General features: G+C 37.3%; 1 non-coding gene across 1 annotated transcript; it reads right to left on the minus strand.

Annotated features, from left to right (window-relative positions):
* Positions 1–21,161: 21,161 nt before the first annotated feature.
* LOC119037461 (U4 spliceosomal RNA) lies at positions 21,162–21,302 on the minus strand. Its single transcript, XR_005080200.2, has one exon. It is a non-coding gene; the product is annotated as a U4 spliceosomal RNA (small nuclear RNA).
* Positions 21,303–72,089: the final 50,787 nt, after the last annotated feature.

The raw sequence follows: 72,089 nt of genomic DNA on the forward strand, positions 1-72,089 counted from the left end.
CTACCTTGCCTTTGAGCCATTCCATTTTTCTATTTACTATATGTGTTTCTATTTTCTTTATCCAAATAATTTCTTTCTATCTTTTCTTCTCCTTCTATACAAGGGCTTCCCCCAAGGCTAAGTTCTTGGATTTTTACTTAATGTCTACATTCTCTTTCTTGCTTTACTGCCCTGTGTGTAAGGCTTCAATTCCACACTGACTACCATTTCTAAATGCATGTTTTTATTTTATAGTCTCATTATCAGCTCACACTCAATAATAACTAATTGAACTATCCCTTCCTGAAAACATATGTGCCATTTGTATTTTATAACTCTACTTTTTTTGGCTATAAGATTTAGGGCAAATAAGCCAATCTTGATTCATCTCTATATTTCCTTCTTAAAACAAATAAATAATTTTGATAGTTTCTGCAGTTCCTGCAGGCTTTGGAGTTTGGTGATTCCTTGTTCCAATCCATGAGAGATTACCCCATGTTTGAAATTTTAAATTCACACTTTTGAAATTAGTCATAGTTAGCTGTTTAAGAACCCAATTCTGACTAATTGAAATTGTAGGTCTCATAAAAGAAATGTCTGGTAAAGGCCCAGCCTTTGGTGACTTATGTCCTGAACCATCCTGTTCTACTAAATGTATCTTAACCCATTTCAAGAAACAGAAAAAGAAATTCTGTTTCCTTAAATCTCTTCATTTTTTTTTAAACTGTATTTTGTATTTGTCTCCATAAATGCTCAATATGGATAGTAACTAGCCTCATGCCCAAGTCAACTTCTTTGGCACTTATTTTATACTTTAGCTTCATTTCAGTCTGCTGGCTAATAGTCCCTGAAGCATCGCCAATGTGTGCTCTGCTTTGGGGACTGAATATATCCAGTGCACTTTTAATGATTTCTTCTTTATTCTCCATATCATTTACATTTTCATTTTAGAAAATTTCTGGATATACACCTACAAAATCTGATTCTAAATTTTCTCTCTCCTCCAATCATTTTGAATTTTACTCTTCAACTGCTTCCTCAGTATATCAGTTTCATTCTGCCACTTCCCTTCACAGTAACATAACTCTCAGTTTCTACAGTGTGATTTTAAAGCCCTCTATCATCCGTTGTCCAAATGTGTCTCCATCTGCTCCCCAAAACTCAGCCACAGATGCCTGTTTCAGGTAATTCTGTCTTCTCAGCATTGTCTAAGGAAGTATAAGAAACTGTGTAGTGGCCCTACGATGCCTCTCTCAGAACCTTATTGAAGGAAAGAGTTTTTATCTCAGTTGTTTGGAGTGCTAAGACAGTTTTCAGCTGTGCATTCGGGTATCTGCAAATCTTCCTTGTCTAAGGTAAAACATTGCTTCAGTGCCCCACATCCAATCACAAGTTAAAGAGAGTATAGAGCATGGATGGACCTTGAGTTTATTACACTAAGTGAAATAATCCAGTCAGAGAAAAAACAGATACCTTATGATCTCACTTGCATGTGGAATCTAATGAAGAAAATAAATGGACAAACAAAATAGAAACAGGGATATGGATATGTGGAACAGACTGATAGCTTTCAGAGGGGAGCAGGGACTAGATACTTGATGAAAGAAGGTGAAGGGATTAGCCAAGTTTATATATGGGTAACCCAGACACACAGATAACAGTGTGGTGACAGCCAGAGGGAAGCGGGGGCAGAGCTTGCATGGAGGAGGGCAAAGGGGGTGAAAAGGGAGACATCTGTAATGCCGTCAACAATAAAAAATTATAAACAGCAACTGTTTTTTGAATGTGTATAGAGTTATGCAACCACCACTACAGTTCAGTTTTAGAATATTTATATCACTTCAAGAAGATCCTTTGTACATAAATGGAGTTCATCCTCACTCCCATTCTAAGTTCCTGGCAACCTCTGATCATCTTTCTGTCTTTAGAGATTTGCTTTGTCTGGAAAGTTTCTGTAAATATAACTCCACAACATGGTATTTAACTACTCCCCCATCTTAAATGTGTTCTTCTCAGTCAGCCAGAGTTATAGGTCATAACACAGACCTCATCATCATATCCCCGTGATTTATACCTTTTAGTGAGTTTTCACTGCATGTATAATTCAAAATCCATTGTATGTAAAACATGGAAGGCTTTTAATTGTCTGATTGGAGCTAACATACTCAACCTATCTCCAAATACTGCCTTTCAATCCAGGCATAAATCTGTGCACATCTTGTCTCTTTCTTATCTTTCAAAATCCTCAAATATTTCTTCATTTGTGAAACCTTCCTTGACCCAACATGGTATTATGTAGTTTTCCTTTGGTACACATTTATATCTAATTCTTACCTGTAGCACAGATCATGTTGTATTTTAATTAATATTTGCATAAACTTTTCCTTCTACTGAGTGAACTTTTTGAGAATAGGAGCCATGACATTTGAAAATCTTTACCTCTTGATTTAGCAGTGACCCTGGTCCATCATAAGAAATAGATGAATGTTTACTCATTGAATGAATGAATGAACGAAAACTTAAAGCAGAATATTGGTGATATTAGAGATGAGGAAAATGGAATAAATTGTTTCTAATAATTGATTATCTGCATCAAGTCAATGCCCTGGTTCTTGACATTGTTAATGATTAGTAATGAATGATTCATGTGATGATTTCAGAACTATCTATTTTGCTGTCTGGCCTGGAACTGGGGTTTCAAAATGTAGGGACTGTAGTTGATATCTTCTTTTGTCTCTTGACATTTTTCTAACAGAGCAGAATCACACTATAGCTGAAATGTGTCTCAGCAGCTTTTTAAACCATTCCTGAAATTACCATTCAGCCTCAACTGCAGCACAGAATCTTTAAAGTAGTGACAATGTTTCTCAGTTATAAAATCAGGACTGATCACATTGAGAAACAATTGAAACTATTCAAATTCTCTCCCCATCACTTGTGAATAGAGTTATTTTCACATCAGCTGCTTTATACTGACTACACGTACAGAACCAAAACATTGAAGACTAAGTTAATTCATTCACCCTCAGGAGAACCATAAAAGCTATATGTAGAGATACTGAATTAAAATATACTCCAATCAAAAATAGTTAGGCTTTATCTTTTGCATATAACTAAAACGTGCACATTTTTGTGTTGAATATGTATATATTCAACAGACATTTTATTTTTGTCATACCCAAGAATTTGAAACACAGAAAATAGGTATCCCAATGATTGTGTTTTTCAAGTTTGTCTTTAAACTAACATAGAAATATGTTTTCATGAACAGATTATAAGGTGAATATCTTACATTCTGTTATTTCTGGTATCAAATGCACCCAGTAACCAAAATAGCAATCACGTCATTATAAGATTAGCAGTAAGGCTCCCTGTTACTTTTCTATTGGTATTCTAACAAATTGTCACTGACTTGGTGATTTATAACACCACCCATTTATTATCTCACAGCTCCCTTCTTAGAAGTCTGGGCACGGGGGCACTTCAGTGGCAGCCTGGTGCCAGGAGAGCCTCAGAAGGTCTAAATCAACAAGCTGCCTGGGCTGGCCTCTTAGCTACAATCTCTGGGGAAGACTCTGCTTCCATAAGTACTCAGGTGCTTGGAAGAATTCAGTTCCTCATCATTCAAATCCATTTTCAAGCAAACAATGGCTATGTTGAATTCATGTCTTTCAAATTCTGACGTCCCCTTCTACCAGCCAGAGTTAGACTTTCTAAAGGCTCATGTGGTTAGATTAGCCCCATGTGAATAACACAGATAATCTTGCAATTTTTAGGTCAAATAATGGATAATCTTAATTACACCCATGAAGTCCCCTTTGCTGTGTATTCACAGGAGTAACAATAGGATATTAAGACTATTGGGGCCAAAAATCTTCTGGCCACTGGCTCTTAGCTTAAAATGCATGTAAAATATTGTATTGAACATACAGTTCTTCCACTGTTTTGAAAATCTTTGCTCCAGTAGCCAGTTGATGCCAGTAACAGAGCGAGTGAAGTGAGCTTAAAATTACTGTGACAACTTCTTAGCCCCTTTTGTCACCCTTTAACCCTCAGCAAAACATCTCTCACCCAATACAGAATGCAGAGGAGGATACTGGGTTTGATATTTACACTGCACATGTACTTGGTAAGGATATCATCAAAAGCCTATCTTCAGTCACTTGGTTTTAGAAGCTATTATTCCCACTTGCTAATGACTCCCATGAAATGTTTTTTAGTGTGACTTTGAAAAAGCTTTGCTTTTACCCTGTTAAACAAAATAGAGTCACAACTCTGAAATTTTCTCTTCTTTTAAGTATATTTAAATATATACATATAATCTATCAGGGACTCTAAGTGTGCTTTGTTTAAGTGAAAGCGAGATACACAAACAGAACTTGATTGTAAGGGATAGAAAATACTAATTACGGCAACATAGATTTAATTTACATTGCACTCGATCACTTTAAAGATCCTTTCATGTATTCTATACTAAAGGCTGACACAAACAAAACCCCATATGAATAGTTTTATTTTTCCTCAAAGCAACATGTTTGTGTGTGTGTTCACCTTACATGTTTTCTCTTCAAGGTACAATCAATCAATATCACTGAAAGATCAGGTTAGCTGAAGTTTGTTTCTTCATTCCTTGAAATCCAGAAGTTAACTTGGACTGGTCGACGTATGTTATATTACATAAGTATATGTCTAACACTCTTTTAAGGTTGATGACTCTTTCTGCTACAACTACAATGTTTTAATACCTATTGCTGTACTAATTAAAATAGAAAAATTTAGACCCTGAGAGTAGCAGACTTAGGGTGCTAACTACTGAAGTCTAAGTCTGTCTCAAGTTAAGACTGCTTTAGAAGTCTTTGGGATTTGGCCATTAGCAGGTCACTGGAAAGCAAATTAAACAAACAAACACAAGTAAGCAGAAAGGATGAAAGCCACTCTGGGATGGCGTGTGTGGAATTTGCCTGAGTGGACTTTGGAGAAAGAGAACCATCAAGTGATATCTTACAAAATATTTAAGCTGCTATAAAGCAAGATGCAAGGTGATAGGCTGAGGGGAGAAGGGCACAGGAACATTTCTTGTATTGTGGTGTCTTTCTTCTAAAGACAGGGACTCTCTGAGTGTTTGTAGCTGGAGAATAAGCAATTGAGAGAAACAGAATTTCCAGAGAAGAGTCAAAGGTGGAGCAAAGTCAGAAGAGCTGAAGAGCATAGAATCAAAAAGCTGAAGTGAATGGCCCCAGCTGGGTAGCTAAGTTGGTCAGGATGTCATTCTGATATGCAAAAGGGTGTGGGTTCAATCCCTGGTCAGGACACATACAAGATTCCACAACTAAATGCATAAATAAGTGGGAATGATCTTTCTCTCTCTCTCTCAAATCAATAAATATATTTTTTAAAAGAAGATCATGGGAAGAAGTTTTCTTAGAAAAAAGAAAGGACATTGTCTCTACAAAAGAAGAGAGTAAGGCCATGGATTTTGTCATTTGAAGCAGGGCTGATTTGATAGCTTCCACTGCACAGACTCCACGATTTGGGTGACATGAAGAGGTGAGGGGATCCCTGGAAGTGATGTCTTCTGTAGTTCCCAGAAGCCAACTGGTGGTGACGAGCCCCATATAGAAGTAGAAGGAGATTGATTAGTGTATTAGTTATAAGTTCAGGCATGATAGTCAGACTGAGTGTAAATTCTGGCTCTACCATTTGAACTGTATTTTGAGATAAATTTCACATACCATAAAATTCATCCATTTAAGCTGTATGGGTCAGAGTTTTTTTTAGTACCGTCACAGGGTTGTACAGCCATCACCACAATCTAATTTGAAGCACTTACAACACTCCAGAAAGGAACCCATTAGCAGTCCTTACCCTTCCCTCTCTTCCCTGCGTGTCTTAGTCTCAGCCCTGAAAATCACTAATATCCCAGTCTTTATGAATTTGTCTTTTTATGGCATTTCATAGAAAAGGAATCATACAATATGTAGACTTCTGTGAAGGCTTTTTTAAAGATTTACTATATTACAGCATATATCATTCTTCATTCCTTTTTATTTCTGAATAATATTCCATTGTATGAATATACCACCTTTTGCTTTTTTCATTCACCAGTTGATGGTCATTTAGACTATTTCCAGTTTGTCTTTTATAAAAAAAAAACTACTATGAACATTTGCTACAAGTTTTTTATGAACATATTTCATTTCTTTTGACTATATTCTTAGGAGTAATTCATCGCAGAGTCATATGGTAACTCAACGTTTTCCAAAGGGGTCTATTCTTTATGCCTGTAAAAGTGATCTCAGGTCACTGAGATTCAGGCTCCTGACTTTACAATGAATACAATAATTATGCTTATAATTTGGGGTTTGGAGGAGGATCAAATTAGATGGAGACTGAAGCATGTTAGAAGGCAGTTTTGATGTGACATGCATGAGTTGTGGCCCTTGGATGCAGTTTCTAGCCAGGTCCCTGGTGGAGCCCTGTAAGTATTTTGTAAAGTTCTCTTTATAACTTGATGCTGGTCCAGACATCTTTCCATTTTGAATCAGTGTGGCTTCACCCATTCACTCCCATCCTTTCCTTTCCATCTAAAACTAACATTTAACCATCATAAACCCTCTGCTTCTAGCAAAGAGACTTTGGTCTCCACTTTTCATCATGGTAATGACACTCTCTCCTTCTTCTTTGCCTTTTTCTTAGCCTTGGCATTTCCAACCTAGACTAAAATGATTTTAGCAAACAACCCATATGCCTGTTTTCACATTTTTCGGACCACCACTAAGAAGTAGACATGGGAAGTAAATTAATGCTTGAAACTTTCTATAACTAAGAAAAAATTAAAAATGAAACAAATATGTCACATTAAGAACCTAAAACTGTATTAAAATTATGGACTTTTCTGTTTGCCTTGCAGTTACTCAATCTAAAGTATTTCTCACCAGGTATTCTTACAGTAGAATCCTGAGTCATTGCAGAGCTAATAAGTACGTAGAGAAATTATAATATTTTGACTGCTGGTACTTCTTGGAGTTTGTGTCCCTTTGATTTAGTTTTTTTTTTTTTCCCAAGGTGTTAAAATCACTTCAGAATCATGTTCAAGATCCTTAACTGAGTACAGAAAGCTCTTTATGATCTTGCTTCTGTCCACCTTTCCTACTTCAGCCACCACTGGTAATGCTCCAACTACTATCTCCAAGCAGTTGCTGTATCCAAAAGTTGGGTATTATGCCTTTTCAATTTTCGTGAGAAATATTCCAAAGTTAGTGGTAGTTTGGTGCCTGCACATACATATTAAGAAGACAGACTTTTATTTCTGATGCAGTTTTGACAGAGATGTTCAAACACATCTTTTTCCTTGTTGTTTAATATTCACTACACATTCTGGGCATGAAATCATGAATTTTCAGACTAGAGTTCAAAGCCCTTTCTGTTATAAGTTGTGCTGAAATAAAAATAAAGCAAAGCATGAACTGTTAAGAAAGCAGTGAATTATTAATTATTCTTTGTGTGAACTACCTCTGGGGAATTTTTTTTCCCTTGATGAAAGTGTATTTGTCATATTGTTAAAGACTTCTATTCTGATATATGTTCTCCACCCTTCCTTCCCACTTTGTCATGAAAGAACCATTTGCTCTAGAGACATGAAAATTTAGAGAGGCTAACAACAGTAGACAGCATCTCATTGAACTCACCCTCAAAAAAAAAAAAAAACTTCCCATGTATAGAATTCTTTACAGCTATCAATTTGGTCATCTCAGAAGGCAGGAGGTCATAATTATATCACTCTCCAACTAAATTTTGCTTAACAAGTCTAGTCATCATAAAGGCTCTCTTTAGGTGATGTCACACTGTGCCTCCCTGTACCCCTTGCTTATTGGCAGGATCATTCCTTTTTTTCATGCAGCTGTCACAGGGGAACCAGTCCATCCATTTGGGATGAGCTAACTGTTTAGCAAGAATAAACTGGTTCAACTGAGCAGAGGTATATTGCCATTGGCTGAAACAGATAACCACATAACTCTTTTATTCTTAACTACTTGAAAAATATAAATCTTGCACATTATAGAAAAGGCAGAATTTTACCCTAGAAGTCTTTATCTAAAAAGACTGCTACTGTGACAGCATTCAAGACAGATATCATAAACTAATCTGTGGAACCAACAGAGGTGACTATTTGGGAATATGCAGGATGTTGCAAGAGTCAAAAGAAATAAGAGCAAGAGATATATTGAGATACAGGAAAAAGACATAGTATGTGTGAGTATTAGAGGTAGATGTTCATGTCTATGGCCTGCCTTTGACACATACCATAGTACATGGTGAGGAAAATATTTTTATAAAGGTGCAGATGCAAAAAAAAAAACAACAAAAAACGAATTAGTCAAAAATGAAAGAAAACCATTTGTTATCAACTTTCATCATTAGATTCAGTGAAATGGGGTGATTGATAAAGATGAGGCAGAAAGTGTATACATGGGATTTAAGATGAATGCAATCTTATTTATAATCCTGGCTAATAATATGATTGCATAAAAAGTAAACGCTTCTACCAGAAAGGGGTTGGCTCACACCAGAAAACATAAAGCAAAAGTTGAAGCTGCCCAGCCAGTCAATGTCCAGGATTAAGAACACCTTAACCTAGTGATCCCTGTTACGTGGGCCATGTACATGAAAGCTTTGCCAAGTACACCTTTCTTCTCCCATGACCACCACCGTATGCCCACATGCTTGAGAGGTAAATCTAAGTGCTAGACAGCACACTGTTCTCAGCATTGTCCTTTTCTTCATGTAACTATGGCTTCAAGATAGTTTTCAAGATAGTTTTATAATGACCATGCTTGTCTTGCTCAGGTCTCTGTACTGCCATATAATCAATTCTCTTCAAGGAAGCAACTCAATCACTCTTGCAAAGAGGCTTCTCAGTGGGTTTCCCACCACTTCACTATACTTCCACTTATACTTGTGAAAAGCAGGGATCAGCACAGTTCAGCACCAAACTACAATAACCTGCTTTGAAAATATTGGCCTTTTATAATTATTTCATTCAGAGTATTTTAAGTCCTCTCTTTCATTAAAATATACGTATGTGTATGTATGTATATGACAGACACATTTACATTTGTTAACAAATAACTGTTAGTATACTGTCCCAAAAGGTGTTGCTAACTAAACTTGATAAGTTGTTTTATTTCAACTATGGTTGTTAAAAAATACATTTAACCCTTGAGCCAACTACTTAAAATTCACAAGTGTCATTTCCTCTGGGCAATTACTGAAGTATGTTTGAAGAGCACATGAGGCGCCAAAGAAAAAGAACAGTTTTTGCCAGCTGTCTTCCCTATAATAGCTGTTTGGCCTTTCTTGTAAGGTCAAGTTGCATGCAAAGCTTTTGAAACTTCTTGCCATCCTTTATCTGTAATGATTAGTAGAGAGCTCCAGCTCTAGAACTTTCCAACTCGAAAGCCTTTGTTCTAAAATAAGTGATACTGTTGAGGTGGGCGGGGAAAGAGAGTTTGGGAGGATGGTTTAAACTAGGATATTATTTGATGTAACATTCCATTTTAGTGAAGCAAGTCACAGTGGAGGCATAAAAGGTATGTTGGTTGACACTATAAATATGAACAAGTTCTCTGTGTGGACTGTGCTGAAGAGTTCCCTCTCACATAGAAAAACTAGCATGACCTTGACTGTAACACCACACTCTGCCTTTCTTCAGAGGAAAAGCAATCACTGTACAGAAATGAAATGTCAACTGCAAGAGTGAGAGAACTGAATGAGAGTGGAGACCTCAGCTCATAAAATACAGTGTGGCAAAAGAAAAATTATCTTCCGAGCCTCTGAAAGCAATACGGGATACCAGCTGCCTTAGGGAAGGCTAAGCACTTCTTTAAGTCTCTCTGAGATCTTAACAAAGGTCTTTAGCCAGATCCTTGATTTGGTCTACTCCTCAAGTTTTCTCATTACAATGCAACACAAAGGCATTAGAAGGTTTCTGGCTGTGATTCTGATTAATGTTGATGTCAAAAGTTTAGAAGGAAAGATTCTTTGGACAGGATAGCTCTGTTGTTGGTTGTGAATTGTCTTTCAGGGTAAGTTGTAGAAGGAGGGGGAATAGAAGCAAGGAATAAATTTAGGGGTGCATTTTACATAACCGAAATAAGAGAAAGTGGTGGCTTGAAAGGGTGTTAAGTGTTTAAGTGGTAATAAATGAATCTTGAGTATATTTCATATTTAAACTTGGTGAGTTATGCCAATAGATCAGAAATAGGGAGAAAATAAAAAGGGAGTTAAGAATGACTTCTGGGATTGTTACCTCAGCAATTAGAACAATAAAGTTGTCATTTACTAAAATGAGGAACTAGCCAGAGGAACTGTATATGTGAGTGTATTGGTGGTTGGGGAGTCAATTGGTGAACTTTAGGGGGTAGGTATTAGACATGCTACACTGGGGAAGTCTCCTAGGTATCTAGGTGGAGATGTTCAGTGGACAGAGATATACCTATTTGCTCAGAGAAGATGCCAGGCAACTCTTTCTGATTTTTGTCTCCCCTTTTATTAGACATAGCCTCATTGGGACAGAAGTTGCAATGGGCAAAACTGAACAAGAAAGGAAGATTTCATTCCAGGCTATTACAATAAGGGAGAGAATCCAGAACTTAATTCCGCTCGAACAAGGGACTGCAAAGTTTTAAAAGCTCAGCTGGGGTGAAGAGATCTTAGATCATTAATTTTCATTTGCTAATTACCCAAAGGAAAAATAAACTGTTCTCTCTCTTCACGCTAAAACACAGTTTTACTGCTTGGAGCAAGACACCACTGCAGTTAAGTTCCTACCCTCCCTCAAAGCCTGGCATCTTCCTTGATGGTCGCATTAAAAGGTAGGTCTCCCAGGTCCTTACAAAAGACATTCATTAGTTGGAAAATTGGCAAGAAGCATTTTAAAAGGTTTATGTCTCAAAGGGACAGAGAAAGTATTTACAGACACAAGTTTTCTAAAGCAAGTGTTCTACAAAAAAGGAAGAGTGGGAATTCTGGAGTCACATCATCTGCACTCTGCAAGGGCAGGTAGGCAAGAGGGGAGTCAGGGCCTTACAGCTCTACGTTTAGTCAAGGTGAAGGAAACATGAAGGCTGTCTGGGTGAGTCTTTAACAGGGTGACCATGCAATTCATTGCTTAAGTTAATACACTCTTGAAAGTGGAAGAGAGCTCCATTAACAATTAAAATGAATCCAAACCATACAGCAGGACTCCCTTTCAAACTGCAATGAGTGGCTTTCTTACCTTTGCATTCTTTATGCAGCTCAGAGGAGAGGGTGCCATGAGGTGTAAAATATACTTGAAGATAAATACAACTTACCTTAACAAATACTATCTGACCAAATTGCCAGGAAAAAAGTTTATTGACACCAAAACTTTCTGAAAGATCAATTATGGAGGTGATTTGGCCTGGTTCCTCCTTCAAGATCCCACCCAGGTATTGCTTTCTGCATCATCAGTGTTCTCTACGTGTTTCTCAAAAGCAGGACTTAGCCTTCTTCTGTTTACTTTTCTCTGCACACAATATAGGCTTGAGCGCATTGAAAACACAAACTTCCTTTTTAATCATTACTTTGACACCTTGCGGTGTGCCAAGTATGTAGTAGATACTCAACAAATACAGACCTATTGAAGCAGAAAGGGGGCAAAAAAGGGAGTCAAGTGGTATCCACCTGTTGAGCTTCAAAGATGGCAAAAAACATTGCAAAATAAACAGAAATGAAAATAAGAGAAGGTGCAAAGCCTCTTGTTTTATTCCATAAAGGATTCAGGTTATAGTATCAAGTAAGGGAAGAAGAGAGATTAATATATTTACCTAATGGTACCCGTAATACTATTAGTTGCATTCCCTTCTATATTTTCTTCCCATGGAATGTGCTTGTTCCCCATTAGTGCTTCATGAATTAACCATAGCTGCCACCAATGTAATTAAAATATTGATTGCCAAGGGGAAGTAAAGATTCAGCATTAATTCATTCAGCAAAAACTTATTGAAACCTATTATATGTCATGCCTTGCAATAGGCTACAGGAATATATATAATAGCAAGTAATTATCTTGTCTCCATGAACTTGGCTGTAGAACTGAATTATAAAATAGTGCAAAATATCATTTTATGAGTTCAAACTCACCAAATATATTGCAAATTATCTTCTGTTTAACTCTGGTTCTAAGCAGGGAGTACTCTCCAAGATATTTCACAAGTATTACTTACATGGAGGTATGTGGTCACTGTGTCGGTGTGTCATGGCCACCTCTCAGTGGTGTCCCCAGGAACCTTGCCACTGACCAAAGAACCCACAAACTCATGGCTGCACCCAGCATCAATGTTGTGACTCCACATCTTCCAGGAGTCCCTCTTAGAGCAGAAACATTATTTATCTTTCCCTGAACCTTGTTACCTTTCATGTGACCTCATATATTTTTCCCATGCCTGATTCACCTTGTCTGAACAAGGTGAATCAATTTCTCACTTGTGAAATGATGAATCGGTTTATAATATTCACTATTGCTGTCATTTATTGGGAACATGATAACGACAGGCACTTTGATGATCTTTGCAATAACCCGATTAGTTGGGCATTGTTGGTACCCTCTAGTTCACATGCACTGAGAGCACTTTCTCAGTATCAGTTCCCTGACTCTGGGCCTCACATTCTTAACCATGCTCCATATCCAGGAGTTTGCTGTTGGCCACTACCGTCTGGTCATTGCTCCTTATTGTCAAATACTTTAGTATTTCTGCTGGGAGCATTCAAGTGATCTCACCACTTCTGCCCTCCAGAAATATCCAGAAAGGGCATAATAGATTGAATGCTCACCATAAGACCCATGCAAGGACCACCCTTGCAGCACAGATAGAAACAATGCACAGACAGAGCCTGATGCCTTAGAGTATTGAGTGAAACCATAATGTGCTGAGAGCAAAGACACTGAGGCTTGCTCTTGTGGAGACACTGATTCAAATTAGGTATGCACGGATTGTTACAGGTGTAGAGAGATTGGAGGAAAGAGCACAGCCTAGAGATAAGGCTGAAAAATTAAGTTGAGATGATAGTCCTGTGTCCTGAGTGCCATGACAGCACTTGGGCGTTATCGTGTTGCAGTGAAAACGTGTTCAATATTTATGTATTTATATTTGTGTTTTTAAAGGAGATGGAAAAGACTTCTCTAGTGGCAATGTGAAGGATGGAGAACATTAGGGTGCCTAGTATGGTAGTTACTGTAATTACACAAGCAAGACATGGGGAGAACTGATCTAGCTCAGTGACAATGAGACGTGTGAGAATCAAAAGACGTTCTTAGGATTGTCATCTGTAGGATTTAGTGAACTACTCAATGTCAGGCATGCATGAAGAAGAGGAAATTGTCAAGAGCACCTGGCATTCCTTTTGATACCTTGAAATAATTCCTTACACTGGGTTCCTGATAACAACTTCAAGGCCCTCCACAGTCAGGCCTCCAGGCACTTTCCTGGCCTGGCCTCAGACCGCTCTCACCCTTCTTAACTCCCTGCAGCCCTGTGGACTCCTTACTCTTGGAATATAGCAGACAAGCCCCCATCCAAGGGCATTTGTACCTACTCTTGCCTTTTCCTGGAGCACTTTTCTCTGAGATATCTCTGTAGCTCTGGTTCTCATGTCTTTCAGATATCAGTTTCTGAGTAAGGCCCTCACCGATCGCATCCCTAAAGCTGTGCACGCACACATACGTACACACACACCCCTACCCAATTTGGCTCCGCCTGTTCAGTCGTCTGTATTATTCTTTTCTGAGCTACATGTTACTTACTAATTTTTTTATTTATTGTTCCACAGTAATGCAGTCTTGTTAAGACAGAATTTGTGTTGGCTTTATTATTACTGCAATCCTGGTGTCTTTAAGAGGGCCTTTAGTTCAATGAATTAATTTCTAGAATATCTGAGTCTGTGGATGCTGGCCCCATTATTTAAAAATGTCTGTCTCTATCCCTCCCACTTCTAACTTATTAGAAAATGGTTTCTGTAGTTTCTAAATATAGCTCCATCTCCACTACTGTCTGAGACACCATCATCCCTCCTAGAGACCCATCATCTCTCACTGGGCAAAAGCAGCTTCCTAAGTTGCCATTTCTACTTCAAACAGTTTATTTTCTACCCAGTAGAACAATCCAAGTGACCTTTAAGTATATAAATTACATAGCCCTTTTTCCCTAAAACCATCTAATAATGTTTCACAGCTCTGAATGGGATCCAGGCTCTGAGCCCATCCATCACTGTCCTACAGAATCTATGCTCCATCCCTCCCTGAGTTCACCTATGCAGTCCTTTTACCTGTACTCAACTTGAGCCACCATGGCCACATTGTCATTTCTCAAAAGCCTCAAGATTGTTCTTATTTTAGAGCCTTTAGTATTTTTTTTCATTTGCCTACAACAATTTTCTTGGGCTTCCTTAGCGTGAAGATGTCTTATCAGATAGGTCTCTGCTAATTCAATTAACTTCAGCAAATATGTATTATACTATGCACATGTACTATATATAATATATTATGCCAGATACATAGATCTAAGGGTTGTTAATAATAAACAAGATCCTTTCTCACCATGACTGCGGTGGGAGAAATAGCCATTGAATATCATAATGGCAAACATGAAAATATGAACCTATATAGTTTCTTTTAAGGAAAGGAAACTTGTTTTAGAACCTCACACCAAAAATCCATCATCCTCAGAGTAAAATTGACAACTGGAACAAGAGCGGGTCCATCTTAATATCTGTCACAGGTGAGGGATAAGGAGGTAACAAATATGTCTCATTTTGTGAGGCATTATCATGATTTCATCTGTATCTGCCAATCATCATGGGCCTGATGTCATAACACAGCATATGTCATAGTCATGACCAAATGTAGCATTTTTGTGTGCTTTTTCCACATTTGAAATGTTGTGCTTAACCTACCATATTCCAAATTCCTTCGTATAGTTTTAACATTTTTCTCAGTTATAACTGCTTATTGTCAAATTTCTCTAAGCTTTTATTATGTGTTATACAGCTTACAATATACTATTTTATATATTATTCCTTTCATTATGAAATATATTACCAAATGTAAGACACCAGCTTAAATTTAGTTTACATGTGATTAGAATAATCTAAGTACTTAAGTATTTTAACGATAAATAATAAAAAAATAAACAGTGAGTATTGCATTTGGAAAATTCTCCCTATGATGTAATTTAAAGATTAGAATTAGAGGCATAAAAAGAATATGTTTCATTTCCATTTTAAGAAGTAGCTCATTTCTGATTTGAAAATTATTTATGCTACATTGTGGGGGCAACTTCTTTTGAGAGGGTTCCCCCAGTGCCACGAACACGCGTGAATGAGTAAATATGACCGAGACAAGATGAGATCTGTTTGGGGAGGAGGAGTGGGCTGTGGCCAGTTTCTCAGGGGAGACAAAGGCCAGCAGCAGCCAGTTTCTCCAAGGAGAAAAAGGCCCCGGGGGCCTTTCTCCATAGCCTTTTATTGGGTTGTAATACACAAGAATACAGGGCGGCAAGGATCAAACAGTAGATAACATTACAAAGAGATTTGAGGGCTTCAGTCTGAGTGTCTGTCAGGAAGAGAGTTGCAGACACTTTGGGAGACATACTCATTTCCTCCTGGACCTTTATCATGTGAATGAAAGCACTCTTAGCAGAGCAGATTTCACAGGTTTATCAGCAAGTCTTTGTGGTGCCAGATTTTTCCCCAGGGCACGCTCTGACCAGGCAGGGAGCTGCACCCCTCCAACAGGAATTCAGGCTTAAGAGGATTAGAGCCAGGAAGCGCTTCTCCCAGAGAACATGAGGACTCGGGCTTTGACAAAGCAGGGGGTGGGGGGGGAGTTCATTGCTCTCTGTTGCAGCCCCCTGAGTCCTTCCATGAAGGCCTCCCAGATGATTGAGTCCGGCTTAGGTTGCCCCCCGCTGTGAGGGGTCTTACTGCTCTTTGACTTCCAACCAAGCTCTGGGGGCAGGGAGAGGAACTGAGGCAGCATTTGCTGCCAGAGACAGGCTTTGTCTCCTGCCGCTGGCATTCCAAAGGTCAACTCTCGCCCTTAGCCACAAGGGGTCAAGATAAAATTCCTAAAATCAGGCAGAGCAGTCTACAATACTACATTTAAATGAATCAGCTATTTAAAAAATCTACTCAAATATCTCAACCTTTCCAACCATGCAGATTTTGGTTATTAGCTAACTATAATCCATGCATAATGAGTTTTGAAGTAGCATTTATGCCTTATATGTTGTCACATATATTATAATTTCTGCTGTAGTTGATTATATGCAATCACTATAGTACACATTATGGCATATATGTGGCCATATATATATGTCTGTATGTAATTATCATTATATACTTAATGTGTGCCCAACTGCTCCGATAATCACTGAAGGCTTTTTGTAGTATCCTTTGCTTTAAACACTGATTCTAGTTACATGAGAAGAAAAAAAACAAAGGCTGTCTTATTGGTTTGTTTTTCTTCTCAGAAAAATCTACTTGCAGATACTAACCATCAGATATGAGAAGTTTCCAAAAAGTAGTTAATGAGTTTCTTACAAGGTACAGAAACACAGACAATAAAACCCAAATAGTATGAGTAATATTTGTCAGGAGGGGGAGAGTCTGAAAAACAAACTGAGGAAACCAAAGAAGCAATACGCAGAAAATGAGAGCTGGTATGGACAGCAGTGTCCCTGTCATTATGTTTGAAATGAGACATTCACATGGACTATGGAGTCCAGTGGAGGAAAAGGGACAGCATGGCTTTCCTCTCAAAAAGGAGCAAAAGCCTTGGCCCTTGTTGTGACCGGCCTTTATTGGGCTTCTTAGCACATTGTATAATGTTCCTCATTTACTATGCACAGGTTGCTTTAGGTGGTTACCTTTTACAGAGAACAAAGGAGCCAATGTGGCTAATCACATCACAGAAGAGGGATATTTGCAAATGAAAAGGCAAAAGTGGTTGAACTGGTTACACTGGTCCTAGAAAGATTTAGCACAGATTTTAGGAAGTTACTTTGTAAATGTTTGCCACGAATCCAGGTGAGGGAGTTCTTAGCAAAAATCAAGACCCAAAGCGACCTAGGTGTATTGCAGGCCTGATTCCCCATGGAAGAACCTATTCCTGGGTGTGGGTCCTGTGTATCTCCCAGTGGGAGCTGGGTCCAAGCCACATAGAACAGTTTGCTACAGAGAGCAATCTCAAAAATTAAGAGAAAGATTTTTAAAAAAGTCGATGTGGAATTGGAGAAAGAGCCTATGAAACACCAACAAATTTGCGCTATTAATATAATTTTACAGATGAGGAAACTGAGGTACCAAGATATTAAGTAACTAGCCCAAGATTACCCATTGACAACCAGTTCTGTCAGCATTTGAGCCAAGACAGTGTGGCTCTCACGTTTGTGGCCTTGAATCCTGTGCTCCATGCTCCCCAAATTATGTTGGTTTGCACCATGTTTCTCCTTGAATAATTTGTTTATGGAAATAATGGAATGGATTACCTCTAACTCATTCTATATCTTAAGTTTCAAATCTTACTGTAGCTACTTTTATCTTTTTTGTCGTGTTCCATTTGGGATATTCATAATAAATACTATCTTTTCAAGATAATAAGGTGTTACTTTTCTCAAAGATCCTGTTCTCTCTACCAAGGCTCTGGGATGAATATGAAGGTCCCATCCAGCATGGTTTCTGCCCCACCTATTGGTCAGAAGCCACTTGCAAACTCAAATTTATAGAATTAGAATTAGAATTAAAACTACTGTACAAGAAAAGATGTAGATGATTCCACACATTTAAAATTTTTGTGACCTTATTTCACTTACTGATTCACATATGAAAAAACAATTTACAAACATAGAAATGTGAATTAAAAAAGGGTTGTTGTTCATTTTTCTTTCTTATGTTCTTTTCTCCACTAAGAAGATACTGCTAAGTGAATGGAGTTCTAATTTCTGGGGATATGGACAATAGAGCACTAGTCTCAACTTTACATGTTTATAAAAATAAGAACAGCCTGTTTATTGTTTTGTGTGTGTGTTTTATAAGCACAGCTAGTTAGTACCTGCCGTAGGTCCCCACATACAGGTGGTAGGTAAACAAATAAACACAGAAAAGCTCTCATGCTGCTTTCCTTTTGCATCATTACAGTTCAAATCAGCAACTATGTGTATTTTGAGCATCAGCATCAGGGACTGAACACGTACATCTGAAGCATAGTAATCCACAGGCTGCAAAGGATACAACCTCAGTGAACAAGTCTGGTGAGTGATTTTAATAATGGCCTTGATTTTCCATATCTTCCTGTGTCCACTCCTCCCCTGACTCCTCCCCCATCACTTACATCAGCCAACAAGTTTTTAGTAAATTTGACATAAGCAAAAGTTTGAAAAATCCCTTACATAGCAGTGTTTTCTTTTGACCTCTTGCCACTGCCATGAGAACATGTATAGACTAGACTAGAGAGGGACATGAGAAAGACGTATGATGAGAAATCAGAGCCATCCCCAATCAGCCCACACCCAGGCAACCCCACACATGTAAGACAGCACAGCCAGGGTCAGCTGGGCTCCTTCAAGACTCTCAGAGGGCTACAGGTTTATGAACGTGCCCCGTTAACACGAGGGAGGTAATCTCTCAACCCATCTGCATATGACTGATAATAAATGATGACTTCTTTTAGCAACCAAAATTTTTGGCAGTCTATTATACCTAATTTTTTGTGATAATAGCCATTTTATACAGTAAGAAAGAGAGAATATTCAGAAAGGACAGGAGAAGTGACAACTTTAATGAGATATGAGAAATCTTGTCACTTCTAAGACTCACTGCATTCATTGAACTCCTGAAAACCTAGGAAGCTTAAGTCCTGGTCTTGTGCAGGTGCCCTGGAAGGTAAATGTCAATATCTGTGGTTCACATCCACAGATACAAGTCAGAGGAAAGAAAGCAGAGCAGAGAAAATCCAGTCTAGATATCAGAATGGAAAGAAGGCCTTCAAATGTACTGTTTATAAATAAGCTATATTTTTGGAATGCTTAAATAAATAATCATTAGTGTAGCATATATTTCCAGTTAATTTTTGAAACTTTCATTAAGAAAATATATATTATGGTCACTGAAACAACTAGACAATGCACTTCTCATCAACTAAAACATAAAAATGTTATTTAAAAAATTGTCAGGTAAAGATTCTAAACATTACTTATTTATTACTTAAGACTGGAAAAGAATTAAATATTTATATTTCATATAGAGAAAGACAGAGTCTAAAAATCAGAGATTACCTCTGAAAAAATTTCTAAACAATTTTTTAAATTAAGAAATATATTTTTAAAAATCAGAGTCTTTTAAAAAAGATTTTATTTATTTACCTTTAGAGGGGAAGGGATGGAGAGAGGGAGAGAAATATTAATGTATGGTTGCCTCTTGTGTCTCCCCTGCTGGGAACTGGCCTGCAACCCAGGCATGTGCCCTGACTGGGAATTGAACTGTGATCCTTTGGTTCACAGGCCTGCGCTCAATCCACTGAGCTATGCCAGCCAGGGCAAGTAAAAAATATTCTGAACACATAAAATTGGAAAGAAATGCCCAAATAACTATTTTGCACAAGCAACTTTATGCAAATAAGTGGTAAATATATGTCTGTAATTCAAAATACGCACTGGACATAATTGATTCAAAATATAGCCAACTTGCTGACATTAAGAGAGAGCAGATATACAATATCACATGCAGAAAGTATAAAAGGTAGATCAAAATTAAAACTAAGATCTCTTTTTTCATTAAGTATGAAGAAAGATGGTTTGGAAGGGAAAACTAAGAAACCAAGCGAAGGTACAGTAAGTAATCACAACACCAGATGATAATGAAGACTAAATATATCAGTAATCATTATAAATATATATGCATTAAAGTTATTCATTAAAAGACAATTTTAAATATGATATAAAACAACCAACTCTAAGAGATTTATAAATATAATGATTTATAATTTATAAATATAAATATAATACATAATGACTAGATTACATAGTATATAATGATTAGAACATATAATGACTCAAAAGGTTGATAATAAAAATATACTAGGAAAATACTAATCAAGGATACCTGGTATGCAATACCAATACAGTCTCTGAGGTATTATTAAGGATGAAATATGCTTATTTAAAAAAGAACAAAAATGATAAAATTAACTACTCATCACAGAACATTACTACTCAGAACTAGTCTTCAATGGCTGAAATTAAAAATAAAAACAAAAGAAAAACTTACAAATAGAGTTTGATGACTCTATAATCACAGAGATTTTAACACCCCTCTCTCAGAAAGTAACATATTTTTATAATAAATAATGATTTCATTTTGTAACTAAACATTATCTGATGTTCAACAATATAGATATATAGAGAATATATCCCTACTATCTCTCTATTGTGTCTAGAGATTTCATTCCATTCAAACACACAGAGAAATTTTACCAAAATTAACAAGCTAACCCACTTAAATAAAATGGATAACACCTTAGAATGATAATGAATTTGTCCAAACTGTTTCAAAAAGGAATAGGTCTATGATGAGAGTAGGCTCATAATTATTAAAGAAATCAGGTTAGATATTTACCTCTGCATTCCTCTCCACACACATACACAAAAGGTACAGTTTGTTTCACAGGAAATGTTTACCAAAACTTCAAGAATATGATAATCCTCCTCTTACTCAATATTCAAAGTACAGAAATAGAATAAATTACACTTTTACGAGCTACTTTATGCAGACACTTTATATAAGACACTTCATACACTTTTTTAATACGCCAAGGCTCATTACAGCTGGTATAACTTGATATAATAAGTGGAGATAAGGAATAAAAAATAATATTACAGACTAATTTTACTTACATATCCCACATAAAATTTTATGTAACTAAATCACAATGTAAAAGTAATTCTAGGATTGCAAGAATGTGTTATTTCTACTATAATTTATAGGATACTGACCCCAATGTACCACTATAAAATAAATATTAAAACAGATGTGTTAGTATTAGACCTTATTTTTTTACATGATCCTATAAACTGCTTCTGTTTTTTTTCTTAAACCAAAGTATTCAGTCTCTGTAAAGACCATCAAAAATTGCCAGTGCCAACTATATTTCAAGTTGTCACAGCGGGGTATTGGGAGAAGTTTTCAATGAGCAATAATCGCACCTCAGATAAACCTCATTGGCTACGATACTGCCACTGCGCAAAGCTAAATAGCGCAAAGCTAAACTGCTTCTTGTATAGTCACAATTTAAAGTTTGACAATAGGAATTGGTTTTTATGATTCCAACTCATTACTCAACAGCTTTTGTAAGCACTTTGTATATAGTTTATCCTCAAAATAATCTGTGTGGTAAATAAGTGAAAGAAATTTAGAATTTGGAAAATTAATTGAAAATGAAAAGAATGATTTCCATTGGTTACTCCGTGTCAGTCACCTCACAGAATGAACTTGAAGTCCAGGCTCGGGTTTCAGACTGACAGTTTCCCTTTAACACACCTATTCATACCTTGGCTGCTCTCGTATTATGCAATGTCACTGCCTGTTACAGTTTCATGAATACACATTAAGACATATTTACTAAAGTGCAGTTCTACAGGCAAGAGTTTCAATAATAAGGACATTATACCTTATACCTTCGTGTTATGAATATGCTAATTTTGCTATAAAAACCCAGCAAGCACACCTAATTTTATGTTTAAAAATAAATGTGCAAAACAAATCTGTTGAAACACATAAATACAACTCAATAACCAGGGAAATATTTTGCATAGTAAGGATACTTCTTGAGACAGAGGTTCGTGTTAGGAAACTCCTCCTATAAATCCTGGGTACCACACAGCATTAAGTGACTGCAAGGAGACCAGCTCATAAGTTTTAAGCAAATGTGCATCAGTCTCTGCTCTGCATCCTCCAACATTACATTTCTGAAGAAGTGACCTGATACTGGGTCGACACAGAAAACTTCTTTTGCCAAGTTTTCACTCTTGAACCTTCCTGTGAATGAGAAGGGAAGCTCAGGCAGCATAATAATTCAATGTTGCTGCACATGAAATACCATGTTTAAGAGATGAGATATTCAAATAATATATGAAGCCATAAATACACTCACTTTGTGGCATACTACACATGCAGTGTAATAAAAATTTAGCGATGCTGCCATGTAGAATGCACACCCACGATTTTGGCCCAAACTTTCAGGAAAGAAATCTTTCATTTTAATTTTTTAATTCAATTATTTATGTATTTACATTTAGAAACAAAAAATGATTATTGTATTCCGAGGTATTATTTTGCATACAGATATCCGTATTGCTTTCTAAAATTATACTTTTAGTGTATAGTCATAAATGCAAGACTTAAAAATATTTATATAGATACAGAATTAGTACTACCCATGTACAATATGCATCCTTATTTTCCCCTCAAAAATGTGGGCAAAAGTGCACATTGTACATGTCAAAACATATTTTGTGACCGTATGAGCTCACTTTACAGTCCATGTTCCTGGTTCTGGATTTGTATAATGGTGATATTCTTAGCACACTTGTCCCAGTGCATATGAAGTCATCAGTGGCACGGTATGTAACTAATTTTCCTCTTTCATTGTTGAGACATATTAGGATTTACTAGGACTCACTTTTTGCTGTGTAAAAAGTGCAATTATCTAGTTTCCCCATCTTCCTACTTCCCTTTCTTTTGATATCCCTGTATATTACAAACTGTTAACACTGGTCATTATCCATGTGTTTTTGCCTACATCCTCCAAACTGCCTTACTCAAAGATTCGATATAATTCTAGTTCTTGCAATGAATTATGAGTGCAAGTGAACTCACTCTCAGATTAGGAGTATCTGGTATGCTTCCTTCTTCTCTTCCCCAGTTTGCTGACAAGTTCCTTAGAGGAGAAACATGGTGGAAGCACAAGATGAAAGCTTACCCAGAGAACTTCACAGCCTGCCTAGGACTACAAAGTAAGAGACAAATAGACGTCTGTCGTGTTAAGATAGTGAGATTTTGTTCTTCTTTACTAGAGGAAATTACCCATTTACTGACCTCCAGTTCTCTTTTCCTTCCTCTCACCTTTCAACTCATATTTACTGGTCACCCTGCATCACGCATCAGGCAATGCCTCACAGATGTGGAGGTGAGAAACTCAGGCTCTGTCTTGAGGTAGCTCACAAGATAATATGGAGTAAACATGAAGAAGCCAAGGAGTGCCATACCTTTTGATGAGTGCTGTTGTGGAGTTATCCCTACAGACTCAGACACACAATGGACTCTAGGAGAAGCATCCTAGGGAAAGTGATGCTTGGTTATAGTGGCAAAGAGCAGGGGAGGACTTATCCAGAAAGACGTGGGGAGAGAGGTATTCCAAACCCAGAAAAGAGCAAGTGTTCTTCAGGGCTCCGGCTGAGTTACTCAGAATTTTCTTTTCTTTAGGACATTTGCTGAGGACAATAACCTGATAGTGAAGATTCTTAAAATATATATATATTTATTTATAGACAGAGGGGAAGGGAGAGAAACATTATCGTGTGTTTGCCTCTTGCATGCCCCCACTGGACACCTGGCCTATAACCCAGGCATGTGCCCTGACTGGGAATCGAACCAGTGACCTTGGTTTGCAGGCCAGTGCTCAATCCACTGAGCCACACCAGCCAGGGCAGATAGTCATTCTTGACTCACCATTGCCTTAAAGTGCCCACATCTAATGAATCATCCAGTCCTGTGGTTTTCATCTTCTTAATGCCTGTCAGATTTATCTATTTCTTTTTCTTCCACCTTCTGAGAAGTTACTGTTGATTACCTACATTTCTCATCTGAAAAGCTATGTAATTGGTATTAAAATTTCAGTTTACCTTCAGCAGTCTTACATACAATAGTGTTGTCTTAGTGAAATTCAAATACAATCTTCTCTCTTCCATTGCCCTGGGGTGGGGAAGTCTAAGCTCTTTGTCTTCGTATGTAAATCAACTTGATACTATGACCTCAGCTCACCTCCCTAACCTCGCCCTACCACTGTGGCATCTCACAATGCGCAGTCTAACAAAACTGATTCTCTGTACTTAACCCTAAAATAGCATTTACTACCTCATACAATCCTGCATCTTCTGTGTGTACCTGATGGCAAATAAAATGCAAGCTCACACAGCTCTAAAGTGGATAATGTGCCACAGAATCTAGACAAGAGGGAATAAATATTGTTGAGAACTGTCGCATGAAGAGCCTTTCAAACCGTTACAGGGTCTAGATACCCGCAGACTTCCAAATAACCCCGGGATTTGTTTTCATTTCAGCACCCAGCCCCGACAAGTTACTGGTTAGTAAAGACAAGTCTGAGAAAGAATTTTGGAGGGCTTCTTGATTCGGATATCCTCACGCCATGTCTTTGAGTCTGAGTTTTTATTGTTTTGAGATCCTGAAAGAGGAGAAAATCTGTGCTTACTGTCCCAGCTCCCTCCTAGCTTCTTATCTCTGTAACAGAGCAGGAGCTGTTAGCAAACTAGATGAGATCTAAGATATTGACCAGGCCTTGTTGGCAAGAGAACAAAACTGCTGTGAGTTCAAGGGGATTCTGCTCTGTTGGACTCTCTGTGGGTTTCTCATCTCATTCTTGAATGTACTGCATCTCTTGACCAAGGCATGCCCTGAAGGGAGAAGCCCTAGGAGACCTTTGCTTACCCAAGACCCCAGGCGCCACAGGAGAACAATAAGGCCGTCTGGGAAAAGCAAATAGCCGGATAGTCACTAGGACTGGGGCTAGCGACCCCCCGCTGATAGAACCAATTTTCACATTTAGCCTTTGTACTCTGCTTCTGCCCCATAGATAGAACTAATTACCGCATTCTGCTTCTGTATCCCGCTTTGCCACGTAGACAGGAAGACCCCTAGGCTATATAAACCCCCAAGAATCCTTTGTTTGGGGCTCAGAGTTTGGAGATTGACTACTCTGGACCCATGCACGTTAATAAACCTTGTACTCCAGAATCCCTCGGTGTCTGGTTGCTTCATTTTCCTATAACAGTTCCACAAAGACCTTGTTGTTACTTGAGCCCAATCCCACCTTGATTTATTTTCTTAGTGTTATAAGTCAGAGGGCTAAGATTTCATGTGGAAAAAGAAGATAGAAAACAATACATACAAGGTTTGCTTGTTTGTTTGAAATACTGTTTTGACCTAGTTTTTAGGTTGGGTCAGAGGCCAATCAATTCTGCTGTTGAGCAGTTGATTATGTCCACACCCCAATTACTTATCTTAGAGGGTTTTCACACCCTGGGGCTTGTATGGGAGTTCCCTGATCACTGCAGGGCCAGGAACCAGACAACTGAGGACCCCCTTATAACCTGGAAACCCCCAAACTGTTCAAATTACCAACCCATAAAGAAATCCGTGAAAGCTCGCTAACCTTACCCAGGTTGCTATACAAATAGCTGCTTTCTACAGCTCAGCTTGCTGTTCCTCTGCTTTGTGCTTCTCCAGTGTGGCTCTGCCTAGCAGCCTTCTCTTGTCCAGAACTATAGGTAACAAAGAGTTCTATCAAAGTGTTGTGTCTTGGTGTTAAAAAAAAGGTAAATCTTATAAAGCAGCTGATAAGAGAGGAATAAAAAGTTGTGCCTCTCTTAAATCCCAAAGTAATGTCCTAAACCAGCTTTTACAAAAGTTCTGCATAAGGCTCTCCATATTTGCCAAAAAACTGTTTGCCGTATGACTTTCCTTCTTCATACACATACTTTTTATAGTAATCCCATCAGAGATAAAAAACAAAATCATTATAAAAGGTAGGAAAGTATTCCAGTTTTTCTGCATCCTTGACCGTAATGTCATCAACTTGTCATAAACACCCTTCACTCATTGCTCCAGTATATTAATGTAGGGCTGGTAAACTGGACAAGTATATACATAAGCATAGACATTTGGGCACAAAACAGGAGGAAGGGAGATTCGGGTCCTTCCACAGCTCTGGTAGTTGGTATTAGCTGATATGGGACTCCTTGGCTCTTTTATTGTTATCTCTTTGCTTATTTAAATTTAAAGGATTGCCCAGGAGAAGCAAGGTTCTGTTCCAGCAGGAAAGTAGGTGGTTAGATAACGGTAGGCTACCATTGCAGTATTAAAAGTTAAGCAAAGCTCAGGGAATTTAAAGCAATACTTAGTAAGTAACTATGTAAAAGTTCAAATTGCTTCTTTGGGGCTATGAGAGAATTCCAGAAATGTTTCTTTAGGTTAAGAAAGCAATGAGCTCCTGCAACACTAGAATGTCAACTCAAATAATCACTGATTGAAAATGTCACTTCATACAGTATAATTATCTAAATTATAGGCAGTGTGTAAATAATCTAACATATTTTTAGAATGTCCTGGATACTAAATGATAGTATACGGTACATAAATAAATAACTAAGGGGAATAGTCTTTGTTGTATATATTATCAGAAAATACTCCAAGGAAAAACAAAGATAATAATTGAGGCAATAAGTGTTTTACTTTAAGTTATGGTTTTACAATGTCATGCAGCATAGGTCTGGAAAGAATTTAACTATAAAATACAGCTGCTAAAAGATCAGAAGCTGAATGGAAACATTCTAGAGGGTTCTGAAAAATCAAGTTTTATTCTGTAAGTACAATTTTCTAATGTGATATTAATAGAGTCTTCTCTATATGGGAAAAACAAAGATAAAAATTTAAGAAAAAATCTTTTCCAAATAGGTTACTGTTTTTGCATCTTCAACAAACATTGTTTGAGCTTTATTTTCATACTGAACATCATTTGAAATTTATGACCCAAAGATCATCCTACCTATAGATGTCTGGCCTATAAATTATCCTGTAGGAAAAGGTATTTTTCTTTTTCTGTTTTCAAGAGTAAAATTTTATTTAGGGAGGTTAGGTGACTTTGTCAGGGTTCTATTGTGAGGCCAGAACCAGGACTAAATTCTCCAAATCTGGTACACTTTTCATGACATTGTGCTACCATTAGAGATGGGATTTGACACCAGTATTGCTTAGAGAAGAAACTGCAAGTTATAAATGGACTGGAGAAGCCTGGAGAATTTATTCTGCAATGAGTTCTTATTCTATCTTGGGATGTTTAGCATCTGAACTATGAAGAGTTGGATTGCATTTTATTGGCCACAATTTTTTTAATCTTTATCTTTACAATGACTCTCCATGCAAACATCAATCTCTGTGATGAGATCTTCAAGAGGAAAAGTGTTTGCCTACATTTGAGCTAGGATTTTAAAAAGCATAGATGGTGTTATAGGTTGGACGTGATAGATGCACAAAGATTGGTGGCAGACTGAGTCGGAAACAGACTCAGAGTCATGTCTCCATCTGCAACTTTCTTTCTGGAATCGTCTTTCCTCAAAGCTACAGAACAGGCTTATGATGGACTTTTCTAATTCCAACCTTCCATTTTGTCTGTTTTTCTCTACTCCCACTTATAGTTTTCTTATGAAAATGGGATTCCTTCTGAGATTATGACATTATTTCTAGTCTCATGAAATTCAAGTAGGCAAAGGAGGATATGTAGGATTTGAAAAAGAAAGGCAGGGGGAAAAATTAGGAACTAAAATTTAGTGATTAGGAAAGCACACAACTTACTTCTCCAACATTCAAATAGAATTAGATTTCTAATGTTAGTTTTTATAACTATAAAAATGACTTTAAGGGTCTTATATAATTATTTTGAGTGGAAATAGAAGTGATATTAATAAATTAGATATGAACTTTTGCTTAAGTTCACTCTTTAAAATTATACTTAGCATTTTTAATAAAGTATTACATTTAAATAACTAAAATGAGCATGAGATAGTCTTAAGTGTGCTTATGTGGTAATAACATAAGCTTATAAATGACTAATAAATGGCGGGGAGAGACTACAAAAAACTCATCTCTGTAATGATAGCACCGGATGATATCTGAGGATCATCAGTTTAATGCTTTTCTCATGATTTCCCTACCTATTAACCATCGCTTTGATATGGCTGTAGGTAGTGCTAAATGGAGTTATTATTTAAATGTGTGAATTACAAAACAAGTCCCATGGCCATCTCAGGGGCCTTCATGCAGCAATAGCTCACGGAGTATTTGTAACAGGTGTAGCTATTGAAACTTTATGTTGCTTAGATGCAGATTTATTAATCATAGCACCCCAGGATTGATGATGATAATAATACTATTTTGGCCTCATTGAGTAATGAAAGCTTTCATAGGATGACAGACAGAAACAAAAATGTACAATAAAGAGTGGGAAAGAGCCAGATATAACTTGTATTATACACACTTGAATCACTGTAATATTAAATCAAGCATTAAGCCAAGAGAATATGTGCTCCTATATATTTATTTTGTCTAAACATCATTCTAGTATCTTTTATTAGTCATTTTTGTTAGAAAGCCATCTCATTAAAGTTAAACAATCCTTTTGCTTTGTTTGTTTTTAATGAGTTGCTCTTAGAAACATCCTAATGTATGTAGTGGAAAAGAGTATAAGTTTTGGAAATGCAAAGCTGTGTTGGAAACTGATCTTATTTTTAACAAAATGTGTGGCTATGGAGAAGTATTTATCATCTTTGGGTTTTAATGTTTCAATCTTCAGACTGGGTATAATAAATCTTTTCTATAAGATTGAGAATTAAAATACAGTGTGTGCGGTTCTTTGCCTGGCACATTGTAAGTAGGTGATGCTATATATGTCAATGCATTTTTTCAGGTTTTATAGGACTTAGCCCAGTAATACTTATATATGTGTGTGCAAGTGCTTACTAATGCTGTTTATGCTGACCCCATATTACTGAAATATGGAAACAATTAGAGGAAATGAAAACAGCTAGTTATGATTAAAATGACACTGACTTTAAAAATCCTTCTTCTATACAGTATTGGTATAAATGATTTTCATTTAAATAAGGTGATGTCAATCTGTTGTTTTAATTCTGATGCTGTTTATCATAAAATACAAAATTATTTTTTTGTGTGTGAATGGAGATGTCTTAGATCAGGCAAGTAGGATGTATAAACAACCCCATCTGAAATTTAGACCCAAAAATAGAATTAAAAAAATTTTTGTCCATATATCACTAATATTATCCAGTTTTGTGTTTTTTTTAATTTATTTTTTATTAATTATGCCATTACAGTTGTTCAATTCCCCCTTCATTCCCCTCCACCCTACCCCCCCGTCCCCACCATTACCCCCCCTTTAGTTTATGACCATGTGTCTCAGGTTCTTTAGATTCTATATTTCCCATACTATTCTTGCCCCCCATCTATTTTCTATCTACTGTCTATGCTACTTATTTTCTGTACCTTCTCCCCCCTTCTCCTCCTCCCACTCCCCTGTTGCTAACCCTCCTTGAGATCTTCATTTCTATGTTTCCAATCCTGATCTAGCTGTCCTTTTAGTTTGCTTTTGTTTTAGGTGTGGTTGTTAATAACTGTGAGTTTGCTGTCCTTTCACTGTTCATGTTTTTTTAACTTCTTTTTCTTAGATAAGTCCCTTTAACATTTCACATAATAAGGGCTTGGTGATGATGAACTCCTTGAATTTGATCTTATCTGAGAAGCACTTTATCTGTCCTCCCATTCTAAATGAAAGTTTTGCCGGATAGAGCAATCTTGGTTGTAGGTCTTTAGATTTCATGACTTGGAATACCTCTTTCCAGCCCCTTCTTGCCTGTAAGGTCTCTTTTGAGAAATCCACTGACAGTCTGATGGGAACTCCTTTGTAGGTGAATGTCCCCTTATCTCTTGCTGCTTCTAGGATTCTCTCCTTCATTTTAATCTTGGCTAATGTAATTATGATGTGGGCCATGGTGTGTTTCTTCTTGGATCCAACTTCTTTGGGACTCTCTGAGCTTCCTGGATTTCTCGGAAGTCTATTTCCTTTGCCAGACTGGGAAAATTCTCCTTTATTATTTGTTCAAATAAGTTTTCCACTCGTGGCTGTTCCTCTTCCCCTTCTGGTACCCCTATAATTTGGATGTTGGAGCATTTAAAGATGTCCTGGAGGTTCCTAAGACTCTCCTCATTTTTTTTGAATTTTTGCTTCTTCACTCTTTTCTGTTTGGCCATTATTTGCTTTCTTCTGGTCCACTCCATTGATTTGAGTCCCAGTTTCCTTTTCATCGCTATTGATTTCCTGTGCAATTCCATTCATTTCAATTACTTTCACCTTCATATGTTTCTCTAATTTGTGGCTATAATCAACCAGTTCTGTGAGGATCCTGATCACCAGTGTTTTAAACTGTGTGTCTGAGAGTTTTGCTATTTCTTCATCGCTTAGATTTATAGGCTCTGGGGCTTTGAGATCTTCTTGAGCCATTTTTGGTCTGTTTGCACCCGTTAAGTATGAGGAGCAGAGCCTTGGACTCCCAGGTCACTGGGATGTGACACTGTATGTGGGGGCGTGGTCAGAGCGGGGAAATGGAGGTGCCCTTCGCTGTCGCCCCCCTCGGGGACCCACTGGGCCCCTCGTTTGTCTATCTGTGCACAAATGCTCGACCACAGTCAACCCGCAGCCCTGCTCCCTCGCTGTTTCCCCACGGTCGCTGGGTCTCTCACTAAGTCCAACCCTGCGCCTGGATTCCATGCCTGAGTCCGTCTGACCGAGTTTTCCTGTGCTACCCCACTCCGCCAGCTGCTGGTTTCGCCCCTTACCAGTCAAGCTGAAGAATTTGTTGTTAACAGACTTCCAAAAAGTTCAATTTTCTGTGTTCTGGCTGTGTTTTCTGTTGCTGATATTTAGTTGTCTCTAAACTTGGTTGTGTGAGAAAGCGCGGCATCTCCACCTATGCCTCCATCTTGGCAGAAGTCCAGTTTTATGTTTTTTATATATTTGTTAGCTTTATAATCATTTTATTAGCCATCGTTGTCAGAGGTCTAGTACCTTTATTTGTATTTATTTATTCTTAGTTGAATTTATTGGAGTGGCATTGGTTAATACAATTATATAGGTTTCAGGGGTACAATTCTATAATACATCATCTATATATCATGTGTATTCACCACCCTAAGCCTAGCTCTGTATTTTTACATTTTTATGGCAAACTTGTGCTCCTTTACTACACTAGATATCAACGTGTATGTCCATGGGAAGCATATTTTTATAATCTGCTTTCCAAATTTAACTGGGTTGGCTACTGATTCAAGTTATTGCCTCACTTACTGCCCCAGCATCTTCCTCTGGATAATCCTTATTTTCCTCTGAGACTCTATTCAGTCTTGATCTTCACTGGAAGGGTGGAGAACCCACCCTTCAGTGAACCCACCTATCTAGATTCTGTGCTTCTGTCCTTACATCTCCCTTAGCATCTTGTGCATACCTCTACCTTGACTGAAATTACATTTTACATTTTGTCTATCACTCTCCCACACTGTGATCATTTTCAGATTCTCCCTTTTTGTTTGTTTGTTTTTACCTATTTCCACCCAGCAGCTGATACCTGACACAGTCCATGTTCAATGAGTGCCTATTAAATAAATGGAATGGGGGATTTAGTAAAAGAGAATGTAGTGCTCATGTCACTCAATCCCTAAGCAAGTGACCATTTGTCTCTCTGCCTGTCCACTGTAATAATAATAACTGACATCAACAGAGCCCTTAGGATGTGCTGACATTGTGCCCAGTGATTTATGAGCATTGATTTACTTATTCCTGAGTAATACTAATATTATCCATGCCACTTTAGAGGCAAATGAAACCAAGTTTAGTGGTGTTGAGTAAGCTACCCAAGATTGCACTATGTGTTTGGAGCCCAAGTTCACGCTGTCCTTAAAATGACATAAGCTCTTGCTACCATGTTATGGTGGCTTCCTTTTTTTACTGAAGCTTCTCAAATTCTATATGTATCATTGGAACACCCACATATTCATAAAACCTAAGAAACAAATTGTTTTCTTCTGTTTTGATCCATGTAATGACTTTTTAAGATACAGTCCTACTATAATTAAAAAAAAACAAACAAAAAAGAAGCTGAGAACTTCAATCACATATGTCAACTATAGCTGTGTTTTTGATTTTTCCGCTAAACAGCAATTCAGTGGGAGAAAGGAGTTACTTTGTTAATCAGATACTATAGGTAAAGATTGGTCCAAATGTCATTTGGTTTTTGCTAGTAAAAAAAAATGAAGCAAAAAACAGAATCATTGTACTCATACCTCATACTAACCACTAGATAAAGCCCAATTTTTATGTGATGATTCCAAAGATTGTCCAGAATTTTGGCGTGCTCCAGAATATTTCCAATAGCACTACTTTTGGCTGTAATGTTGTGATGATACAGGTGAAAGAATTTTTTTTTGGTTGTTGACATTCCAGTGAGTTGCTTTACTAATTTTATCCTTTAAAAAATGACCCAAGCACCAATTTTTCTTAATTATTTAAACGCGCACACTCTCATTGCATTTCACAGATATATAGTTATTTATAGAGAAGGCATTTTTTTCTTTGACATTTTTCAATCTTATTGAGTGATGCTCACAGAGGAAAATCCACAGGCATTTGTTGTCAATGCAGTCATTTGTAACCTGTTTGGATAATTGAACTGTCAGCTTGGCCCCAGCCGGGATCCCTTGGCTATTAGAACATTTGTTTGCTTTGTAGTAGTCAGTGCTTTCATTTTAATATGCCTTGTTAGTGCAAATGACACTGCCTCAAAACTACTATTAACAAGAAAAAATGCTCAGTGCTACACATGGGAATAAGCTGCCAAAATAATGTATATGTAATTGGAATGATAAGTAATCTGTCACCAAAGCAGACATATTGGAAATCTCCAGCCTGACTTTCTTATGCTTCAGCTGTCTTTGTTAAACATAAATATTTTGTTTTAGTTTTCACATGTTTTGTAACTTGATTTGTCCCACAATCCTACCAAAATGTATTCATAGCTGGATGGAAATACAATGCATTTATGCAATTCTAAGATGTATCTGTTTTTTATTGGTAAATGTGTCCTTAAGAAAACAATACAGCTAAATATATTACATACAAATGCGTAGTCCCTTTTGAAACTTCTTTTGCAAATAAATTCTTGGTTCAGTTTGATCATAGCTGAGATTGTCAAGGCAAGATGTCAAGAACTTTTGGGAACACAAGTAGCCAATGTCACTGTAGGTAGATAAAGAATAGGCTCAGGTTCATTGCAGAAAGGCAGCAAAACAGTTGCTAGTGCAATCAGTCTGTAAGCAACAAAATGAAACTAGAATGTATTACAAGAGGGGCTTCTCTTGCACAGTTTAGAAAAAGAGCTGCTTTTGGTCTAGCTTCCATTCCTCTTGGACACTTGGGAAACAACATATCCTGTAGTTTTGCTTTTGGAAATTGCCAAAGTTGCCAAGACAAGGCTGGATTTCAACAGAATAAAACAAAGAAAACAAAATACAACCTGCTTCTATAATTTAGAACAATTATTTTTTTATGACTCACTACAAGAAAATTAAAGGAGAGTTTCCTACTTTTTAATTAAACATACTTAACTATTCAGTGCATTTTTAATGTATACTTACCACAATATAATACTTGTAATGACTCAGTTTTTGTGTCTACTTATTAATGTTTACAGTTTATTAGGAAACAGTTGTATATTTTGACCCTCAAACAGCATCCCTAGGTCCCCTAGGAAACTATATATGTGATATAATTTTTAGATTGTTAGGAAACTAATATTTGAACTTGCACCATCAACTGCCACAGTTTGTAGGATACTATAACCTCAAACAAAAAGCACAATATTTGATAACTTTAAAAATGTAAACAGCTTTCAGATTCATATTGCTGTATATGATTTTTACATTTAAAAAAGTACAGAATACAAGGTGAGATTTGGAAAACTAATTAGAAATTAAAATTTTTAGCCCTGGCTGGTGTAGCTCAGTGGATTGAGCATGGGCCTGTGAAGCAAATGGTCACCAGTTTGATTCCCAGTCAAGGGCACATGCCTGGGTTGCAGGCCAGGTCCCCAGTAGGGGACACATGAGAGGCAACCACACATTGATGTTTCTCTCCCACTCTTTCTCCTTCCCTTCCCCTCTCTCTAAATAAAATATTTTTAAAAAGAAATTAGAATTTCTAATATTAACTTACCATATAGACTTGGGTTTATTTCTGGTCTCTGTATTCTGTTCCATTGATCTATGGGTCTGTTCCTATGCCAGTACCAGACTTTTTGATTACTGGGAACTTGTAATATAGTTTTATGTCAGGTATTGTGATCCCTTCTATTTTGTTGTTCTTTCCCAAAATTGCTGCAGCTATTCAGGGTCATTTATGATTCTATATACATTTTTGAAATGTTTGTTCTGTATCTGTGAAATATGTCATTGGTATTTTAATAGGGATTGCCTTAAATCTATAAATTGCTTTGGTTAGTATGGATATTTTGATGATGTTGATTATTCCAACCCATGAACATGGTATATACATCCATTTATTTGTGTCTTCCTTAATTTCTTTCTTCGTGTTGTGTAGCTGTCTGAGTAGAAGTCTTTTAGTTCCTTGGCTAGGTTTATTCCTAGGTACTTTATTTTTTTTATTGTTGCAATAGCAAATAGAATTTTTCCCCTAAATTCTGTTTGTGATATTTCATTGTTGGTATACAAAAATGCCTTCAATTTCTGAATATTGACTTTGTATCCCACTGCTTTTCCAAATTCATTTATTAAGTCAAGTAGTTTTTTGTGGAGTGTACAGGGCTTTCTATGTACATTATCATATCATCTGTAAACAATGGCAGTTTTACTTCCTTGTTTCCAGTTTGGATGCCTTTTATTTCTTTTTCTTGTCTGATTGCTGTGGCTAGGACTTTTGATACTATGTTGAATAGAAATGGTGAAAGTAGACATCCTTGTCTTATTCTTGATATTAGTGAAAAAGCTTCTAGTTTTTGTCTAGTTTGGGTTTTTTTTTTTTTTTTTGCTGAGTATGATGTTGACTATAAATTTTTCATGTGTGGCCCTTATTATGTTGAGGCATACTCCCTCTACTCCCACTTTGCTGAGTGTTTTATCATAAATGGGTGCGGAATCTTATTAAATGCATTTTCTGCATCTATTGACATGATCTCACCTATAAATGGAACCTAATCCACAAAACAAAGAAGTAGACAAAATATAACCAGAGACATTTAAATAAAGAACAAACTGACAGTAACCAAAGGGGAGAAGCAAAGGGGGTAACAGGGGGAAGAATGGGAAGGATCATCAAGGAATATGTTTAAAGGACCCACAGACAGAGCCAAAGGGGTTAAAGATTGAGGGCAGGAGGTGAGGGTGGGGCAGGGGAAACTGGAGGTGGGAAAATGAAAACAACTATACTTGAACAACAAAAGAAAGAAAAAAGAAATTAAAAATTCTAGGATTGAACTTCGCCATTTGGAGATAAAAATGCAAAACATGATTTTGATTATTTTTCTTGACCATCAGTAATACTTATGTCTGAATCCATTTAGTTTGTTATAGCAAATATACAATAAACTGTGTGGCTTACAAACAACATACATTTCTTTTTCACAGTTCTGGAGGCTGAGAAATCCATGATCACAGAGCCAGCAGATTCATGATTAAGTATTTGCTGTACCCTCACATGGTAGAGCAGGCCAGGGATCAATCTGAGACCTCTTTTCTAAGGGCACTTATGCCATTGATGAAGACTCCACCCCTATGGCCAAATCACCTTCTAATATCATTATTGTGGGGGTTAGGATTCCAACATATGGATTTGGGGGGAACACAAACATTCACGTGACAAGCTGCCACACTAGAGACATGGTCTGAGATGAACTCAGGCACTCCCTAAAAGCCTGGTTCTGGACTACATCAGAAAACAAATGCTCTAAGTAAACAAGAAATTGATGATCTGGAAAGATTTAGTCAAATAGGAAAAAGTACTATCCCTAGAAAGGTATATATAATTCATCTTATATAATCCTGTGTTGAGAGGCACAAGTCCACTGCTACATTTGGTGACTTGATAGAAAGACTCAGAAGCAGCAGCATAAGATTTATTACAGCAAAAGGATAAAGAGTAAATTCAGCAAAGAATGCAGGTACCTGGAGCAAAGTCTGGAGAAACCAGGCTCAAGCTTCCAAGAGACTTCCCCCTATGAAATTACACACAGGACATGCTTAATTCCTTCAATATCAAATAGTACTAACACATGTATAATGTTACCTATTGGGGAAGCTCATTTGAGATTCAGTGCCCAAGGTTTTTACTGGAAGAATTTCCCACTAGACATACTTGACCTAGTATGGACCATAATTATAAACTCCCAGTAGGAAAGGACCTATTTAGCTTAAATTACATTGCTTGCACAGTTTTGGCACAATAAACATTCTTCTCAGTTATGAAAATGGCAGTAATTCTTCTGAAAGACAAGTTCCCAGACACTAGCCAATGGTTGAACTTTTAAGTAGGCCTTCCTATGTTGACTCCCCTCTGTACATATTCCATCTTAGGAAATTAGTTGTTTCAGTTCATAGGTATTTTCATCATACTACTCCAGACAGTTTTCATCTTGATAATGTATACTATGTGTTCAGATGCAGTTGGGAAAAGATGTGCACTAGGACCTTTGTACAAGGAACATGTATAAGGTACCCATGGGAATGGACAACAGAATGGGGACTAACTGAGGGAGTGGAGGGGCAGAGCAAGGCAGAACAATGGGGAAAAATTGGGACAGCTGTAATTGAACAACAATAGAAAAATTCCCACCATGTACATTCAATAAATATAAATAATCTCTAAAGAACAGATAATAGTAAAATAGAAAATTATGAGATTTGAATATGTATTACCTCTGTGTTTAGTGTTAATGGTTTTGAATAATGGCTGTGTTTGACAGCTAGCTTGCAAAATTCCTGAAAATTACCCTGCAGTTAGTTGGTATTGGCACAGCCCAATTGCACAACTATGTTTCAGTTCTCTGATTTCATCATGTCTATGAATATCGGCTACCTTTTCAACTCAAGAAATGGGGGAATAAACTTCTTTCGTGAAGGTATGGGAGAAACTTCTATTTTGAGTAGTGGTTTACAGTTTTCAAAGTGTTTTCGCTTGCCTTATCTAATTTAAGTTTAAGGATTTAAATATCAAAGTCCTTATTCTTTTTTTTAACTAATATCATCCACACAGTATTGCAATATAGGCAAGAAGAAGGGGAGGAAGATAGTTCTCATTTTTTTTTTATCAAGTGCCCCACATTTACACTCAGCAGTACTTTTCAACAAAGAATGAAGCTAACTTTGCCAAGAGACTGGTAAACTCTCACTGGACATTGAGTTTATAGTTTTGAAGCAACTTCCTTCCAGGATTCTTTTTAAGGTCTCTTCTTGTATTATGCTGTTTTAAACTGAAGAATTTCACAGATTTTGTTTCCAACTTATAAGTGCTTTGCAGTCTCAAAAGACTTGGCTGTGTATTTATGCAGCTGGGCAACTTGAAGCAAGCCTCTTTGACCATCACTACTTTTGTATCTTGGGGAAAGGTAGCCTGCTCCTCCCTCCTCAGGCCAATAAATATATACCCTATTCACTTAAGGAGCCCTATAATGTAAGAAATAAAAATGGAGCGATATGTCAATAGAGCTTACTTGTGTAATTTACATTCAGTTCCTGTCATCACGGCTTCTTGAACTCCTCTTAAAAATAGACTAATTGCCTCGGGTCTTGAAAATCACAGGAGCTCATCATATAAATGACTGTCCACTCTCCGTTAGTGCTGAAGAATGTGTCCAGGAGACATTTCATTAGTAAACACCTTTAGGACTTACATATAGTCAATACCACAACCACCACTTGTACTTCCAGTCTTGTCACAATCTTGTCTCTGGGTAATTTTCATTTATGTCTTATCTCCCAAACCAAATTTCAAAGCCTTCAGGATAAGAACTCTTTCTTACCTGCTCATTGCCTTATTTTAGTCTCCTTTGGAGCCTATATTCTTGTAGTGAGAAAGTCAGGGACAGAAGAACAGGAACAACAATCACTGTCTACAGTTCATTTCAGTCAGGGATGCATGTGCTTATGCAGCATTCATTGTCCACGATTATTTCCTGCCAACAAATATCCCAGGGCTGTGAGCTCAGGGTACCTTCTGGGGTCTTGCCTGAGATTTTTAACTTCCTTCCCCTTTCTTGTCCCTTTGACCTTGCCAGAGCAAGCTATCTGCTTTCCTGTCCCTTGTTTCAGCTGAATATTCCGTCTAGAGTTGCCATCTTTATCCTGATGATACTTCAAATCTCAGTTTCAGCATGACTTCCCCTAGAAAAGTGTTCTTGATCCCAAAGTCTGTGTTAGAGACGCATCTTGTGTTTCTATCACGTGACTATGTCTACCTTGGTCCTTACTGTTCTGTAATTATTGACTCATCTGCATGGCTGTCCTGAATTGTAAGTCCCTTAAAGACAAGAGCCCTTTTGTATCAGACTTTTTGTTTCTAGCACTATAGGTTCTAGCACAGCAGAGACTATCTATATATACTTATTGAGTAAATCAGTGGGCATTTAAACAGCTGTCGAGATGCTTCTGCTAAACAGGTTAACACAACTCAGTTTTTCACTTCATGCATGTTTTCTTCTCATATAATCTTATCTATGAAGAATGCTCTTGTTTCTCCTTCTCTTCCGAAGTTCTGTTAATTCTCTAGGACCCTTCCCCAAGGCAACCTCTACTGTAGTTCAGGAGGTATTACTTCAGCCACTAAACCATATTCTTAAACTTTATAATCTATTGCCTAAATAATCTCTGTTATATCTTTTTATTTTATGTTTTAGTAACTTTTGTTTCTGACTATTAAATACATGTTTATTTTGGAAATTAGAAAGCTTAAAGTAAAAATAAAAATAATGTTGATTTCCTAGCTGAAGATAATCATTGTATATATTTTAGAATTTCGTTTTTTTGTCTGTGTGAATATGGATACTTTTATGGCTTTGTGCTTTTTCTTTTTTTGCATTAACATGTACTACATTGTCCATAAAGTATGGGGATGGGGAGAGATGTAAACAGATAGTTGTCCAGTTGAGATTGTCAATGTCAGGGCCATATTGGTACACTAGGCACGCTGGCAACCATCTTGACTGAGTCCCAGAGAAAATCTAAAAAGCAATAATGAATGTGTAAAATAAAGCTTTATACTTTTTGAAATACAATCTTTAGCACAGTTAAATCTGACTAAAATTTTCAAAGGGTATTTTCACAAATTCCCTTAAGCCTCAAAAGGCAGCCACAAGAAAATGACTCGTGTCTGAAATAATTAGCCACAAGTATTGAAAATTCTCAGATTAACATAAAGGGTTCTATTTGTTGCCTTTTGGATTGCTAACATCCATCTCTCCCTCTCTCTCTCTCTCTCTAAATGGTAGTGTGTTATTTTTGTCATCATCGTTGTAGTATTCTTAATTGTTCCACACAGACTAAGGACATTTTTCTGGGTTTCTATTTCAAATCCCTGATTATCTTTTGAAAAATAAATTAATTATTATCATCTGGATCAAGGAAGATATACTTCATTAAGAACTTGGGACTTTCGATTCTCTCTCCTCCATTAAGCTTTGACTCTTCCATGTGATGTCTAGGCCACCCCTCTGTAGCCTGCAATTTGAATAATAAGTGCAAGGCTTTAGTGTCAGGGATAGAGGTAGGAACTGGAGAACAAAGAGATATTTAGAAAACAGAATTGCTAACAATTACAAGTAATCAGATACTTGAGGTGCTCAGACATAGAAGGCATTGAAGTATTGATGTCTATCACTGTTCTTGGTAATGTTTTGATTCCTAATTTGAACAAAATGAGACAATTATATGAATATAAAATGTTAATAAAGATTTTCTTCATTAAAAAAGTAATATATCATTGTAGTGGAAAGTTTGCTAGGTATAGAAATGCAGAAAGGAGCAAAAAATCAAGTAACCTTTTTTTAAAATATATTTTATTAATTATGCCATTACAGTTGTTCTATTCCCCCCTTCATTCCCCTCCACCCTGCACACCCCCCTTTAGTTTATGACCACGTGTCTCAAGTTCTTTAGATTCTATACTTCCCATACTATTCTTACCCTCCCTACTATCTATTTTCTACCTACCATCTATGCTACTTATTTTCTGTACCTTCTCCCCCCTTCTCCTCCCACTCCCCCATTGCTAACCATCCATGTGATCTTCATTTCTATGGTTCTGCTCCTGATCTAGCTGTCCTCTCAGTTTGCTTTTGTTTTAGGTGTGGTTGTTAATAACTGTGAGTCAAGTAACCTTTTCTTATCCACATCCCAAAAGAGCCACTACTAACAGTTTGGTCATTCTAGTCATTTTTTTCATATTGCAGAATCTTATAAACTATAAAAGATACTTGAACTTAAACTGAATGTTATTAGCTGCAGCTTAGATTTAGGGAGCTGGAGGAATAAAGCAAATTTGAATGCTGTGTTATACAAGCTAGATATCAGAAAGTGTTTTGTTTTGCTTTCCTAAAATGTCTTCTTATTCCTGAAAGGGTTTGTTAGTTTGCACTCCAGTCATAAAACCATGGGGTGCCTCAGATGTCCATCCCAGGTGGTCAGGGAAGCAAGAATCCCCTACCCTTCTCCCTGGGCTTACTCTGCAAACATCTCCATGCAGTCACTTCAAAGTTAACATGACAGAAGCTCAAGAGCACAGTTTGATGATGTTTCTCTGAGACAGACATTCCTGTGGATTGAACACAGGTCAGTGGGTAACAGATAAACTAACTCCTCATTTGCAATGTTGTTTTTAAAAAAAGTACTTGGTTACATGCTTGTCTTGTTCTCTTTATGATTTGAAAATAGTAAACTACTTTCTTACTTCAGAAAAGTAACCTTTTCCTTTTTCTTTCTTATTTGTTTATTTATTGATGTATCTGAGAGTGGAAAAGATGAGAGGGAGAGTGCAGAGGGACCTGGGTAAACTTCTGACAGCTTCCAGGTTCTCATAAGGTGGAAAAGGAGCTTAATTTTTTCACTGGAATAGTGATTCATTGTCTCCCATAATCTCCAGTGAATAACAAACAAATATGAAAGACAATGGAGAAATACCGCATATATATTATTTCAACTTCATCCAGTAGATCTTCCTGCCCAACATTTTTTAAAGTGAAGTGGATCAATACGGAGGAGATATTTCCTATTTACCTGCTAGATTTACATCTGTTCTCTCAACACCTTTGACTTCCTCAGGAAAGGCATCTCTGATCACCATCTAACCCTTTTCCCTACTTTATTTTTTCCACAGTACTTATTCTTTCCTGTGACATTTTTATACATATTTATTTTGCCTTTTTTTTCTGCCCTCTCCCCAACTAAAATAGAAGCTCCAGTAGGGTAGGGATTTTTATTTACTATTTTTTTTCATGAGCACAGTGCTTAGAGTTGTACCTGATGCATTGCAGAGGCTTAAAAATAGTCCTTGAATAAATATATATTAGCTTTTTTCAGTTAAAATGTGAGTAAAGTATTAAATTTATCATGATTTAATGATGTAAATGGTTACAGCTCTATTTATTTACTTATATTTTGGGGGTAGACTCTTATACAATCTGGACTAAAAACAATTTTAATTCTTTGTTTTGTTATGGGAAAAACTCTGTTCTTCTTGCTGACATAGTAAAGAATCACAGATCAGCAAGTCTGTCAGCATGCAAGCAAAGTTTACTAGTGATACATTCTCATGGAAGAGAATGGGCCTTGCCAAGGTGAAAGTGGAAGGCATAGGCTTGGGTAGAGAAAAGCAAGGAGGGAAAGGACAAAGACAGCAAAAAGCATCAGATCCTTCGTCTTGAGGACTTGCACAGTTGGCAGGATGGGGTGAGGGAGTTAACATATTGATTGGTGGGTAAAGATGGTGCCAAGTTTCCCTGGGAATGGACATGACTACCCAAATGTAGATATGTGTGTTGGGGGTGTTTATTAACCCAGAATTTTTATCTTGCTCCAGACCACATTTGGACATCTCGTTGTAAAACAGATATGTGACAAGAGGCAATTACAGTTGAGGCAGTTACCCAAAGTTACTGACTGGCTCTTTCTGTTAGTACTAGGGACCCCCTCTTAAAACAGATAGTGACCAGAGGCAGACAATTAGCCAAAGTTGTTTTATGGGCTTCTGTTTGGGCATTGTGGATTCTCTCTTCTTCTCCCTTCTTGACCCGGGGATGAATACAAAGTTTCAAAGGCTTTCTCCAAGATAGTGGAAACCATACATAGAATTTCAAGGACTCCTCTCCTGTGCTAACATGGTATTTCTTGTGATGTTGGAATACCTGGCAGTCTTATCAGACCAGGCTCGAGACTGATGCGTTAGTGGGTGAGTCATGCCTCTCCCCACCCCCACCGCCTTGGTTTACTATCTAGCCTACCTAAGACTTTCCCAATCTGTCTTCTTTTATTTCTATCCTTCCCTTATCACATTATTAGATCTTTTAATATAATATTTAATGTGAATCATAGGAAAAGATATCCTTGTCTTCTTATTACAGACAGATCTCACGGGCAAAGGGTCCAGTCTTTTACCATTCAATAATATGATAACATGGGTTTCCTATAAATTCCTTTTAATCAGATTGAGGACATCTCCTGTATAGCTGGTTTCATGAGAGATTTCATCAGAATCAAATGATGGATTTAGACAGTGCTTTTCATACCTATTGAGAGAATCCTTTGTTTTTTCTTCCAGTTTGCAAACATGGCAATTGCACTATGACTTTTTTTGTTGTAAATAACACACAAAACCTACCATCTTAACCATTTCTAACTGTTAAGCTCAGCAGTATTAAGTACATTCATAATGTTGTACCACTGTGACTGAGAGGACTGGGGCCCATTCACATGGTGCCTTGGTCAAAGACCTAACAATTAAAGCTGATAGAAACAGGCCTTTATTTCCAGCTTTCCAACCTTGGTGGAGTCTAGAGCACTGGGCTCTGAGCCCAGTTTTCCTACAAGACCTAGCACTTCCCATGCTCCCCACCAGGCTGCTAATCAAAAACATGTCCCAGAGCTTCCCATGTTCTTATCTGGTTTTAATCTGGCTTCACAAACAGTTCTCCAATCCCTCTGGAAGGCACTAAAGTCACCATCCTCACACAGCAGCTGTCTCCTTCAGGATCTGGCATACCTGGTCATCAGCTTCCATGCAATAGTCTAGAAAAGCATGTGCCGTGCTACTCTGGATCGTGGTGAAACTCAGGAAAGCCACAGGTTTTAAAAGTCCAGGTAACATCCAGGTGCAGCAGGTCAGGATCCTGCAAGAAAGTCCTTTGAAGCTCCAGAATCGGTTAGAGCAGGGAGGGTCACAGCATCAGTATCTCCCTTCTTATTAGTCCAGGCTGCATGGCCTTCCTCCTCACTATAAACCACATAGCTGTTTGCTTACTTCTCTCTTTTCACTGCTCTCTTTCAAGCTGAATGGTCAATTCCCCTTCTCCTTCCCAAACTGCATAGCAGAGAGAGAGAGAGAGAGAGAAACTCACGGCTGCTACACCATCCCTCTCTCATGGCTCTCCTACTCCTTTCCAAGTCACATGGCAAAAATCCCTTAGTACAGACAACATGCCTCCTCCTTTACTACTATTCTCCACATGGCCAAGAGAGCAAGTTGCTGCCACGCCTACTTTAAATCCCAGCCCTGGAGCTTCTGGTGTGACCCCTCCCACAATGGGTTACATTCTGCCAGTCCTCTGGTACCTTACATTCATTCAGCTGCCATTCTGAGGCTGGGCAGGCAACTCCCCGTGATGCAGAGTTAACTGCCCCCTGCTTTTTGTGCCAGTGCTGTAACTGCAGAACCACCTACCAACCTAAAGCCCATGCACTGTGAGCTCCCAGGCTAAGTCACAAGCCAGGATACTTTCAGAAAGTCACGCCCATCTCCCTGGCCCTGAGAGAGGCAGGCACAACTATTTAGCATAACTGTGAAGCTAGCCAAGTTGCCATAGATATGCAAAGTCTCTCCATCCCCACTGCTAGGCTTCCCCCATACCCTAAACTAGGTTAGTGGAGGCTTTTATTTCTGAACCCCACTTCACCCCCTTCATACAACCATCCATCTCTGTAATTCTTTTGTTCTTATAAAACTGAATTCAGTACTCATTAAATAATAACTTCCTTTTCTCACCCCCCAGCCCTTGGCAACCACCATTACACTTTCTGTCTCCATGGCTGTGACTACTCATAGCAAGTGAAATCACACAGTATCCATCTTACTGTGACTGGCTCAGCAGTTAATTTAGCATGATATCCTCAAGTTTCACCCACAGTGCAGCCTGTGACAGTTCCCTTTCTTTTTAAAAAATACCACTGCCTGTATACACCACATTGTGTTAATGATACAGGGTGCAGCGGGGGGGCGGGGGGCAAAAAAAAGGATTTGGAATGGTGTCCAGAATTCAAAGTGTATAGAAATATTGGAGAGACATATAAGATGTCCTCACACCTCCCCCCAGGGGGAAGAAACGAATGGAGCCAGGCCATTGAGAGCTGTTTTGCATAGCAACAGTTTTGGAGCTAACCTCTGGAATGGTTATTTAACATATGCATAACCTTTAACTGGTTTCATAGATATGTTAAATAGCAGTGCCCAAGTTTGGGGCCCAGGAAGAAGGGAGTAGCTAGGGACTCAGGATGGAACTAGGAGGACTCAAGATGGGAACTAGGGTCTGCGCTCTGGAGTGAGGAGTGCCTGTGTGGGAGCTTGGAAAAGACTGGCTCCAAGACATGAAGGGCCCCTGCTTGGCCAGATGAAGAGAGAGCCACGCGGTTTCAGCAGAGTGAGGACCCCCTCTTGGTGAGGTGAAAGAGGGAGCCACGTGGTTTTGGCAGGGCGCGGACCCCCTCTTTCCCAGGTGAAAGGGAAAAACCACGCAGCTTTGCCAGAATGGAGATCCCTGCAGCCAGGTGAAGAAGAAAGCCACATGCTTTTGGTGGAGTGCGGACTCCTGCAGCTTTGGTAGAAGAGGCCCACGCGGCTTTGGGGTGCCCCCTTTGGCTGCGGGGCCTGAAAAAGCAAGAGAGACTTTGACTGGAACTGGGTACAAAGGACTCTTGCCAGTGGACCATGAGAGGGTACCACAATACTTTGGATTAACTCGAGATCCTGCACAGTGACACAGGTGACGGTGCCAGCAGCCTGCAATACAGACATGTGCTCTTTTCCTGATTTACGGTACCCGGAGTTGGGACAATGGGAGAAGGGAGTGCTGTGTGGGTGTAGGTGTACAACCTAAAGGACTTTGATATTTTAGTGGTGGCATTAGGCCTGAATAGCAGTAAATAAACATTTTGTTTCCTTTTCACAAATCTCTGGCATTAAGAGATGTCTTTCCAATTGGTGGCGGACAGAAGAGCCCAGTAGATTTTAGTATTTTGTTTTTGGGAGGGGCCCCTGTTGTATAGCAGTTTTGGGCATCCCTAGGTGGGCCGAATATTGTATTGCCCCTCCCTCAGACCTCTTGTTCGGTAACATTAATGCACTCACCTACCAATGAACGTTAGGTTCCTTCTACAGTTTAGCTATCCTGAATAGTGATGTTATGAACATGGGGTGTGCAAAATAATAATATGGTAAGTCTGGGAATCCGATTCTCCCTCTTCACTAGGTTTTATTGATTTGTTTTTGTGTTCTGTTCATTGCTAGTGTTTTGTTTTTCATCGTTGTCATCTATTTCTGTGTTTAGGATTAACCTGTGTACCAGCTGCTCCAGAAGCAGGTGCAGTTTCTAGCCACGTGGCTGGTGGGAGGAGGGGTTGATGGCTGACATTGAAATTGCTGATATTGACTAAAAATTAACCACAATTTACCCTCCAAGTTTTCCCCTGGAAATTGTAAGCCTTCAAGAAACCCTAGAGTCCAAACTAGTTACGTCAGACAGATTCTTCCAGTTCAATTGCTGTCTAGGTAAGGAGACAGAGTTCTGGTACTTGCTAGTCTACCATCTTCCCCAAATCCTGCTTCATGTTATTGATACCCAAATACTAAATTAACTTCATACTCCATAATCAAAAATGTCATATGGTCATGAAATTATATCTGTTTTACACAGTTGGATTTAATTTACTAAACTTTCATTACTTACACATTTTGAATCTATGTTTATAAAAGATATTAATCTGAATTTTCTTTTTGTGGTATCTCATGTTTGTCTGGAGATCACGATATCTGAGAATGAATTGGGAATTATTTTCTGATTTTTGATTTTTTGACAAATCTTCTTACTGCCATGTAAATTTTCTTTCCCTTTTCCCTCCATTTCTTCCATACTTTTTCTAAGGCTACTTTTGTGTACAGCTTAAGTTTTTAGGTTTGTTTAGTTTATGGCTATTTTTAAAGAAAGCTAATTCTTCTGAAATAGCTGGTATTTTATTAACCCTTTGTATGAAGAAGGAGCCAGGGCAATAACTTGGCTGGTTAAAACCATTCTCGGCTCACAAACAAAGCTCTATTTAAATCAGGGGGGTCAATGCATCAAGTGGTTACTCTTTGTTGTGATTGACAAAGATGAGTAGCCATGGGTTGGATGCCAGACTCAAGAGCCTACACAGAGCAGTTGAAGTTGTAGGAGGCCACACAAACCTTAATGCCTGTCAGTCTCAGCTCCCCTGTTCTGCACTCCAACCTTTGCCAAACCTCCTCCCAGCATGTGGTAAAGACCCATGGAAGTTGGTGAATGAGTGTCCATGTGTTCTTTGTCTGGACTCCTTGGAATCCTAATTTTTCATGTAAGCCAAGACCCTGCTTTTAAAAGTGTATTAAACACCCAGCTTGTTTCTTCCTACTCCCATTAGTAGCAAATTCTTCATTCTTTCATTGTTCTGCCCAGATGTGTCCAGCTTCTCTCTCTTATAAGAGAATCACATTCCAGAGCTCATATCATGGTTTCTTTGCATTCTCACCCTTTGATGAGCTCTGAAAAACTATGACTTTTGTAGTTTATCTGGCTTGTTTTGATCATAGAGACAAAGGGAAATCCCTTGTGACTTTCTTCGCCCTAATTAGAAGCAAAATATTCTATCCCTTGAATTTTATTTATTTCTAAATATCCTTCCAAATTAGCATGCACTGCTTTGGTTATCATAATGATAAACAGTAAATAAATGGGATAAAACTAATCAGGTGTTCTACCTTGCACAAAGAAAGTGGTTTAAAGTCTATAACCATAAATGTTAGGCCTTAAAAGAGAAGATATTTTCTTGCTATTAAGACATAGTTTATTTGTTGTAAGCAAACATTTTCTACAGGCTTGCTTTTTGGTCTTGTTTTATAAATGTTGAATTTATAACAAAATTCTGGGGTTATCCTCTCTATGATTATGAGGATGTAAAGAAAGAATAGTATGTTAGGATCAAAACAGCTAAAATAAAATCTTATCATCTTTTACATAATTAACTTAGAAAAGCAACTGAGATTGCCAGTATTTGGTAATGTAGGGCACATAATTTTTCAAACAGTAACATTTTTAGCATATTAAGGAATGGTATCAATCAAAGTAAAATGAAGCAAACCAGCCAACCACCAACAGCAAAATGTTATACCCTTAACTGCAATTTACAAAAAAAAAAAACCTTGGATTTACCATAGTTATATGGTAACATTCGTATCTATATAGGCACACATCTCTACCTTCCCATTTTTGAGGAAATAACAAGATCATGCACTTTAGAAGAGTTGCCCAGGGAACTGAGTGATTAATGCACAATCAATACTACTACTGAAGAGTCTACCTGATATATCTCACAGTCAGCGTAGGAAAACTGTTCTGACGTTATGACTCAGCAGATGTCAGGATGTAAACTGTTCATAAAACAATTTCAGGGCAAGAATTAAACTGCTTACTCTGCACAACCAGGCAACAGAGAGATGTGCCTCAAATGCACCGTATGTTCTTTCTGATACTCATAATCAATCTCTCTCTCTCTCTCTCTCTCTCTCTCTCTCGATTTCCTCTCTCCCTCTCTGTCTTCTTCCCCTCTCCCTTTCTCCTATTGTTAGAAAGAATACAACCATGCAGTCAGCAATAAATTTGACAAAGTATTAGTGCTCCAGAGAATTGGTGTTAGTTCGAAATGGTGTGACCATTTTACTAAAACTTACTTGGAACATATCTAAGCTTCCAAGTGATGTAAGGAGAGAATTACAGCCATTTGAAATTTACAACCACACAGTTTTATGTTTCAGAGTGTTCTAACTGTTTGAATAATGAAGGTTTTCTCCCAGAAACAACCCTGATTCATCACAAAATTCTCATCTCATAAACAATAGAACTCACTGAAGAATATTAACAAACCAGGTAATAGAAAAGGTGAGAAAATTCTAACACAGTGAATCTAAAAATCAATCCCCAGGATAAGGTGAACTGCCCAGGGTTCTGGAAAACTAAAAATGACCTCCAATTCAAAAATTTTTTTTCAGAAAACTAAACCTATAGAAGTGGGCCTTACTGAAATAAAGACTCTTTGTATTTTGTTTTGTATAATTATTTGCACACCACCCCCATCCCCCCCATCATAAGTTCTTTTCCATAATCTCTACATGAACAGTCTCTTTTCATTTATCAGAGTGAGTGAAAATGTCACTTTTTCTGAGAAGCCTTCCTTGACTGCCTTATTTCAATCTTAGCATCCTATTCTTTTCCTTCCTGGCCATTGTCAGTCCGTGCTACTAAAAAAAACACCTTTTTATTACTTTCCCTGCCTTATAAGTTGATGAAGGCAGGATCATGTGTGATATTCTGGGATGTTAGACATTTAGCATCTTGCACATTGCAAGGCACATGGAGGAGGAGCTCACTTCGATCGGTGAGTAAATACATACTTTAAATAATAGATCCCTCATGGAGTTTCCTGTGACCTTTTCTTATAAAAGTACCCTTTCTCTTCTCTAAGTGTTTTCTCTAAGTAGAACGGAAATTATTGGACTCTGAGGCCAGCTACAAGGAACCAAAAACAAAGTAACTGAAGCCCAGAAGAGATATTATTAACTCATATAATTAAAAAAAAATAACCCGGAGATTGATCTTCACAGAAATAGAAAGACCAGGCTTTAGAAATGGTATCAAAGTCCCAGAATTGTTTTCTTTCTTTTCATCTCTCAACTCTGCTTCCTATTGAGTCAGCTTTATTTTCCAAGCAAATTCTCTGTATGTAGGGAATGTGGTCTCCAGCAGATGCGGCTTACATTCAACCAGCTTAGCAACAACAGAAAGAAACAGCTTCCCTGTTACCACAGTAAAGGACTCTTGGAGGACTCTAATTAGTCTGGCCGGATTAATCTGTGAGGCCATGGAAATGGGGACATTGATTGACCAAACCTGATCTATTCTCCAAACCTATCATCCAACAGCCCACCTCCCAGACACCTCCTGGAATGATTTGTTTTGCATGTGAAAAGGTGGAAGTCTCCAAAATAGTAAAACCATATACAATTTTTAGTGTATCTAAAATTCTAAAACTATTCTTACTACATATTATAATTTTCAAGGCCTCAGAGTAAAATAAATGCCTCATAGGATCTTGTCAATAAAAAAGCAACTAAATTAGCAATTCTCAATTACTTTTAATTTTTGCTTTTTCTGTTAAAAATATACAAAGAAAAAATTTATAACCAGTTAAATTATATATTTTAGAATTACAATGAAAACTTATTTACTCCCCAAATGATTCTTGTGAAAGTTGGTGAATATAGTTATGTTATTCACCATATAGTTATATGCAGGAATTTAAAATTATGAGATGTTTCTATAAAACAATAACTCTAGAGTTTAAATTTGTCTATTTAATTATAATAATGACTATCTCAATCTAAATTTTTAAAGATTTTTTTATACAACTTGATTTTAAAAAGAATAGGAAAATATTAAAAAGCAGCTAATGACAAGGTTTTGAAAAACTCTTTACTCTAGGTTTTAATAGCTACCAAAATATACTTTAAAGATATAGACATTTTGGTTGCTTTTTCAGGTCATTTTATTTCTTTAGTATTGTGTTATTTTATTACTTCTCCTACCCCAGGTATGGCATCCAAATAACTTGATTGTAATTGAATTGGCCACAAGCCAATTACTATTATGTATGGTGCTGGGATCAGTACATTTTGGTGTTTGGCTTCATGATGGTAGGTGGAGGGTTGTACGGTTATTTGGCTACTGGAAGGGACACCGGTCTGGAGTGAAGTCAACACAGAATGCGGGGAGGCAGAGTTAAGACAATTGCTGAGAAATTTGGCTAGCCCCCAAACAAATCATCTTTATGCAATCCTGCATTAGTGTTTAAACCACTTAGAATAAGATTTTCTATGATTTGAAACAAAATGTGTTGATATGTCTTATAAAAAATGTCAACATGTAAAAATTGGAGCAATATGCCTAGAGAAAGGAATTTAAAAAAAATAGATGACTAGAACAGAACAGAGTCTAAAAATGTCTGCCAAGGAAGCTACACAAAAACCTAAAATAAATACATAAATAAAGAGAAGTTAGGAAGAAACTAAGATGGTAGGGGAAACATTTTCCAGAACTAATGTTTTCTACTGTACTAAAACATTTCACAGTGCCGATAAAGGTATAACATTTCCAAATTCATTCTGTGATTATGGCATGATGCTGATTTGAAAAGAAGAAAGTTATGCTGCAAATCTTTTAATTACTTTGTTAAATAGATGCCATAGTAAATATGAAGGAAACCAAATGGAAGTTTGATTTGAACAAAAGCATTTGGAAAGTGTGTTACTTTTGTTGTATGAAATCAAGTTTCAAATCTTTGCCTTTGAGAAATATTGCCTATCAATTTCTACATTGGTAGCATTATTTAAAAATTAAAACTTTGGTCTCGTAGATGTATGTCACTTAATTTTGAAAGTGATGCTATATTGTGCATTGACTTGTTCTATTTTACTCTGTAAAAAAGTACCTGGATTATATTAAACATTAACTTCAAAGTATCATAAAGTGAAATTCAGAGTTTTCCTCAGAGTATATATTTCACAGTCCAATTAATTAAAATAAGTGTGAAATATGTATCTAGCAATATATAATATGTAGCTATGGTAAACTTTAAAAGTTTTAAATAAATACTATAAGAAAAAGTAACATCCTTTGAGTAACTCCAGAACAACCTGTAAGAGATCCTTATTTCACTCACATACTCATTTGGGGGAAATAAAACCAGTAAAATTTTATCAATATTTAATTATAAAGTAGAGCAGAGATCTGAAATAACATCTACTATATATTACCAAATTACCTTAATTATCTTTAATTTTACTCATAAATCACATTTAAAGTAGGCTAAGGACAGCAGGTAGTTATCCCACACTAATAATAAATTGGTTCACCCTTGTTATCAAGGCAATATTTCATTTAAAAAATATGGGGTTATTCTGTTGCTGGCTTGCACTTTGCTTAATTCAGTCATGAAGCACAGGAAACCATCAAGAAATAAATGTTCTTTGGATGTTTTGCGTAAGATGAACAACATATATTCCCCACTGAAGTCAAAGACTTATTTCTAGAGTCACGTATACTAAAATTTGGTTCATGAATCTGGCATACATTAACCATGTAACTTGGGGGAAATTAAATAATCTCTTTAAGCCTCGGCTTTTTCCTTGGGAAAATTAAACTAATGATAATAGCTAACCTATAGATTGCTTTGAAGATTAAATGAGATTGCCTTGCTAATGTCCCAGCATGTCATAAATGATTAGCACTCCAATTTCCCTCCTCTAAAATCCTGTTCTCATGCTTACCCAAATATGATGAGACAAGATCCTGGCAAAATTATCTTCCAAAGAGAAAAGAAAGGATAGGAAGGGAGGAAAAAAATGAGAGAGGCAGAGAAAGAAGAAGAAAGGAAAAAGAAAGACAGAAAGAAAGAGAGACTGAGAGAGAATGAAAGGACTTTGAGTGCAATGGTCAAATCTTTCTGAGACTGACATTCACCAGGGCTATTAGAATTACAATATTTCAATTAGTGGTGTTTTTTTCATGTCATAGAATTTATAAAGACATAGAATTCATGTCAAAACATTCTTTTATTAATAGTCTCGACAAACCTGAGATAAACAGAACAGTCACTGTACCCTCATGTTACAGTTGGGAAATAAAATGAGGTTCTCAATTATCGTGATTTTCCCTAGACATGCCTCACACACCAAATTCCTCATGATGATGACTTAAACTTGAGTCTCCACTGCATGTCCGATCCTCTAATGGGGCTTCCTTCCACTTGCCGTATCAGTATATTCAGTGACTGTTTCTCTTAGAATCTGACAGCTATTGGTACAAACTCAAACAGCTTCTTTCTGTTTCTGATGCTTTTATTTCTTAGGCTCTTCAACCTGTATTTAAACAAGCCTCATTTTTCCCCAGCTCAGACTGAAGGGTGAATCAAATGGGTATCTTCCCATAGTCACTTTTCTCTCTCTAGATGCCGTGAAATCAGTTTCTGCCATAGAACCTAAATTTGTAACAGCAATAAAAAGGGTGAAAAGGGAAAGAAAGGGAAGATTTAAAGATTAAGCACCTTGGAACTGCAACATCCATATTGTCCCAAATCTATGTTCACATGGCATGATGGACATTTCAGGGTCAGAATAACAGAGGAAAGCGCATTTGTTGAAATTAAACTCAAGCCCAGCTCTGCCCATTGTTCTGTGGTAATTAGAGTGAAAACAGTTTACGGAGCTCAGAGACTGGTAATACAGAAACACAGCAGGCAAGCTTTCTGTTTCCATGTAAGCCTTTCACATAGATCTGTGAAGACTACAACAAAAGAAAATCCTCTGAGATGTGGTTATGTTTTTATTGACATGGTGAACTACCCAGCATCCAAGATGTTCTGGCTGAGAATTGATCCCCCTTAATGCTTTTTATAGAGCCTTATTTCTTTCCATCACTGTGACTTACAATAGTCCATCCTGAAAGGTAAATATGTACTAAGACACTTTCTACTTTTAAAAAATGGCTCAATTCTGAAAGCTACGTTTTCCTTATAAATTTCTTTTTAATGCATATATAATGACTGAATTCAACATGTACTTTTATGCAACTCCTTGACTGATAAAAGTCTTCAATGATAATATTAAATATTTACAATAAAAACAGATTAGATTAAGTTTGTAAACCTTCCTCATCATTTCACATACAACAAGTTCTGTTCAGAAAGTATTCAGCCATGAAATGTGAAAAATAGAGCTGTTTACTGAAGAAGATACAAGATACAAGAAACATTGTGCATAGGACAATGACATCTCAGTCCCCTTCAAAGTAGACATTTTGGGACCTCACACAGTTTTCCTAACCACCATCTCCTGAATCTCATTGAAGGTTTAAAATCTCTTTCCTTTCAAGGGTGATTTTAGTTTGGGGAAAAGCCGGAAGTCACAGGGCACCAAATCTGTGCTGTAGGGGGACTGAATCATCTGGGTGATTTGATGTTTCACCAAAAAACTCTGCATGAGATGTGATGCATGAGAGGAATATTGTTATAATGAAGCTGCCAGTCACCAGTTGCCCATAGCTGCAGCCTTCTGAACCATACAAATAGTTTCCGCAGAGGAATGTTCAAGCTTAATGTAAAATTTGATGCAGATTCATTGCCCTGTTCATGGCATTTTGAATACGATGGCCACACAGTACACATGCTCACTCAGCAGTGTCTACTGCCCCCACTGACTAGTACAGTGAAGTCATCATTGTTCACGCATGTGCATTACAGTCTATTCTTCTTGGCTGCCAGGTTACATTGTTGTCATGCAAACTGTTCTCGTTATATCAAAAGTGGTTGGACTTTTTCTGGACAGATCTTGTATAAACAGACCAACAGTTGTCCTAACACATCCCTTTATATTAATTCTTGAATTTCCTATAAATCAGTGAAGTGAAACATCTATCCTGCACAATTAAACAAACCTTATTTTCCTTTCTTTTTATATATTGCTGTATATTTAACCCTTTTTAATAATAATAAAATAAGTTTTCTCTATTTTAATACAGCATGTTTGGACTACCAATACAACTTAAAAACATGAAATTAAAAGTCATAAAATAAATAAGCCATGAGAGTGTAATGCACTTCACAGGAAATATAGTCAATAATATTGTAAGAACTCTGAATGTGACAGATGGTTACTAGAAGGTTCTGAACAAATCTCATCTGTGTATTTTTAAAAAATCATGAAGTGTTCATTACAAAATAAGTCAGCTCCTTATAGGTACAAGCTAGAAAACACTACTAGAATTATGAGATGTATGCAAGACACACCCTAAATAATTTATAGTGTGGGCTTAAGACTCAAATATTTACCATGAATCCGAGGAGCCCAGGCCTGGGTAGTCTAGTATCAGGGAAATAATGTCCCAGAAGGAGGGGAACCTGGAGGCACTACCCTAACCCAGGCTGCTGCCACACCCTGCATGGGCCTATGCATCCACAGCTCTCCAGGTCACCTTCGGCCCTTCCAAGAGTCAGGACATTTGATGGGCTCTGGTTAACCAAACTGAACTGTTTTTGCCATCTCTCAATGCTGATGGGCAGCTTAATGTGGAGAGCAGTACAAGTAAAATGGCATGGGTCCTTTTTAAGATAGCATAAAGTATATAAAATAAAATTGAGTCACTCATGTCAACCACGATGGCTGCCAGTCAGCCAGGATAATTTGATTCAGAGGAAAACTACCTAAGTCATGCTAGACACAACTGATAAAGAGATACACCTGAGATATCTGCACAGGTGATCAGAAGAGCTGCATCTGCAGAGCGGGATCACCCATAGATATGCTCCTGGGGAAATTCCACACTTGCCAGCAGGGGTGTCAAGCAGAATAGCCATGTACCACCCAAAGGCTCCTGGGCAAATTCTGCACTTGGCATCGGGGGGCCAAGGCATTTATTGAGAAGACCCAGGAGGGTGGAGCACAGCACTTTCCAGGTGTAACTGAGCCAGGCTCCAGACCGCTGTTGAGAGAGCTGAGCTCCACACACTAGAGTGCTGCTCCACGCCACACTGATCTCCCTTGGCATTGCCACTGGAGGCTCTGCCCTGCTGCCCACCTGGTTCCAGAGATCCTTCCTTCAAAGACACTGACAACAACTCCCTTGCCCACCACGCTGTCTCCCGGACCTTCAAACTGAGACTGGGACTCAGGTTCGTTTTCCCCCATTGATTGCTCTGTGTGTGTGTTATATTTCTCTTAAATTGTTGGAGTGCAAGCAGGACATTAATGTATGTTGATGTTCTACTTTGAGTGACCCTTCTCTCAATGAGAGCTAAGTGAATAGCATAGTTACCTCGTGTGACTCTTGTCCATTCCTTAGTGTGCTAGGCTGCTCAGCAGGCAGCTTAGATGAGCAGTTGACCGGCTGACTTATAGGAAAGACTGACATCACCAACATATGCTCATGAGATGGATTTTTGCCATCATCACACTGGCAGTGCAAACCCTAAAAGAGTGATGACTTCAGGTTGTCCGCAGCCTAGTCAAGGCTGAGAATTAGAGGAGACTGGATATTGTGAGATCGCTGCATGAAGATCTGGAAGATGACCCAAAGGTGAGGAAAGACCTGGAACAGCTGACACAGGAGCACATTGAAAATCAGTGGATGGAAGAGGAAGCTGAAGATTTTAATTGACATTTGCACTCCTGGGTCTCAGCTTTTGATGGAACTGACTACAGGACTGGCCACTTAACTCTCGGATTCAAAGTGCCTCGATCTTGGGGGTAAAAAAAGTGCACCATTGCTTAAAAGAAAGTTAACTGACTTCATTAGCCCTTGTGATGTTTTCTCTGTACGCGTTTTATCAAGGGAAAGTGGTTGCATTTTTGTCTCTTAGTAAGTCAGGAAAACTTCTGTTTAAGAACCTTGTATAAGCTATTCATGTAGACTTTCAGCCTATTCTGTGATTGTAGGAAAGCAGTGGCACCTGCTTTTAATTGCTGTGTTGTGGTTGGTGATGTGCCTGCCCCTAGCTTTGAGAAGACTGAAATGTCCTCTAGGCAGGTTCAAATCTGTCTCCTCTTTGAGTCCCAGTTCCTGTCCCATTATGAGTCATCATCAGCATTTATTGAGCGAACAAACCAGTGGGTAGTTTGGTAGAAAGTGTTTGGAGGTTTTGCCCATTTGTGGGGAGCAAGATTGGGGACAAGGGGGGCTTCAAGTGTCTACAGTAAACAAATGCTTTAAAGGAAATCATTTGTATAGAAAGCGCTTTTTAATAATTTTCTAAAATTTGTCCTTTTTTTGCTTCCCTATTATATAGTGTGGTTTTATTTGTTTCTAAACCAGGACTAGCTTTTTATAGTTCCTATGATCATAAGTTTTTTGAAAGTTGACATCTGCACAAAAGATAGGAGAAAATCAATAGCTGTCCTCTTGTTTAATTCTAGTATTAAGGAGATACTACCATACTGTAAATAAGATTCTGCCGAGTCTGGGGAAATCCATGACATTTCCGTTTGGCTCAGCATTTGTCACCAGGCAGGACCTGGCGACAGTTTGTACCTGGCTGGAGGGGAGGCCACGGCCCTCTAAGCTCTGGGCAGTTACAGTCACACACAATGGATTCAGAGAGTAGCCTGGAACGTGTTATAGTTTTATAAATGTACAAATATTTTCTTATAGGCCAGATTGAAATCCCTTCATTACTTCTATCATACTTCCTTTTTTGTTACAGTTTTATTTTTTAATTCAGGAGAGCAATCTTTGGAAAAGATAGACAAGTAAAAGGAATAAAAATGCCACTGTAGAGACACTACTTACACACCTACTGATTTTGCACTTTCAACACTTTGTAGGGCAACTTTTGGTTGTGTGTTTTTGTATAGCTGAGATTATACTGCATACACAGTTTTGTTTTCTCTCTCACTTAACTTTGTAACTTAACTATCTTTCATGCCATTTTTATAAGCTCTTTGTGGGCATTGGTACAATCTTTGTTTGTAAATAATGTTGGGATATTTCTCGGCATCCTTAGTTTCTTGTGCTGACCTTTGAGTACCACTCCTGTGCTCTGCAGAGTGGAGTGAATGTACGTGTCCACCGCAAACGCTCGAGTTGTCTCACTACACGAAGCTTCACCCAATTGTGTTCCCCTCTTCCAATATCCAGCACAATAGCTGGCTTTTTCTTAAGCATGTTGTGGTACTCAATCAGTGACACACCTCTAAATATCTAATATTTTGTGTTGAATTGTTGAGCAGGGAGGAAGAAGTGCTGGTACAGAAGTGCTGAAACTCTGAGTTCCAGAGTGGGATAGAATAGGGATCTAAGGAAGTCTGGTGGTAATAGATTAGTTCAATGTCAGTCTTATTTTATTTTTAACTTGTTTTGGTGTCAAAATGAGACTTCTTCCTCTTGTTACAACATGCCATTTGAGTACTATCCTTTAGTGTTGTCCAAGGAAATTCGAAAACCTGTAGCATGAATAACGTATTCATTGGAAGTCTTATTAAATGTATTTAGAGACAAAAAGACAAATATTTAGTATTATTTCTAACATTTTATTAATCAAGCTCTATTTTCTCAATCTTTGTTGTATATTAAAATCACCTGGAGACTTTAAAAAAAACTCCACTTCCCCACCCCATATTTATTAAACTAAAATCTCTAAGAATGATTGAATTGTGTTGTCAATGTTCATTCAGAACCCACTGTCTGGCATTGCTCATACTGTTAGCCTGGTGTGGAAAACTTTTTTTAAAGCCATTTATGAAGTTGGCTATATCATTTCTCTTTATTATTCTTTGTTAGTGATAATGCTTTGGATCATTTGTATCCCAAGATTTGTAGCTAGTGATTTTCTGTTACTTCAGGCTTTCCTCTGGAGAACAAAATTATTCTGAACAAAAAAAAATAATGCTAATGAAATTTGAACTTGAATTTGACTTATATTGTCAAGCCCACTTATCCAATTTTAAAGAAACATAGAATTTTATTTCTCTCTGATGTGAGATATCTTTAAAATGCTCTCCCTTTTCACTTTTGTCCAATCAATCACTTTTAACAAAATACAGATGCAAGGGGAAAAACCTGCTTTTCAGAGGGGCAACAAAAGGACGTACCCAGGAAACAGCTTCTTTGACATACAGACTGAAGATTCCTTTCAGGCTTAGAAGAATAAAGAGAAGAGAGGTGTACTCACCTTTTAATTGATTCCCAATCACTTTGTGGCATCTAGCCCAGACTCTCATCTACTGTAGCTTGTAAATAGACAAAATATTTTATTATAATTTTATACCCTCTTAAAGAAAAATATATAAACATTTAAAAATATATACAGTTCTTATAAATTCCATAACAAAGTCCTTGTATAATGGGCTCTGAGTCCCACTTACAAAACATACAACAGACCTGCATTTACACATTTAATACACATCTCACAATTACTATGTTGCTGTTTTGGTGAAAATCCCTAATGCTATCATGAATTACAATTCTCCCCTGAGCTTTATCGGGACATAATTGACAAATAACAATAGGTGAGCTGACCACAGTGAGGTTAGCTAACAGATCCTTCACCTCACATAATGACCATTTCTATTGTTGCGAGGAGGAGAACATTTAACATTTACTGTCGCAGCACGACAGTGTTAACTGAAGTCCAGTCACCATGCGGTATATCAGCTCTCCAGAACTTTTCCATTTTATTACTGAAAGGTTGCACCCTTCTGGGAGCACCTCCCTATTTGCCCCACCCCAGCCCCTGGAAATCATCAGTGTACTCACTATGTCCATGACTTTGGTCTTTTGGGGGTCCCACATGTCAATGAGCTCACACAGTTTATATCTTTCTCTTTCTCGCTTTTCCACCTAGCATAACGCGCTCAAGGTTCATCATGTTGTTGCAGATGGCATTCCTTTTTATTTATCCACTTTTCCTTTACCTATTCATCTGACCAACACTTAGGTTGTTTCTAGGTCTTAGCTATTGTGAAATATGCTACAATATACATGGGAATGCAGATAACTCTATGAGATAGGCATTTCATTTCTTTTAAATACATACCCATAATTGGAATTGCTGAATCCTATAATAATTCTATTTTTAATATTTTGAGATACCTCCATACTGTTTTCCACTGTGGCTGCACCAAGCTACATTCCCACCAACAAAGAGGACATCAGGATCCCTCTTTCTCCCCATCTTCACCAACTTGTTGTGTCCTGCCTTTTTGACAATAGAAATTCTTACAGGTGTGAGGTGGTATCTCATCGTGGTTTTGACTTGGATTTCCCTGATGCTGAACATGTTTTCATGTACCTGTTGGCCATTTGTGTATCTTTGGAAAAATATCTATTTGGGTCCTTTGGTCATTTTAAATTGGACTTCTTGTTTTTGTTTATATGTTTGTTTGGTTTGTTGTGCTATTAAGTTGTACGAATCCTTATGTGTTTTGGGGTTTAATTTGCAAATGAGGATACAGGATCTTGACATGGGCACATGGCAGTGTAAGCCAGTGATAGAGGTTGGAATAGGGGCCTCAGGTGCACATCTGGAAGAGCAGGTGAGCTCAGTGTGCAAGCTAATGACAGGTGGCAGAGCTGGGTCTGGGTTCACAAGGACGTGCACTCCTGTGGCCACAGAGCCTTTCCTCAGGTATGGGCCTGGCAGTGGAGTCTGCTGGTGTGGGTCCAGCCTGCAGGATGCAGCTGCATAGCTGGAGGAGCCAGTCCTGAGCATGCTAGTGATGGTGAGGGTCCGTGCTGAGGTCTAGGTAGGCATCTTGCACTCACACAGCTGCACAGACTGAGACTGGCTGTCAGGTAAGGATCCTGGGATTGAGAGGGGTGTGGAGAGGTGAGGTGAGGAAGGGACTTAGGAGACACTCACATGACTGGCATTTGTAACTGTAAAAACTTGAGAGGCAACAACCTGGTCAAATCTGCAGGGTTTCCTCACTCGCTGTGTTGGCACTTGGTTTTCTCAGTGGTGAAAGCAACTGCAGTCCCCTGCAGAGCAGGTCCCTGGGAACCAGGGTCACTCACACTACACGGCAGGTACTCTGCTTTTCTTTCTTGTTTCATGTCACCTCTATCCACTTCAGCTTTGCCTGTCTCTGTGTGGGGTGAAACCAAAGCAGATCCTTTGAGTATTGCTACAAAGGCTGGAGTAGTTGGTAGTTCACCCCACTCTTCCTTCTCCCATTAGGGGAACTCTTTGGAGCCAGGGAGTTTCCTTTGGGTGCTGTTACTCTGCCAGCCTTGGGAATAGAATAACACAGGCAAAATGAAGCTGTTTTTTCTCCCCTTTGTGTGTGGTTATTCTCAGGTTTATTTCCACTGTATTGCTGGAGTTTCCTAAGTGCACTTCTGAGTTCTCCCAGGGCTGGTTTTGTTCATGAAGAGCTGTCTAATTATTGATCTTTGTGGGGAGATGGAGGCTGAGGTCTCCTACATAACCTACATCTTGGTGAGGTTACCCCTTGAGAATCCAGCAAACTACAATTCTAATAATTTACACTGTTATACATTTTGCAAAGATGAGATATTTTAGTTTCTGCTAAGACTTTTTCATGGGCTTTGAGTGACGAACATAAGGAATAGCTAGGTTGAACTGCAATTACCATGTGCGAACGGTGGTTCTCTGTTGTTCTCTGTCATTGCTGTGGATTCAGATTGCTTCTCAGCACCCTCCACTAACACAGGGGAGCTTGTGAGTTTAACCTGGCTAAGTTTCACCTTAGATTATATATGTCTGGGAGGACTCCCGGACAACCATTTGTTTTACAAACTCTCCAGATAATTTGATATGCATCTCTCAGTTTTGAAAATCCCTGAGTTAGACCAAAATGTGTGATGGCAATAAAGGAGGAGAAAGTGGGAATAAACAGAAAAATGGCTGGCAGGGGGTCAGGTGCATATGAACAGAAATATCAGCTGAGGAAACAGAGACCAGAATTCAGGGAACATAATTATGACACAAGAGGGTCGATGAGGTCTCAATAGACAGGAAAGAGCTATAAAACACCAACAGAGAGAGATAGCAAATCGTCAATAAGATTAGGAGATGTGGTTCTTATAAAGCCCAGGGAGTAAATAGTTACTGAAAATATTCTGTAATATAGGTACAATGATGAGACTTCCAAATAATAGAGAGCTCTAAAGTTGAGAAGCCTGGTGCATGACTAGTTATAGTGAAATAATTTATAAAAGATGATTTTTGAAAGATTATCACATCAGATATTAGAAATCAGTCATTTAGGCTTGATTTGAAAGCTTATTTCAGAAATTTACCATTGCTTTGGTAAAACTTTTATTAATTTGTTCTATTATGATAAAGAACTGAAACTAAACTCTTGAAAGCATCTCCATGAAACCCATAGTGCCTTAAAAATAATCGATTCTAACCAATGACTTGGAAGTGAGGTATATTTGTTCTCCTACACTTTTCTTTAAGAATATCATGTGTAGCACCTCCAGAATTTTTCTCCACCTTTGATATAGTTGGTTCTTCATTACAACTGGGAAAATCATTGAGGACAAATAAAGCAAAAAGGATAAAATGAAGGGAAATATTTTTAATGTTTGAGAGCAAGTTTCACTGCAAGTGAACATATGACCTTTTGACCTGTGAGGTCAAATCCTCTGTGCAAGGTCACCACATTTCATTGGGATTTGTTTTTATGCAAATGACACTGCCTACCAATATTGGATTGAGATGCCATACAGACCATAGGCTGTTGATGAAATTAAATTTACCAAATGATGTTCAGTTTCTTCAGTTTAACGATTTTGCTTTTCAGCCAACTACTCAACTTGTATTTAACACAGTAAAATATATAAAATTGACAATTTGAAAAATAGACACAAAAAATAAATCAGACATTCATCTACCACCCCAAGATATGTTAGCATGTTTCTATGGTGTCTATTTCCTGTGACTTTGCGCATAATTAAAACGATGCTCTACCAGTGATTTTAATTCTTGTTTTTTATGCACAGTGTTATTTTTCTATCTTAATGGTTTACCAACCAGCATTTTAATGACTATACAATACTCCGCTGAGTGGATTTTTCCCTCCCTTATTGCTGGGTATTTTAGTTCATTTTCCACTAAAACATCATCTCCTCTAATATGTTTTTTTTCTTTATGATCAAGAGTGTTTATAATCAAATGTTATACACACATAAATCAACACTTTTTCAAATCACTGTAGTGAACATTTTCAGAGCAGCTTCCGAATAGTACTTCCTAATAATGTCTCAGGAGAGCCAGAGAAGGAGGGGGGAGATAAAGAAGGTGCACTAGGATTTAAGATTCTAAAGCTCAGCTATTTACAAAAATCTTAGACATTTGTACAATTCCTTCCTCTGAATATTTCTGGGAACCGCAAAGGTATGATGTAAGCTAGTTCCTAAATCAACCAGGCTGTTACAACTGTTGCAAACATCCATAGCCATTGAAAGTGATGTGACTACAGCCATTGTCAATCACCTTAGGGCTAGGAGTCCTAGAGCTGTTTTCTGCCTGACTTGAGTTATATAGGAATTTGCAGTCAATAAAATATGTTCTCAAAATGTATAGTGTCATGTAAGCTAGACAATATGTTTTGAAATAAGATGGCTAATCTCACTCCCTGTGTTAAGTTCACACATTGAAAAGGTCATATGGCCAGGTGACTTGGCCGCTAAAATACTACAGATTCATTTAGTTTCCACTGTAGCTACAATGATGCAAAAGTGTATTTAAATCATTGTTTAGGAGGATCTGTAGCTAAATCTAGATTGTGGAGCCAGGCAGTTTACTTTAAGATAAATATTAATACACTTCTCACAACCCTTATTAACTCCTCTAGCATTTTGGCTTCTAACATTCCTACCTACTGTTTACATTTATTATAAATGTCTTTCCTTTTGCATGTATTTGAAGATTTACCCTAAATATTCTCAAATCTTTTTCTTCAAGATTCATGCCCTAATTCAGCCCTTTTGGAGGAGAGGGGAAACAAAAAGAAAGGAAGTTAAAATGAAAGAAAACATATAAAGAGAGACATATGAAAAGATGCTCAGCATCACTAGCTATCAGAGAGATGCAAATTAAAGCCACAGTGAGATACTACTTCACACTGGACAGAATGGCCATTGTAAACAAATCAGCTAACAACTGTTGGAGAGGATGTGGAGAAAAGGGAACCGTAATGCACTGTTGGTGGGAATGCAGACTGGTGCAGACACTGTGGGCAACAGCATGAAATTTCCTCAGAAAACTGAAAATGGAACTGCCTTTTGACCCAGTCATTCCACTGCTGGGGTTGTACTCTAAGAGCCCTGAAACACCAATCCAAAAAAACCCATGCACCCCAATGTGCATAGCAGCACAATTTACAATAACCAAGTACTGGAAGTAACCTAAGGGCTCATCAAAAAACTATGATCATCAATTCCCAGTCAGGGCACATGCCTGGGTTGCAGGCCAGTTCCCAGCAGGGGACATAGGAGAGGCAACCATACACTGATATTTCTCTTCCTCTCTCCTTCTCTTCCCCTCTAAAGATAAATAAATAAATAAATCTTTTAAAAAAAGTTTACAAAAAACTATGGTACATTTACACAATGGAATACTACACAGCAGAAAGAAAGAAGGAGCTCTTACCCTTTGCAACAGCATGGATAGAACTGGAGAGCATTATGCTGAGTGAAATAAGCCAGGCAGTGAGGGAGAAATACCATTGATCTCACCTTTACATAGAACCAAATCAACAAAACATACAAGTAAGCAAAATATAACTAGAGACGTTGAAATTGAGAACAATCTGACAGTAACCAGAAGGGAGGCAGAAGGGGATAATGGGGGGGAAGGGTTTTTGGGAACAACTATATAGGACACATGGACAAAACCAAGGGACAGTGGAAGCAAGGGAGGGAGGTGGGGATGTTTGTGGTCAGGTGGGGAAATTGTGGGGTTGTGGGGAGTAAATGCAGACAACTGTACTGAACAACAATAAAATAATTAAAAAAAAGAAAATTAGAAGAAATAAGAGGGTTCCTTACTAAAGCTTAGCACCTAAGTAATTTTACTTATTGTACTTAAACTTTTGCAATAAGTAAATGGAGCATGATTTTCCAAAGAGGGAAGCCAACATGAAAAGCACTGTAGACAAAGGACAATGCAGAAATCAGAGATTTAATGAAGCTCCTCTTGCTATTTCAGTATCATTAATATCTTTTAATATCATGGTCCCAAAATACTCTTGGAGTCGATTCTGACTTATACTAATACTCTCTTTACTCTTATTGGGGGTGGGATTGAGGTCAGGATATCTTCAGTGGTAGGAATGTAGCACTGAAATATTTTTACTTTATTTTGGATTATTTCTTTAAGATAGATTGCCACACTTGAATCCCAGCCATTGACCATTATGGATCAAATACTTTTGTTCTTATATTATTTAGTTTACCTTTATTTTATCCTCCAACATTTTATTGTAAACATTTATTTGCATATCTACTTCTAAGCCATGTTTATGTTTCCCTATATTCATTTTCTCCATGCTTCTAGACTTTGAGCCTTTTAAACAGGTACCCTATACTTTCATATGTTTCTAATGAGAGTAAATGCCACTCCTAGAATTCTAAGCTTAAGCCTTTCAGAAATTACTATATCAAGATTTCTCACATATTTCTAATAAATTCCTCTTAATGTTTGACTACATTGACAAGATAGCTCAGAGGACAAAGGAACGGCCTGAAGCTGCTATCACATTATTTTGGTATTTTAAATTATGCTATACACCACACAAAGTTTTTAATTTAATAGCAAATAATGTTTTGTGTGTTTTGTGTGTTATCCTTTATTAAAAATAAGTTAAAATTAATGCTTTAACTGGATTTATCATAGTATGTTACAGTTCTTTTTCCTTAGCATTCAGTTTTATTTGTACACTTGGGTTAAAGTTTTGTACTGTTCATTAGCTTGTCTTTCTTAGATATATTTTTTCCTAAAATAATCTAGTTTGTGGTGAGTGGTAAGTAGAAGGAGATGATGAGGAGGAGGAGACAAGAAAACAAACAAACAAAAAAAGCAGAAGGAGAACAAAGAAACATCCTTATAATCTATGATTTTCTCTATTCAGACCGAATTCAGGATAACATGCTATTTTTCAGCCTGTGCAGAACAACACTGTAATATCCTCTGTTAGTACTACTTTGTAATAGAATAATTCAACAAGTGATCATTTCACTTACATTTAATAAAACAGTCTGTATGTTAATTCAGGGAAATGATGTACCTCTAATGTTAGAAGACCAAGCTGCCTGATTTGCAAATAACTCAAGTTTACAACAATAAAGAGTACATAACAATAAAATCAAAGAAAACTAAAGAAAAATAATAGAGGTTATTATGTCTGCATTAAGGCTGTTTCATTTGTCCTGGTATGCATACTATGGATTTCATAATACTTATAAAAATAATTATTTAGTATCTTCTCTTTGTCTTGTTTTTCCTATTGAAAGAAGATCTCCACTTTCACACTAAGCTTCACAAATAAGACAACCAAGGTGTGGTGATTTGAAAGCCTACTTCCCCTTGCTAAAGATGCCTCCTAATGACCTGTGAGTTTGAGGGCTAAAAACAGAAGGCCTTAGTTACCTGAACACATGTCTCATCCAAGACTGACATAGGAGTCAAGGTCCAGGAGCAGCCTTAAGCAGGATCTAGAGGCCCTTTAAGAACTCAAACCTGAGGCATGCACAAATGCATGAAGATGAAAGAGATAGCAAACAAGTTCATCTAATAATGGAGGATAGTGGTAGTTTATGAGCTTCTGTATTTGACAAAGAACTACCAGTGGACTTCTAACGGTGTTACAAATGGATCAAACAAGGACTGTAAGCTGCCTGAGGAGGCTGGATGGACACTAATGCTGTGGCTTTGGGATGTCATTGGAGGTCACTGTCACCAAACATAAGACCTAAATCTAAAGTGGAATGGGCTTCTGAGAGAGGCATCTCTGAGCCCACCTGGAAATGAGGTTTGTCATAAAGTGAAATCATCTTTTCATATTAGCAATGGTAGAGGCAATGCCCCCCATGGATCGGAAGCAGATCTTTTTTCCGAGTTTTTGGAAAAGTCTAGGTTTTTTCCATAAACTTAAAAAAAAAAAGGAAAGTTTCCACAGAAATTGACACACTTGTTTATACTGGTGAGTAGGAGCTCTAAGAAAGGTGTATTTATTTTAGAAAAGTAACATTAGGTGACATTTTTTATTCCTGGGGGGTTCTGGAGAAGAATCCTATTCAGTACACTTAGTTTGACTTTCACATGGCACACAAAGTCTAGATAAGGATTAAAAGAGTGATAAAAAATTCATTTCTCAAAAAAATTATGAAGAACATTAGCAATCCATTCTGTACCATTTTATGCATCTGACCATCACAGTGGATTCCCTATCTCTCTTCAGTGAAAAACAGTTGTCTGCTAATGAAGGTAACAGTCTAGAACTCCAATAAACACACACTGAGTTTCTTTTTAATTTACTTAAAAATGATTTACATTCATCTATAAAGAGTTTATACTAATGTCTGGGAATACTTTGCTAAATTAAAGTTGCCAATCTCTTTATTGTTTTGAGTTTTCTAAATCATCATTTTATCTCCTCTCCCATATTTTTATCCATTGTATTTATGCAATGTAAATAGTGCCTGAAAGTATGTAGAAGAGTTAAATATGCATTTCTAATGGCTCTTCTCACATTGGCAAACCCTGCATACCTCTCAGCTGCAGGCTGTAACACACTCTTGAGACACTCCATCCTGGCTGAGCAGAGGGGCTCTGGGAAGCTGTGACCATGAGAATGACATCTTCTCCATTGGGAACCTACAAAAAGACATAGAAAACCATGTATTGTTTTCATTATAATGTTTCTGATTTTAGTTTTATTTGCAAAAATGTATGGTATGATAGTTGGGGAAAATATGTCAGTTTGACTCTGTCTTTGATTGGAAATAATTGGGAAATTCGAGTTCTGGTACAGTGCTATTTCATGATCTGCACGAATTTCTAGAGAACTGAAGAAAATCATATATACTATGGTATTTATCCACAAAGACTGATATTTGAGCCTATTTGATGTACTGTATAAGCTTCTTATGGTAAATGTATTAGCTAGCATATCTTATAGGATTCTATTGCATACTTCACATTATCGATGCTTTAAAAGTCACTAGTAACTAACACCAAAAATAATGGAAAAAAGACAAAATTCTGGTAGCCATACTTATTGAAATAAAGATGGTTAATATTCAGAACACATAGGTCTTTGTTGAAATAAAAAAAAACTCTTTTGAAGTTTCAAGCTTAGGTACATTTTGAAAAATAAAAGTGTAGTTTTAGCCATATATTTGGCTTTACTTACATGTCAAATTTTTCCCACATTAATCAAATTTTTTCTCTATTAAATTGTGAGTGACTCTTGGATTGTATTGCATACTCTTTCTGAGATACACTTAGAACATCAAAATAATTTTACAGTACAGGGTAATAGCATTGTTTGAAATAATGAGGGAAAGAGAGCTGTGAATTTTGTGAAATTTTTTGTTTCATGACAATAAAAGACAAACAATAACTGATTATGCTAATAGTCATCAGGGAGAATTTTTTGCATTAGCTTTAATAAGTAAAAAGTGCCTTGAACTGAGCATTATTTATACAGAAAGAACTGTTTATAATTTCATTTGATTTCTAAAAATTAAGTTTTCCATCTTCTCTTTAGCAATGTTATTGGTCTCATTTTGTAATTGGCTTTTTGGCCTTAAAATGAAATTGTTAAGGGTAAAAGTCAAGACATTTTTTCTTAAAAAATCACAATTTTTAAATTAATAGAGGGAAAGGAAGATAACATATTTACTATACCTAACCACTGGGTTAAAAAATATGAAACTCCAACTAGCTCAAAGTCTTGCAGAGGAGAATATATGAATTTATGATCAATATGCTAAGTGCTATATTATACTATAAATATTGTGCTACAGAAGCGTAAATGTGGAGTTATATTTTGAACCTGGTAGTACAAAATGGAATACAGTAAAAAATAATGTGAGAGACTGAAAGCATGAGCAGTGCTCCTGCAAAAAGAAATTTGCAACAAGGATAATTGTAGGAGGAGAAGCAAACAATAAAAGAAATGGAAATCTGTCACATGCAAAATTTTCAAAATGTGAGTTAATAGGAACAATGAGTTTTTTTTATGCTCCTTCAAGTGGGAATGAAGTTGACATAAATAGAAAGGAATTACCAAAAAGATAGAAATGGGGAATTTTATAGACATCACATACTAAAGAGTTTGGACATTATCATTTTATTAAGTTATCCTGTAGTGGATCACCAAAGATTCTTGGAAGAGGAATGTGCTTTAGAAATACAGTGGTAGTGGCAACATAGAAGAAAAAAATGGAGGATTCATTCATTTACCAGTTAAGAATAGCACCTACATTTACGTGCAAAAGATTTGTACAGGTTAAGGTGAGTAAAGCTGTCTGCTAAGATCAGCATGTCCTCATATCTCAGGGCCTTAACCAGAAGCATATTTTTTGCTCACTCAAATTCCAAAGTCCATAAGTCAGGAAGTAGCTTCTATCTATATCATCACTCAGAGACTTTGATTATTTTCATCTTATAATTCTGCCATTCTTTAAGGTATTGGTGACTTTTGGGTAGTGAGCAGGAAGAAGGAATTGTAAATCGAGAAGAACATGAAAAGTGTGTATGGACCATGACTGATGCACCAGATTTCCTTCTGGAATTACCCTAAACTCGTGTGTGTGTGTGTGTGTGTGTGTGTGTGTGTGTGTGTGTGTTTTAATTTCATGCACTACATTTCATGCCTTGTGCTGAAAATTTCTATGTGTTTTAAAAGTTTTGTTAATGATGACCATTTTGTGTAAATAAAATAGATTGTGTTGCGTGATAAGAGTATGAATCAAGTAGACCAGAGATAAGGCTGGAGATTTGAAGTTAGCTTTCATCATTTGCAATGGCTACTACATGGATAAGAACGGGGATTAACAAAGGGAGCACAAAAGTTCCCAATTTACCTTTTTAGAGCAAATGCAAAGCTGCTGTCTTCAATGTACTGAGTATTATGGGTATAGTTACGGAGAGCATGAGGTTTTCTCCAGCAGCTCTTCCCAGCCTAGGAAAAAGAGAGAACATTGGATTGATCAACAGTTGAATATGGTGAAAGAGGGGTCAGCTGAAGAAGGTACAGGGGAGTGCATAAAGGTAAATGGTGGGTAGACAGTCACCGCGATGATTAACTATGAGATCAGTCCAGGATGGCCTAGAAGGGAAATGAATTCAGAAAGCTCGTATGCACTAATAGACTGAGAAGAGTTCAAGTGATTGGAGGTCAAAGGTGGAAATAAGAGCAGGTCTAGCTGAGTGGAAGAGTTTAAAGTGTAAGAAACTGGCTATAACGAATAGTATCAGAAGTCAGGAATATGATTCATTGAGATGCATATTTAACCCACTAAATGTATCAAGAAGAAACAATAATAGTGAGAATAAACATCCCAGCCTTCATAACAATTGCATTTGGGAACATAAACATGCTTTACCATTCATTTTGTTTTCACTATAACTAAACTCTTAAGCTGAAACGCTGTAAAGCGACATGGCACATAAATTCATTAGTGACGTGCAATTGAAGTGAATTTAACTGGACTTTATTAAAAGTATCAGAAGTTAAAACTCATAATTAGACCCAGGTATTAACTTATGAATAGGTTATAATCACATATAAAACCCTTTGAACTTTAAATTTAGACAGAACCATAAGTGTCAGGCATTTCTTGCTGAAATGTTTCAAATTTCAAGCCACCAAAAATACCTCTCTTCCCAAAACTCTTACCTATCACATGTCCCACTAAGCTCCTTAAAGAAATAAAAGTTATTTCCGTCTGTGACTGTGGTTGGAGTTATGTCTTAGTTTGCATGCAATCCTATTCCTTGATTCATATTAATTTAATTCCTTTAACTCAGTTATTCTTCTTTTTAAAGATACCTGGCTTAACTTAAAATAATACCCAGCAGACACTTATTTATTTTTAGATGAGGATAGTAATGATTTAAAAGAAACCTTTCCAATTATAATTACTTAGATATATGTAAAACCTAGACCTTGTAAGCATTATTGAGTGGCAGTATACTTTTGAGGAACATTTTATAGGGGTTTCATGTTCTATAAGATTTTTGTGTATTATAGTTCTTATCTTTCAAGTCATTAAGGAAATCTGAAATTTTGACAGTGTGTAAGGTGAAACTATTGACAGAACAATCTTCATATAGTCCCATAGAGTCAAAATTTTTCACCTGGATTATGGCTTCATAAACCATTCCCAGTATAAATATAGATTTAATTGTCTTTCTTGTGTTTTCAGATTCTAGATTAACTTGAAATATGGTAATGCTGACTGACAAGATTATAGTTCATCATAAAGTGTTTACCAACTGAAAACATTAGTTCTTCTTTAATGCAAGGATGTTGCAATGTTAATGATATTAGAGATTAAGTAACTGATGTAGCTAACAAAGGGAAGGGGAGATTTTTATCTACACTGTTCTCACATTTTAAACAAGAATGAATGTTTCCATGTACAATGTATGTCATTGAACTCAAGAAATTTGGCTCAAGACCAACGTTTTCACAGAAAGAGGAAGAAGTTAAAATAGAATATGAAGTGACTGTAATGAGTAGCACAAAGAAACAAGTCAAAATCTTATACATTAATGTCATGCATAGGATGAGGTTATTTCTTGTTGCTTTATTTAAACTGTATGTTATATTATTAATTACAAATTTCACAAAAACGTATCTCTGACTTTGAAAATTAAATATTGCCTTATATGAAATGTGTGATTTAAAAGACTTTTACCCAAATTTGAATAGCAAACTCCGTAAAAGACTGGCGAGAGTTGTGTTCCCATTATCTTCACTCAGCAACAGTCTTGGAGAACAGGTTGCAAGGCCACAGCCAAGCACAAGAAATGTGTTTAGGCATCGAGCAAGTGCCAATCATAGATCTGTCAGGCCAGGAACTTAGCAAGTTATTTGAAGGACTGAAGAAAGCTGCAAACAGATCATTTAAACCTTGAAAATTACAGATTTGAGGGATAGTAATGGATGCAGGGTACCACTCTAGGAGAATACTGATGCTTTTTGAGTTTGTGGATTCAACTGAGTGGCTTAATATTGTGTATTTAAGAAGCATTGGTTTAGATGAATCAGGTCAATGATAAAATGATTAGTTACTTAACACTGGTTGACTTTTAATATTTATATAAATGAATAAAACTCTAAAATAGATAAATTGCGTTGTTTCATTTTCTAGTAGTATTCACAACACTAACCTCTCAATTTACTGGAACCAGGATTTCTGGAAATGAAATTTTATGAGATTCCTTGGCACTCAGCTTTAGGATAGCCAGGAAGATCAATAGGATTAAGTTGAAAAACTGGTGATTAACTGTCTTCAAGCATACTTAGTCCTGTGATCAAATCTAAATGTACATTGTTATGTGAGAAAGTGACTGCTCAGAATACACAATCTTTTTTTCTCACCTTTAAAATAAAAAATTGAAACTTATTTTACACGTTGTAAGATTGACATGAAAAACAAAAAATACAAAAACCTACTGTGTGCAATGCAGTGTGCTAAATATTCTGAGGTGTTCAATATACTCTACAAAGCACAATTTTTTTTCTCAATAAATTTGAAGATTAGATGGGCAGGAAAAATATGTTAATATTTGTAAGTTAAAGTCAAAATTACTGAGTGCATGAAAGGTAAAGGTAACCTATCATATATCAAATTTTGAGAAGAAAAAATTATGTAGAGTATAAAGGGAGATTTCATATGCCAAGTTGAATTTACTATGACCTCCAAATAAGTATTATCTAGATACACAGTGATCAGAAGAAAGTATCCTAGAAAGAGGGAATAAAGAGAACAAACATATAAAAAGTTGTGGATGAAAATACACTATAAGCT

This window comes from Artibeus jamaicensis, unplaced genomic scaffold (genome assembly GCF_021234435.1).
Source record: "Artibeus jamaicensis isolate MK-2021 breed Jamaican fruit bat unplaced genomic scaffold, CSHL_Jam_final contig_1998, whole genome shotgun sequence".
NCBI classification, from domain to species: Eukaryota; Metazoa; Chordata; class Mammalia; order Chiroptera; family Phyllostomidae; genus Artibeus; species Artibeus jamaicensis.